We start from the raw sequence: 72089 nt of genomic DNA, 5'->3' as shown, positions 1-72089 counted from the left end.
AATATAAATAATTAGGGCGAAGTAAAACTCTCCGACTAAAGGCCTACTAAGTAAGGTGAGTTCCCTGATAAGTATCGGTTGTAGCCGTAGCTGAGTTATTCGAACAGGGTTACAAATGATATCAGAGCAGAGGGGAGCTACATGTATGAGCATGTAATCTCCCTTATCCTCGGGAACCTTCGCTGATAAATATGGGTTGCATGTGAATGAATTTGAGAAATGGAATAAAGCTTATAAAAGCTTGTGTTTAATATCTATACGATTATGAATGTGGAATTGGTATATTTTTCTCATAAGGTATTATCACTGAAATGTATATGTATTGAAATTAGGAATAGCTTCCCAAGAGGGGGGGTGAATTGGCTTTTTAAAAATTTCTTTTGATTCCTTTGTAGAATTCTTAAACTAATTTGTTTAATTTGTTAAGCACTCAAGAACTTAGTTTCTTTATTTATTCTTAACCATACAAACACCCAATCATTCAATCAAACCAATCAACTATAATTAGAAAGCAAACAACCAAGCCAACACACAGCACTTATGCAATATAAAAACTCAAAATGATTGTTTTCTAATATTAGCCAAATTTGAACCAACCCCTGTAATGAATGAAAATTTATGCTTGCTGATGTAAAGTCCTGTATAGATGAATCCAATCAGTCTTTCGAAATATTTAGAACTCAAATAAACTCTTGATAAATTTATCCTTGGGATGTTAACCAAGTAACGTACTCCCGTATGGTTTCCGCAAGATATGGTGTAACCAACGTACTCCCTTTCGGTTTTTGCAAACCAAATCAAAATTAGACTTTAAGTTTACTTGATTTCCAAATATACATAGTATGTATAATTTAGATATTTAAAATATCCACGCAGTTATATATGAACTGAAAATAAAGAATAGGGAAAGAGAGAGTGAGACGGGGATTCTTACGAGGTTCGGCTTATACCCAGCTTACGTCCTCGCTTTTGGTAAACCACCAAAGGATTCACTAAACTTGTTCCTTTAACGAGCGAAACAAACCTTTACAACACTTCTTGGTTAAGGCTAGAGCCCGCCTTCTCCAAACAATGTCCCCTTATTTAGTCACTCCTTACATAGGCTAGAGCCCGCCTTCTCCAAACAATATACCCTCATTTGGTCAACGATCCAACATCCTGGAATTGTCCAAAATCTACAAGAGAAATAACAAGAAGCTGGTGTACAAGAGATGCTCACACAAAGAGCAGGTTAGTACAAATTGAAACTATGTACTTCAAAAGATAAATATCAAGAAAGAAATACACTTTTGAAGCCTAACAAGGATTTCAATAGATTCCTTTTCTCTAGATGAAAAATCAGTAATCCAACTTTAGGAATTGATGAACTACAATCTCAGAATCATAGCACTTTCAGTTTGCAAGAGATGATCAAGATGAGGATTTGAGAGCAAGAGAGCTTATGAGAGATTTTCAATGCTTGGTGTGATTTTGATTTACAAAAACCATGTATTTATAGACTTTCAAACAAGTTTCCTTGTTACAAAAGTTTCCTTAGAGAGTTTCCCAAGTTGTTAGAAAATTTGGAACTCAAAACGGCTATTATTTAAAATATTAGCTTTTAAAAAATTTTCCCGTTGAACAGTGTTCAGATGACTGAAGAGTCGAGTTCAGTAATTTGAAGTTCCTGAAACCCCTTAAAAAATGAACTGGACATAGGGTTAGATGACTAAAGAGTGGGTTCAGACATATGAGGTGTTGGGTTCAGATGTCTGAAGTGTCGAGTTCAAACGTCTGAACAGCTACTGCCTGTTTTAGTTTTGTCCCAGAAAATCTTCAGACGCATGCACTTATTCTTTAGACGTCTGAAGTAATTCTTTAGACATCTGAACATGAAGTTTAGCCATCTGAAGTTACCACTTCAGTCATCTGAACTAAAAGTTCAGTCATCTGAACAGACAAAAAGCTGTTTTAAAATTATTTTCCATTAAAAATGATTTGCTCTCTTATTCTGATTTTTACAAGACTTGTTTCAATAATCCTAAATAGGTCTTTAGGTCCTCATAATCTCTTGGAAAAGATGCAAAACATATTTCAAACGATATTTAGCTTTGAAATACTTACAATATGTTTCCTAAGACTTTATATGCCATGCTTGAGATCATTCTCATTCTTTGCTCTTGAAATTCTTTGGATATTTGCTTGAGCTAGCTTTATATGCAAATGTCTTAGTTTCTCTTTGGATCATAGGTTAGTTTATCTTCCTTGATGACCCACACTTGATCCATTCTTGAACTTCACTTGATCCATACTTGATCCTTGTGAGCACTCTAACCTTACTTCTCATATGTGAGCCCTGAAATAACATTACTCACACAAATATGTTAAATTCCACTTGTTTGTTAGCATCAAAATAAGATAACAAGATTTTAAGCCTTGTAAGGCCAACATGTATATTATGATATAATGAAACTCATACTGCTACACTCTGTAAATAATTTATTTCATCTTACTGAGATGTGTCACCCAATTATCTAAATATTTCAGGGAATCGTGATAGGCCTAGAGATAGAGCTCCGAGATAGAGGGGAGCTGATACTCTGATTAGATAGGGTGAGTGTTTTGAGCTACAAATGGAGGATTCCCCTAGAATTTTGATTGATTTTGGGAATGTGTTATATATATAGAAGTATAGTACTCTGGTTATTTGTATTCTGGATGATTTGTATATATTAATTATGTCCACTGATAGGGTTGTTATATAAGAATGATTGATTATTTGGTATCCCACTTCGGGTCAGGTAGGGTTATTTTTAAATGATATTAGAGTTTTGATGTGGCCGATGTTTGAATATTTATTGATTACTTATAAAAAAAAAATTGTACGAAAATCGGGGCATCACAATCTTCCTTTTTCTAAAATATATTTTCAAAAAGTTCCAAAAAAAAATTTGTGTATTCCTTTGTTTTTTCGATTTTCTATAAGATCGATCATGAACCCCTAGATTTTCAAAACTCATGCATACCACCACATTTTAGCTAAACTCTTTCTCGTTTTCAAACTCACTCTTTTCAAATAACGATAATACAAGCCCAGTCCCATTTTCTTAAATTTTGGTTTCTTAGGCCTATAATAAAAGCTCGACATTTTCAAACCAACAGATTTCTTGTCATTAATCACCATCACCATAATATATTCATAAAAAATTAGGGTTCTGAGGCCAACCCCTTTTAGATCAAGCAATGCTCTAAGCTCCTTGAGGTTATGTCAAAGTGTTCAGACAATGATTCTATCATTGGATGACCAAAAATGGTCTTTTATCTCTTATTTTTGGTTTCTTTTTTGAAGGAAACATATACATAATTGCAGTAACCATTCTTCAAACACCAGTCGTTAGGGGTGCAGAGAGACTAATCATTACTAAGACAATAGGTTGATTACCTTCCCTGGGCACAAGTATACTCTTGAACTCTAAATATGGTTTTTTTTTTTTACCTCTTATAGGGTTTTTCTTTATTTTTCCTCTATTTAAAAAAAATAAAAATAAATAAGGTGCCTACTTCATTTTAAATGTTTTTACCTCCTTTTTATCAAAACTATTTCTTTCTCATTTGGGGACCGCCAATCCCTCTTCATCGTCACCTTTAGACAAAATCTAGCGTCGACAGAAAACAATGTGTCAAAATTTGGAAAAGTGTCACACATTGGCTTGAGCACAATATATATAAAAATATTGATACAAGGAAGTGTAAAATTTTATTTTTTTATACTCAACTTTATATGTAAAAATATTTTAAATTTTTGTTTAGTTTAATTTATTTTTTGATCATAGATAACCTTGCATTAGACTACGTAACATACTTTTAATTCAACAAATCAAAATTTTGGTTTACTTTATTTGTATAAGCATATACATAGTTCTTGAATGTGCTGATAATATAATTGGATTGGTTATATGACTTACAAGAACTATTTGTGTTTTGAATTTATATAAAAACTTTTACTTGCAAATTTTTAAGCTTTTAGCAACAAATTATTTGTTGCTAAAAGATATTTGAATTATTATTCTTTTTAACAACGAGAAAATGATGAATGTTATTGCAAATGCAACGACAATAAATTCAAAAATTAATAGTGAGAACATCATTGTTAAAGTGTAATAAAGTAATCGTTGTTGTACATTAATGACAATATTCATTTTCGTCGTTATTAATCATTAATGACAACTTTTGTAAACTTGACACTAAATTTTTTAATAGTGAAGCCTATAACGACGAGTGACAATAATATTTTATAGAATCAATAAAGTTTTTTACAACAAGGATTTTCTTACTAATAATGATTTTTTTTATCTCATTTTCTTTTACAAAATTGAATCCTCCAACAACTAAAGCCAATTTTGATTCTCCTCTTTAAGTTTGAATATTCTTTCTTCAAGCTTTGAGTTCCCTTTACCAATGGAATCTCTTCTCTCTCTCTCTCTCTCTCTCTCTCTCTCTCTCTCTCTCTCACGCACGCACGCGCACACACACACACAAGCATTTCCTTGGAGTCTCCTCTTGGATTGAATGGATGCTCCTTTTCATGGTTCAATGAATGTGTGTGTGTGGCCAAGGGCTATAGCCTCCTTTGTATGTAGAAACAAGTGATATTGCCTTAACCTTTAACTTTCAAAAATACTCTTTTAGGGCAAGAAAAACTTTTTTTGTCCTATAAGGATATTTGAAAACAAGTTTTCTTCTCGTCCAACCTTATCCCAATTTAAGATAACTTCACAATTAACTCAATTAAAACCAATGTACTTTCGAAAAGTGAATTTGAGTCTTCCAATTTTAAATTGCACATAATATGGACTAGAGCAAGATGAGAAAGCCTTAGTTAACTTTATTTGATCAATTATCCTTTCCTATTCTTCAATTAATTTTAAAAATTTCAATCCAGACAAAATTGAATGTCTATAAATAAAATGTGTATTTTCTCTCCAAATTTCTCCACTTTTAATGATATTCAAAAAGAATATGATAGTTCTATGTTTATTTCATAAAATACAATTCAAAGAACTGATTTAAAGGGAAAGAGTTTCCTTTCTCTTATTTAATCAATTAGAATGAAATACTTTGTTAGTTTTGGTGCAATCCCAAGAGAGGGGGTGAATTGGGTATTTAAAATTTCTCATTAGGTTTTACCAGACATTTGTAGTATTACACAACGTAGAGCTTGTCAATGTAACTGAGTTCGGTTGACTGAACATGCGATCCTTAGGCATTTTGGTATTTTTCTTCTTATAAAGTTACCCCTATTCATATGATACACTAAGATTATTGGGGCCATTTTTATGTAATATTATGGGTCTTATGATCGATCTACGACTTTTAAGCATATACCCTAAAAATATGACATCAGTCAACCTTCGATCGACCGAAGAGTGCCCTAAGGTCCATCTATGATCTTGAGCTTATCTATCCTACCATGCAAATAGGACATTAATTATTACAGACCCTTGAAATTAAATTATTATAGACATAATAATATTACAACAAATTATATATATATATACATATATGCCGAGTCTTCATAATTTTTCAAGTTGCTGCGTGCTATCAATCTAATCTAGTTAGTACAATCTTATATACAAACTTGAAAGTTATCAAATACAAAAAGTATTTATTATTATTGGCAGCAAGTAAGCAGTGCAGCAGCAAAACAAAACAGTTCTTTGGCATTGAGAGTGAGCAGTTGCTGTAAAGTGACTTACACTTTATGGGTCCATAAGCCTCCCTTACCTCTTTTACATCTTTTAGGCTCATGAGCTGTAAATTGCAACAAAAACTACAGAAATGGTTTTACAATCCAAGTAGTTTAAAAAAATTCTGGCGTGGGGTGCACACAACCTCCAAAGGCTCAACCCTGGCCATAGTCGTGGCAAAATTACAGCTCATGTCCACCTCCTGCCCAACCTTTTCCCACTCGAAACACTGAATCATTGCACCCAATGCCAATGAAACTATCCGCATGCCCATGCCAGCTCCCGGACACGCCCTCCGCCCCACTCCAAAAGGAATAAATTTGTACCCTTCTCTGTCCCCCTCAGTGCCCTCAAACCTCTCTGGCTTGAACTTTTCGGGCTCCTCCCATACTTTGGGATCTCTGTGAAGAGCCCAAACATTCACCAACAGGACTGTCCGTCGCGGTATGTCGTATCCTCCGAGTGAGCAATCACCAGATGAAAAATGGGGAAGTAATAGCGGCGCTGCTGGATATAATCTAAGAGTCTCATATACTATGCAACGGAGATAAGGAAGTTTGGAAAGGTCCAACTCGTCAATTAAGCGCTCATGTTCGACATGGTTATCAATCTCCGCTCGCACCTTCTCTAATACCTTTGGGTGATCCAGTAGAAGAGACACTGCCCACTCTAAAGTGATGGCTGATGTATCAGTTCCTGCAACAAACATAAGCTGGACCACATATGCTAGTCAATGCTAGAATGAAAACATCAACGCCTTCCTGGTAAGTGTGCAAGCAAAGTGTAAAAAAATAACGTCGAAGTGCTTGTTACATAGCTCTTACCGCTATTATGCTTTTGATGAGTTTGTCTGAATAGGATTCAGGTGCAGATTCTTGGAGGGACAATAGATTTTCAATCATTGTCATCTTCTTTCCGCTTTCCATATTGGGAGTGCAATTGAATGAATTAATAGCTTTCTTTTGTCGAACCTCATCTATCAAATTCTGCAGAAATTCATCTCTTTTCCTACACATCTTTACCATATTCTTCTCCAATCCTTTGTACCCAACCCACCTCAATATTGGCAGGAAGTCACACATGTTCATTGACAGGGACGGAAGGAAAATCTCTCTGAGTTCTTGCAGATGCTGCCTGATTCCCATAACGGTGGTTGCAGCATTTCCTTCAATGCTGCGCTTTCCTGCTATTATCCTCATGAGAACATTGAACGTTAGAAGGGAGAAAAAATACTTCAGCTCCACCTTTTGGCTTCCACTCTTTGAGACTTCATAAAGTCGGCGAAGAAAGTCACAAACTTCTTCTTTACGGATGGCAGAAAACTTCTGGATGCTGTTTGGGGAGAAGATTTCATTGACTGTGAGGCGACGAAGACTTCGCCAAAGGTCACCATATGAAGCAAATGCGAGGGACGTATAATCGTAACTAAGGACATCCCCAGCAAGAGATTGCGGTCGGTTTGCAAGTATTATGTCGTTCTTGGTGAAGCACTCCTCAACAGCAGAGGGAGAAGACACGACGACGATAGGCAGGACACCGAGCCGGAGATTTAGTATGGGACCGTATCGGAGTGATAGTCTCTCGAGTGCTACGTGGAGTGGGTTCTTAATGAGGTGAAGGTGGCCAATTATTGGAAGAGCAAATGGGGTCGGTGGTGAAATTCGGCGGGGACGAAGTTGAAGTCGGAAAATGAGAAGTGTCAAGAAGAGAGCAAGATAACAGTATAAGATATCCATGGTGTAGCAGAAAGTGTTAGTGCCCAGAGAGAGTGTGTGTGGTGGGAGTAGGAAGCTAAGTGGCCGGGAGAGTTATCCTAACAATTGAGGTGCGAGTAGTGAGCCACATTTATATGCATACTGACTAGTATTATTCAAACATCACCCAGAAATCAAGCATCCTTCCATTTGAGCAGGTTGCGACTAGCGAATGCTTCCGGGTCATGCTTACCAACCGTGATCTAACGTGGTTGAAACTAAAAGCCTAAACCTATTGAAGGCGTGTCACATTTGTACCCAAGTCAAATATTTAAAATAAAATACAATAAATACAGGGTAGCTATAGATATGTTTAAATACATGGTAGGTATAGATATGTTTATAAAAATGAACATAATCCACTATTAATATGTCAATTTTTATTAAAAAAATTAAAATATTAAAAGTGATTAGTTTGTTTCCTTTTAAAAAAAAAAAAAAAATAAGGAGGGTGGCGTCCCCATTTATTTAATGATATGCACTCACTTTTGGCGGAAGAATACCATGGTTACAAGACAAGAATTGGGAGATTACAGATAAAAAAATTAAAGGTCTCCCAAAAACAATAGCAACAACCAACCAAAAACATGACTACAAATTCAAAGAAAGTTAAATAAAAAACAAATCTAAACAGACCTATCAAAAACAAAAAGAATAAATTAAAATAAAATCAAAAAATCAAAAAATCTATACCAACCAAACAAAAATCGAGAGGTTGAACTAATGGCGAAAAGAAGTGAGACTCAACCTATCCATCCAAATGATACATTTCAGAGAACGTGGTAAAAGATGTTTTTCATAGATTACATTATTTCTCATTTCTCATTCTTTAACGAGAAAATCAGTCGCACTATTACTTTCCCTATATTGATGGATCACCATGAAGTTCACTCCTTCTAACTCCGCCACGAGGTCCTCCCAAAAATCACAAAGATACCATAAGGTACATATACCCTTTCGAAACCAATCAACAACAATTCGTGAGTCACTTTCAATAATCACATTAAAATAATGAAGTCGTTTACATAAATGAATTCTTTCCAGAATTGCTTTTAAGTCCGCACTATTGTTCGTACCATTGCCAAAGTAGCTTGAAATAGTCGCTTTCACTATGCCATGACAGTCCTGAATAATTCTTCCATCTCCTGAAATACCCAGATTGCCCCTACAGCCCCCATCACATTTAAGTTTTTTCCACCATATTGGAGATTTAACCCATGAAATATTTTTTCTAGGCTTGATGCAAACTCCCTAATCTTGAATTTGAAACTCTTTCAAAATCGTAATGTCCGATATCTTCAATTTTCGAAAAGAATTAGAACTCCCAGCTAAAGAACTAACCCAGTATCGAACACTTCACGTCTAATCCGCACTTTGATAAACTCCTATTCTCACTTTGCATCTTCGATTCCAAAGGCACCACGTAATCAAACACGGAATCAGACCGATTAAAATACCTTTAATAGATGATTTTCGAGCATAGTGGAACTAGTTTGCAATTCTGTTTTTCTAGGGAAGGAATCATTGGAAAGGAATCCCCAACACCCCACTAGCCCGACACCAAACATCTGAAACCACCTCGCCTAAGAAAAGAATGTGATTAGTGTTTTCCAGGCTTCTGTGCACATAGGAATCACAAACCGAAGCCATCGATATTCCTTTGACCTGAATTCTATCATCTATTGTCAAGCATCTAAACTAGGCTTTCCATAAACACATTGAGATTCTTCTAGGCAATAAAGAAATATCAAAACCAGTCATTCCACTCAAAATTATCACTTCTATTCCTCACTACCTCCCATGTCGTTTTTTGTAGAGAACTTGCCATCAGGGGTAGACCTCCAGATGAATATATCTTGACCACTTTTACCAGCCAGCACATTATGTAATATTTCCATTGTTTTGTTGGCCCTAACCAATTCCATTAATAAATCAGAGTTTCAGTCGTTATTCAGCCAGCAATCCTTAAGACACAGCTTTTTGTTTGAAATATCCTCAGTGCACACTACTAACGAGCCTAATGTAAGCCACCTATCGAACAAAAAAAGAAGAGTTCCCAGCTCTAAGAAAAATTTTAACATCATCCATAACTTCTAGAATGGTGGCCATCATTAATTTCCAAAACTGAGTGTCATTTGGTCTCCCCTTCCTTATTAATAAATGATCATTTATGCAATATTTAGCCCTGAAAAAACCTGACCATAGATTGTTAGAAGTGAGCAGTCTGAAGGCAAATTTCATGAGAAGAATTTTTTGGACTTCTTTAAGATCTCTAAAGCCTATACCCCCTTCCGAGGTTGGTTTACAAATTTTTTCCCAAGAGCACCAATGGATCTTCCTTTTACCTTTCACCTCTCCCCATAAAACATTACCAACAAGAGAGTTGATGCGAGAAACATTAATAACCGACATCAAATGTATTGGTATGCTAGACAACACATGTCTTAATAAAATCAATTTTCCACCTTGCGAGAGCAACTTAAATTTCCACCCTACAATTTTCTTCCTAATCTTCTCCACAAGAGGCTCCAAGATCATGGAAGACAATTTTCCAGAAACCAAAGGCGCACCCAAATACATAACTAGGAATTTACCTTCCATGAAACCCATGATTCTTAATAGACCACGTTTCCGAGCAGGAGTAATCTATTTCGAAAGGAATAACACACACTTTGTCTTGCTGATTTTTTACCCGACCACTTCTTATATATCTCGAGAGTGTAAACCAAATTTCTAATGGATATTTTCCCACCATTTACAAAAATTTAAATATCATCCGCATAAAGCAAATGCGAAACCAAAGGGGCCCCAATGGGATGATTCAATTGTCCAATACGACATGTCTCATAGTTTTTCCTAGGCAACTTTGTCAAAACCTCATCCATTATGATGAATAAATAAGGAGAAAGTGGATCCCCTTCCCTCAAGCCTCTAGTTTATTGAAAAAACCCTTTAATGTTCCGTTCATCATAACGAAAAGCCACGGGGACTCCACACAATTTTTTATGAGCTTCCAAAACTTCTAAGAGAAGCCAAAAGCCTTAAGAATCTCCAGAAAAATTTCCAATTTTCTCTATCATAAGCCTTAGCCATATCCAGTTTTACCATCACATTACCTCTAGCCTTTTTTTTTTGTGCAAAGAATGAACCATTTTATGTGCAAGCGTAACATTCTCAAAAATACTATGTCCGGGAATAAAAGCATCTTGCTCATGCAAGACCAACTTATCAACAATCTTAGTTAGCCTAAAAGCAATAATCTTGGAAAAAATTTTGTAAGTCACAGAGCACAAACTAATAGGCCAGAATTTATTAAAACTAGAAGGATTGTCCACCTTGGGAATTAAAACAATCAACGAATAGGAAAAGAACCTAGAAAGAGGAGTGCCTTGAAAAAAATTCTTTGCCGCATCTAAGACATATTTTTTCACAATGTCCAAGCAAGATATATAAAATTCAGAGCCAAATCCATCTGGACCCGGACTGCATTCTTTGGGAACAGAGAACACTGCTATTTTAACTTCTTCTTCTATCGGATCAGCGTAGAGAAAATTATTACCACCATCTGAAATCTACTTTTGAATTAACTCGGAAAGATCACAAGGTTCAACCACTGAAGACTCTGAGAGAAAATTCTAAAAAAAAAAAAAAGCAGCGGCTTCATTATGTATTACTTCCACACCATCCAATATCCTTCCATCGTTCAGAACCATACAGTCTAAACGACCCTTATTCTACCTTTGATTGATAACTATATGAAAAAATTTAGAGTTTTGATCTCCCTCAATCAACCATTTTTATTTTTTTTTTACAATTTGTCCTAAGTGAAATGCTTCCCTACTCTCCCACACCTAAATCTCTAACTTAGTAGTCAAGTAATCGTGTTGACCTTATAGGTCATATCCCATTTTGATTATGACAAATACTTTGGTATTTAATGGTTGATGAGTTTGTGTGTAGGACCAATAGGAAGTATCATATGGTGCATGCACATGGGCTTAAAGAACCCTCTACCCTAACACGTTATGCAGTAAGGAATGGCTACATCTGATACCTATCAGAGTACTCACCTTACTCAGTAAGCCCTTAGGAGGAGAGTTTTACTTCGCTTCCATTATTTATGTTATACAACACACACTCTTTCATATCACATAATCATTTCACATTCTAACTCATTACATATTTATGTACACATAAATTCACATTTATGTACTTTACATAACACAATAGATCACATAATTCCAACTCTCAACCCATTCACGATTTTCATATTGAGCATACCTTCCCAACGACATCAGTAGGAACTTCACCACTCAATTTCCATACTGAGCATACCTCCCCAACGACATTAGTAGGAATTTCATGCACACAATTTCCATACTAAGCATACCTCTCCAACGGCATTAGTAGGAATTTTACACACACAATCTCTGTACTGAGCATACCTCCCCAACGACATCAGCAGGAATTTCACACACACAATATCCGTACTCAGCATACCTCCCCAACGGCATTAGTAGGAATTTCACACACACAATCTCCGTACTGAGCATACCTCCATAACGGCATCAGTAGAAATTTCACACACACAACCTCCATAATGAGCATACCTCCCTAACGGCATCAATAGGAATTTCACACACACAATTTTCATACTGAGCATACCTCCCCAACGGCATCAGTAGGAATTCCACACACAATTTTCATACTGAGCATACCTTCCCAACAGCATCAGTAGGGATGTCACACACACAATCTCCCTACTAAGCATACCTCCCTAACGGCATCAATAAGAACTACACACACACACACAATCTCCAAACTGATCATACCTCCCCAACAACATCAGTAGGAAAGGAAAACCACCCACCTGCAATTATTGTGCGGTATTGGCATATCATCAATCATATTTCAGTATATCTCAATTCAGTTCAATATAAATATTCTCATCATTTTCTATGCACTTTTATCATCTCATAATAATATATATCATATTTCACGTATTTCCACATTTCCCAAAATACTCATATCAGTAATTTGTACAAACTCATTTTTCATGCAAATAATTTCTACTCACGTATAAATGTCACATCAATCATTCTCATTTCAATATTTTCTCATAAAATACACATCGTTATATTTCACATTTTTCAACACATGTCATGTGCCACATAATTTTCATCTAATATTCATAATATATTAATTTCAGACTCCAAAGAATTACAAATTAATATTACTCAAATGCCACACAATTTATCTGATATTTATATCATAATAATTTTTAGGAAAAATACAATATGCTCATTTTCATATATTAATTCAAACGATAATTCTAAAAATACTGCTATAATTTATTCCACTTACCTGACTTACTGAGAGCCTCGTTAGAATCCAAATCCTACGCCCTTTGCACCTGAAATTCAACTCATGCAATTTGCATTTTCCCCAGATTAATTCATTCATTTCTCCAAAATAATACCCATCTAGCCTTTCCTAGACCCCATGTACTCCAAATTAATATTTAAACCAATATTTGATACCCCCACTTAATTTTCTGAATTTTTCCCGCGTGTCCCAAAATTACACATGCGGTGCTCACCCGGACCCTAAATTCTGAAAATTCTACTTCAACTCTAGATGCTCAACATTTTAGTATTTCTAAATTAATCCTAATTAATTAAAAATAAGCCCCTTAATAACCCCCATACCCCAAATTTGGGGTTTTTCCCACGACGACCCCATGAGAATTCTGTCCCGCTAGACTTGTAGAGAATCATCCTTAAATTCTCGTGGTGGTGTCCGTTCATCAATCAACCTTATAATTTGCAAGAAATTGAAGAAAAAGGCGAAATTAGCTTACCCTAGGAGATACGTCTACGCCACTCCTACCACCGATCCGCGCTGGTAGAAATGACTGTAGCGGAGAATGGGGCTCAACGGTATCTTTTGATTCTCGATCGGGTGAGAATCCACCACGTAACTGAGGATAGAGGGAGAGAGAATGAGAGGGGAGAGAGAGAGAGAGAGAGAGAGAGAGAGAGAGAGAGAGAGAGAGAGAGAGAGAGAGTTCAGAGAGAACTAGAGGGGGCGCCAATTCTACACACATCCTGAAGCTTCAAGCTTCAAGATGGTTGGATTTATATAATAATAATAATAATATTTAATTAATATTAATAATAATATATTTTATTAATAAAAATAAAATAATTTTAATTATTATTATTATTTTATAAATTTAATTAATTAATTAATTAATATATATATTTTTGGGAATCACTCCACTAATCTTCTATAACTCTTTTTGGGGTTATTACACCTTGTGAGGTACTATTGAGCCATTTATCGTTCTTTTGAGTTTTTGATGTCAACTCAAAGTTCATGAAACTCAACTTTTCCTATTTTTTTTGAATATTCTTTGTACACTAGTCTTGGTTTTTGAATTGCTAGCCTATAGGTGATATCTAGTGGAGAGATAGAAACTTAAGTCTTGTAGCTTACTGAAGATGTGAAAGTTGAGCCACCCCTAGAAATAGACTTATTTCATGGACTCTCATTCGAGCTTAATGCACATGAGTGGTATGAAAATAATAAAAAAAGTATTATGATTATCCTAACAGACCATGAAAAAAAAGAATTTGAAAAATGAACAGAAAAAAGAAAAAGAGAAATAGAAATATCCTAGCAGAGGTGAAAGATTAATACCTGCTCCACACAACTACAACAAAAGTCAAGGACAAGACACATGTTATCCACATATGAAGACTCTTCACCCACCGAATGCCTCAGATGTATTCACGCCTAGTTTGTGAATAAGTTGATCTAGGGTGGTCTTGGTTAGATATGGCGAGTAGGTGAGAAGATGTTAGGATGAAGGACCCGACACCTCGTAAATAGGCTGGATCCTTTTCAGACTAGTTAACTCTGTACATTTAGCATTTATTCCTTACAATATGTGGGATGTTTGATCATGACACTCCTCCTCACATATGACGAGTGAACTCATCATTTTTGAGTGTTTTTTAGGGTATACCAGTTACACCAAGTCAAAGCGATAGCCCTTTAGGTGTCCACGGATATCCTAAGTGTAACGAGTCATACACTTTACACATGTCTAGAGAGTTTGCCTATTTATACTCGAATTTATATGACTGCATTAATTCTCAATTGTGAGTGCTGGTTAGTTTTATATAAGTATACTTTTCTTAATGGCTATATAACGATGAAACTACATGAGTGACTAGCGTTAAAGTTGTATGAATTGTGTATGAATGAACTTGTGTACTTTGGTGATATTCCTGTATGTGAAATGGAATGGTTGTGTTGCATGTGCGTTAATTCATTGAAATTTATAGATATCGCCCTAAATTGCATTCATGTTATTTACTAAGGACTAGTAAAACGCTAATTGGAGGGTGTGATTATGCGCCACAGTTGCTTAATTATGACTTTAATGTCATGCATTAAAGATTACTATTTTAATTAAAATGCCTAATCATATTCGATATTTCAACATTGAGCTCATTTGAGATAATTATCCTATTTTGTCGACAATTTATGGATGTTCGTGTTTTATTATTATAGGATAATTTTTGGATTTTAAAGTCAAAAATAAAAATGCACGTGTGTGCGTGAGTTGGAATCCGAATCAAGATCATCACATGTACTAAGGGGGCCGTAAGCATGAAGAGGTGTCGTGTACATGAGCACCAAAAGTACGCACCAAAGGCTCTCTTGGATATTTAAAGAAAAATCAAAAGAGAAAAATAATATATATATATATATATATATATATATATATGTGTGTGTGTGTGTGTGTGTGTGCGTGTGTGTGTGTTGAATAATTTGGAAAGATGCCATTGAAAAAGTCAAAGATAGTGAGGTTTGAAATATATATATATATATATATATATATATATATATATATGAAATTGGAAACGTCAAAATTGGTGGCTTGAAAACATTGAAAAGTCCAAATTTGTGGCTGTGGGTGTGTGAGTTGTGTAGTAAAGAAATCAAAGAAAGAAGTTGGCAGCACCTGCAGCAAGCCAACGTGAAGAGAAGGGCGTCGGGTGAGCTAGGCTTTGGAATTAAATGGGTGATGAAATAACGAGGCCCGCATGCATGCGCTGGGCTGCTCAAGTGACGCACACGGGTAGGAGAAGGAGAGGGCCTGCTTGTGTGTGGGAGGCCGTGCGAAGAAGAGGTGGAGAGTATGGTTTCTTTGGTGGGGTGCCGCGTGTAAGGTGAGAAGACAGGAGGCATGCGCTGGCTGAAGATGAGGGGCCGCACCACAGACAGCTTTTTTGAAAATTATTTTTTTGGGAGCTTTCTTGTGGTTTTCTATTGGGGTTGCTGCGAAGACACATACACGACCAGCAAAGGAGAGGTGGCGATGCGCAGCAAATTAAAATATTTTTGGAATCGGAAGGTGGGGAACAACAGTGGTGCTCGAGGTGTTTGCGGCGAGCGACGGCGGAGCTGCGAGTGTTGATTTTTCTTCTACTCTCCAAATACAAGAACACATGGTGAAATCTTTATTGTTGGATTTAATTTTTGGAATGAACTAAATTTTTATATTGTAGAAAAATGATGTCGCCCGGTTTTAAACTATGCTTGTTCTTTGATGCTAATCTAAAATAATTTTCATTAATGTTTGTTTGAGTTATTCTGTGCCTAATGCTTTTAATTTACTAGTCATTAATTAAATGATTTTAGTCTTGTGATTTGCTACCGAAATGGAGGATTATAGGATAGATCTTGAATAATTCAGTGTAGGTAAATATAGAGATCGAAAGACTTGTACAAATCTACATAACATTAAAAATAGAGGGTTTTATTGCATTCTTGCGTTATTAATTTGCAAAAATCGTATGTTAAATAATAAATAACAATAGGTTCTGATTGACTATCGAAAGAGGCTTTTGGAAAAAGATAAACGAAATAAAGATAATAATAAAGAGCAGTAGTTGTGTACTCCTTGGAGTGCTCTGGAACTAATGAACCTAGGAAGAGGGAGACACCTCTCATGAAGAGGTTTCTCATTGAATTCCTGCATGTTTGTAAATGGCAAAAACGAGAGTCCCAACAGAAACGACAAAATCCAACAAAGCACAATATACAACAACCAACATATTGAAAGTTATTGAGAAGAAAAAAGAAAAAAATATATATATCATAAAACCAGCGGAGTGTGTGTGTGCAGCATGTGTTTGTTTGCGTGTAGAGTGTGTGTTTAAAGCGTATGTTTTGTTGTGTGTTGCGTGCGCAATGTGCGTTTATGCATATGTATTGTGTGTTTAAGGTGTGTGTTTTGTTGTGTGTGTAGTGTGTTTAACTATGTGTGTTGGGGTGGTTGTGAGTGGTGTTGTTGCTGCTGTCTGGAGTGGCTGTGAGTGATGTTGCCGCTGCTATCTGGAGTGTCCCTGAGTGTCACAAGCTAAACTTGTTTAGGGCATTATGCTTGCCTGTGACCGCTTATCTCGTGTGCTTGGGATGAGTTTCCATCATGTAAATACTAGTATAGGGTTCGTTTCTACTAGTAGAGTGTTTGTAAGCCAAATAAGGCAGTATGACTCCTCGGTCACTTTGATGTTTCCTAGTGCTAGGATGATAATTATATAAAAATCTCTTTAGGGGAGGGTGAGTGTTCATCAGTCATTATAAAACTCACTAGCAATTGTCAACGTGCTTAGCCTACTTGCCTCCCTCGCTAAGTACACCATGTCAACGGAGGATTTGTTAATGAATTACGTTTGCTTCAATGTTTACTGCTTGCTTACAATGACTTTCATGAATTGATTACTGTTTCCGCTGCTATCTGAATGAGTGTTAATGAAAGTGCTTCGTGGATGAATGTTGGTAAACGATAGGCTGACTAGTTAAGCAAGAGTGCTTTAGCTAGTGCTGCATGGCCCTTCACAACGGTGTGAAAATAGTCGGACCGTGACACTGAATGATGTTGCCACTGTTGTTTGGAGTGGCCGTGAGGATGAACTTGTAGGGAAGAAGGTGGCCACGACAGTGCTTGAGGATGGTAGCTGTGAGGTCGAGGGCAGACGGTGATGGTGAGGGCTGCTTGTGGCTGGAGCTGTTACTTGTGCTCATTGCTGCTGGAGGCAGTGAGCTAGGTTCTGCATGAAGTGCGGGGTTCTACGTATGGACTCTGGCTATGGCAATGGGAGGTGGAAATCATAGGCGACTATGGTCGTTGCCATAGGAGACGTAAGAGCTGCAAAGGTTGCTGTGGTGGTTGACGATTCATGGCCAAAGCTAGTAGGTTTGGGAAGCTGGGTAAGTGGCTTGCATGGCTGAAGATGGGGGTGCTCGGTTGTTGGTCTGGCGTAGGCTTACTGAGACGGTGGAGAATGAGGGAATGGTGGGGCTGGAAGATGGAGGGTGATGGAGATGAGAGTAAAAAAGAGATGAGTAGAGGGATTACTAAGAGAGATGGGGAGAGTAGAGAGGCCACAATGAAGGCTCTGGGATAGGGGAGATGGAGAGTAATGGATAGAGTAAAGGAGTCATGAGGGAGATGCGTGAGAATATGAAGACTCCCCTGTGCGACCGTGAGAGGAGAGAAAAAAATTGTGCATCGATGCTATTCCCCCCAGCGGCCGTGAAATTTGTGTGTGTTCTCTTCTCTTTTTATAAGCTGTTAAAACCTTAAGAAAACCCTAAAATTCTTTTCCTTAGATTGCCGACAACCCCACCTTTTAATTTGCATGGGCTTTGAATTTCCTAACTTTATTCTTCCTAAAAAATTAATAAAGGATAGGCCCAATAAAAATGGAACTTGACACCTGGAATAAGAGGAACTAGACTCAAATTTTACCAAAAGACTTGAAAAAAAATGGACTTAATTTTAAAATAACAAAGACTCAAATTAATTAAATGACTAGGATTCAATTTCAAAATAATCAGGACTCTATTTAAAATGACGAGGACTCACATTTTAAAATAATGGTACTTGATTTAAAAATACCAGAACTCTTTTTTTTTTTTAAACAAAAAAGTTGGAACTCAATTTTTACTTGTTTTTATTTTTATTTTTTTAAAGACTAAAACTTAATTTTTTAAATGACCCGAACTCGATTTTTAAAATGACCAGGACTCAATCTCTTAAAAATAAAAGAAATCAATTTTGAAATTAAAGGACCCAATTAAAAATAACTGGTACTCGAAATTGAAAATAAAAGGACTTGATTTTTGAAATAACTAGGACTCATTTAAAAAAATTCTAACTTAATTTTAAAATAATTGGACTCAAACCGGATCCTCCTATTCCTAGGATACAAAGTCGGCTTTTATTAAGAAGGGTGTTCCTAACTTGGCCTGGATAAAATTGGGGTGTCTACAACTGCCCCTCTTTATAAGTTTTGTTACTTCAAGGTAACAATAGGAGCTCTTCTATATTATCTTTAGCAAAAAGTTTATAAACATAAAAGACATTTATTTTAGCTAGGCCACACAACTACCTACAGCTTTTAGATTAATCATGTATTTCTTTCCTTCCCTTAATCAAGGATGACAGAAGAGTAATCTATGACAATTTGGGAGTTTTAGAAAAATTGTGAATGGAAAGATGTCCACTTGGATCCCAAAGGCTTGGTTAGAGTTGGATTGCAAAGGGTCAATAAGAGCTGTGGAGGATGACTTGTGTCGGGGTAAGAACCTGAACTACAATTTACGAAGGGTGACTTGCACGGAGTGTGGGAACCCTAGCTATAGTGCACGAAGGGTGACTTGCACTAAGTGTTGGAACCCAAGCTATAGTTCACGGAGGGTGACTTGCACCAGGTGTGGGAACCTGAGCTATAGTTCATGGAGGGTGACTTGCACCGGGTGTACGAACCCGAGATATAGTTCACGGAGGGTGACTTGCACCGAGTGCAAGAGCCGGAGCTATAGTTCACGGAGGGTGACTTACACCAAGTGTAGGAACCTGAGATATAGTCCACGAAGGGTGCCTTGCACCGGGTATGTGAACCCAAGCTATAGTGCACAGAGGGTGACTTGCACCATGTGTAGGAACCCGAGCTATAGTTCATGGAGGGTGACTTGCATTAGTTGTAGGAACTCGAGCTATAGTTCACGGAGGGTGACTTGCCCGGGTGTGGGAACCCGAGCTATAGTTCACGGAGGGTGACTTGCACCAGGTGTGGGAACCCGAACTACATTTCACGTAGGATGACTTGCACTAGGTATGGGAACCCAAGCAATAGTTCACGGAAGGTAACTATCCAAATTTAGACAAGATTATTTGAATTTAAAAGGCCTAGGACCTCCAGTATTTTTGAAAAAGGCCTCTTGTGACCTAAAGGTCAGTGCTCTAGTTTCTTGGGTAGATGACTTGACTCAAACTTGGGCGTGTTGCCCTAGTTTCAAAGTAGATGAGTCAATTTGTACTAGGGTTAGTTGCCCTAGTTTCAGAGTAAATGGATTGACTTAGTCTTGGGCCGTCTGTCCCAATATTCAAACATTAGCGAAACATGGATTGTTTCGACAAGGATGAAAAAAGCAAGACAAGTATGAATGAATGATGTTATTCATGTTGCTATACATATGTATGCGTAATGATACATGTTAGATGATATGTATGCATGTTGCTATATGAAATTCATGTAATTCCTGATGATGTGTTAACCCTCCAATGAGCCTGAAATCATTAAATCAAAATATGATCACAGTCATGTTTTCAATTTACACTTTGATATGAGGGCACCTAAACATGGAATCTGCCCCCAATTAAATGCATCCGTAATCACTTACTGCCATGTTGTTAAATTCCCCTTGAATAAACAAATCTCTGAATCGACTCTCCTGAAACTTGTCATGACATTTACCTCAATTAGATTATTTTGTGACTAATTCTACTCGTATCATTCCTTTCCAACGAGGACCTTCTTTTCAGGAAGCATACTGGTGATTCTAAAACTTTTTGAGCATCCATCCTCTTTTGAAGTTTTGAAGAGTAAGTTGTTGTTCATCTCCCCCACTTTTTTTTTTTGGCAAGGAATGATCATGCAATTATGAAATCAATTTTCTAAGTCAAATGATCACCAGCACAAAATAAATGTTTTACCATGTTTCAACGTTGTTATAAGGAAAATTTATGCCAGTACTTGAAATTCATATGACATTGATGTTAATTTATCAAACTCAATGACATGCGAGTACTTGAAATTCATATGACATTGATGTTAATTTATCAAACTCAATGAATGATTTTTTTTTCTTTTACCAATTGCCCCAATTTTATCGAGGGCCAATTCTCCTCTTTTGTCTTATTCTACTGTGAAACCAATGAAAATCTCTTATTTGACTGTTGCCTTTAGTTTAGTCAAGTTCAGTCCATGTTTTGATCTCAAAATGGTATTTAAGAATCGAGATGAAACATAGGCTTAGGGATACCGGTTTTTAGAAGTGAAGGGAAACTAAGGCTTAAAAATCTCATCCATAATGACATTTTCTGCCCCAGTTTACATTGAGGAGCATGCAAAATATTGACCGAACTTGTCATTTGAATAAGCTACCTAAGTATCTTTTCAGGATCAGGTCATTGCGTAGTTCAGACTCAATAACGAGTTTGACAAATCTTTAGCGACAATAATATATACCAATCTGGTCAAGAATTTTATTTGGACCGTAATGTAGGCCGGGGGGATAGGTTAAAGAAGAAAATTTTAAATAAGGCTTAAAATTATCGATCTTATCAAGGGTAAATTGCTCAAAGATAACATATAAAGTATGTCCCTTATTTCTTTCTTTCTTTTTCCTTCTTTTTCCTATTTTTTCTGCATCTTTTGCTTTTCTTTTCATGAAGGAATCTTATCTCCATTTTGATTTGGACTCCATTTAGGATTAATCTTTCTAAAACTACCCTAGTGTGAGGAGTGATCTTTTGATGGGTTAATTAAGGATTGAAATTATTTAGGCTCAAAAGGGTTTGCAAGGGATTTTTTTTTTTTTTTTGGGTAGCAGAAAAATGGTCTATCATCCTTTTGATAGCTCACTGTTGCCTCATAAGATTTGTCAAACACTTGAAATCCTAAACCTGGTTAGACTTTTGGAAAATGACTTCAGAAGAAAATGGTTTAGGACTTAGGCTCAAAGAGTTTAACGAGTGATAAATCAATGTTTGGTTCTTTATAGGAAAATTGATCGGCCAAAGATGGCCATCTATCATTTGATCAAAACATGAATAGCGAATTGACATGAAATTCTTGGCACATCATAGATATTTTACTGAATTCCTTCGAGATTCTTCGCAACATTTGAATTCATACGATGAGGAAAATTGTTTCATCTTCTTATACTTTGGCCTCCCAGATTAGGTTTTTAACATCAATTTCTAGCTCATGAATATTGGTATTGTTATTTTCCTTATCTTTGCACGAAACATCATCAAACAAATTTTTGGCATGCAACTAAACTCATGACACAAGTGACGTAAGGAAATGCATATTTCATTTTATTGATGAAAGAAAACTTCCGAGACAAAGGCATCAACGGATTTACAAAAGGAAAATAAAAATAAAGGAAACAAAAACATCATATGAAGAGGATTGGATAGTCAAAAGTTTTCCAATTCAGTATTTCGACCCCTACGGTCGACAGGTAAACCCATTACTTTGGGCTGTTTACAGAATCTCCCAGATCCATAATTGATATGCCCCTCTGCCTAATCTCAACTTCCAAATATTCTCCCAACATGCTAATCGCCCTCCCCATAATTGGGTAGAGAATTGCTCTCGGTTCTTAACTGCTTATCATTGATAGCCAACCAACATTTTTCAATTGAATGGCCTATTGCCTCAGCATGATATTCACTTCGAGAATTTGGGTTGTACCACCTTAGGTAAGGGGGTTGCATTGACACTCTCAGGGTAGGTGCAACTAAATGCCTTTCAACTAATTGTAGAAATAATTCTGCGTAGGCCATCGGGATAGGCTGAATTCCCTTTCTTTTCTTTTCCATTGGATGTGTTCCTGGCATCTGTAAATTACGTTGCTTCCAAAGTTCATGAAGGACCAGAGGGATTCACATGTGGTCATGCACCCCCTTGTGCTACATTTCTTGTCCACTTTTCTTTCTTTCTTTCAACATGTTTCGAAGAACTTTGTTCTAGCCTTGTATATTGCACATCTCTTATTTTGACTGCTTCTTCAACCTGCTTTCCAGTGATTCCCAAATTAGAAAATTTATAAGGAGTACCTCTAATAAAGGGGTCAACACATGGATCTTTAAAAAAGTTGTCAAATGGATAAATTGCTTTTCCTTTTCCAACCTAAGGATACCTCTGTGCTGTTATATTTTTTTCTTGATAAAAGTATATGCTCGCCTTCTTCCCCATATTCAGCAAAGTTAACTTGTCTAAGCTATATTGTTGTTGTACTGAGTGATAAAAGCGTGAGCTAAATCCATCCATGTGCAAATCTTTATTCGACTATACCATGTTGATTAAGGTTTAATCCCAAGGGGGGGGGGTGAATTGGGTATTTTAAAAATTCTTTGAAACTTATTTACCAATCAATCCCTATTTCTAAGTTTAACTAGTCACTTATCAAGTTGGTGTGAAATTATTCAACATACACAAGTAAGTTGGAAATTGAAATACGATGCGAAAAATAAAAGGATAAGGGAAGAGAGAATGCAACCACGATTTTACGAGGTTCAGCCTACTTGGCCTATGTCCTCGCCTTGAGCAACCACTCAAGGATTCACTAACCCTACTCCTTAAAGTGGGATGGAGTTTCCCTTACAATCCACTGCTTACAAGAGGTACAACTTCCTCCTACTCCGCTGCTTACAAGAGATACAACTCTCTCCTCTCACACGGGTTCACATACCGAACTGTGTATACAATAGAATCTGGAAAATACACTCAAATACAATGCTTCTAATAAAAGCTGGTGAGTACAATTCAAATTCCTAAACATTGACATATGATATAACTTGAAGCTCGTGAATGAATGAAAACGATAAAATCGTTTTATGTATGATATGCCTCAACACACATCCCTTTTTAACCAAAACTTTCAAGTAACGATAAATTCAAAACATTTTGGAATAATCTAGGGTTCTTGGTTCACTTTGCAAAAATGCACACTTATATAATTGAAGTGAACTTGTTGGCAAAAAATTTGTCTTGAATATACACTCAATCAAAATCACAAAGTTTTATTTCAAGTACTCAACCACAAAACTGAGTATATTAAATTGCAGAAAAATATCCCTCAATTAAAATTATATTTATAAGTATCAAGGATATTAAATCAAGTTCTAATGTATCTAAATATAGATCCTTTTAGAAACTACACACTTGAATCAAACCTTTCAATGAGTCACATATCATAAAACAAATAATGATCTTGTTTAAAATAGCTTGCTATATATAAAGATACTTTTAAGATCACTCTTTTAATCAAAAACTAGGTTTTTCAATAAGAAGCCCTTTGAGACAATATATGTATATTTATATGCTTTTGAACCAAAATTTAATCTACCAAGTTAGATAAACTTTCTCAAGTAATGATCTCTTAGAAAATTAATTTTTGTACGAAAGGCACACTCAAGATCAATACTTCTCAATACTAGTTAAAAACAAACAATGAGATGATATGCAAAAATCACAAGATTAATAACTTGAAAGATCAAACCTCAATACTAGATTAAAGTACAGTAAAGTAAACAAGTTCCCTTTGAAAATCTGAATTGATTTCCCGAAGCTTGAAGATATGAGATTGATGTATAGACAAACGAATAGCACTAAGAGTAGATAATCAACAAACTTGCAACAAGGTGTGCTCTTCTCTTTCTTGTGTGTCTCTCTCTCTTTTCTAGGGTTTAGATATTCGTAATATATAGTATATTACCCTTAGAATTGATCTCAGCCGTTGGATCAATAAGATACCTCGCGTGTCTTTTTAATAAAGAACTGATTTTTAGGCTTTCCCACGAGTTCAGGTGACCGAACTCGACTTCAGGCTCCTGAAGTGTCAACTTCAAGCGCCTGAGGTTCCAAGGTCAGGCTACCAAGGTACCTCTGCCAGGTTCTGTCTTTCCCATTTAATTCTTCAGGCTACCGAACTTAATCTTCAGGCTACCGAAGAAATTCTTCAGGCACCTGAGGTTAACTTTAAGCTACCGAAGTCCCCTTTTTCACATATATTCATTTCCAATTTAAAATTCTACTTTGATTCTTTGCTTAGGTCTTTTACAAAACAAGTTTTCATGATTTTAAACACATTTCTAAGCCCATGTAAGTACTCTAATGATGTCATGAAATGCATGAATCCTAAAATCATTCTAAGTTATATTGAGCCTTAAGATAAATCATACGAAAATGTAGATACATGAGTTCTAAATACCCATTCCCAAGACATTCTTGAACTTTGCCGCTTGCATCTTGATTCTTATACTCTTTGATTTCCATGGAACTTTCTAATATGTATAATGTGATACCCCATGGATGAAAGACTTAAAAGATTAGATGTTACTACCCATATCAACAAGGTGCACCTTTCTTTTCGGGAGCCTTCCCATAAGAACTCCATAGTTAAGCGTGCGTGGCTTGGAGCAATCTTAGGATGGGTGACCACCTGGGGAGTTTTCTTAGGAAGTGTGCAAGTGAGGACAAAACATACTGAAAAAGACACGTGTTGGTTTGTGGGGCCAGTCACTAGTCTGATAAGACCCGCCCCCTTATTGTCTTGTCCAGGTGGAGGAGGAGAGACGCAGTGCTCCCTGGAAGACCCAGGTTGGGACGTTACATATAAGCTTTACTTTATGACATCCATGACTCATTATCTTTCCGTGCATGCTCAATGTAAGTCCTTTCACAAACTCAATGCACAGATTAAATATCAGTGATTTGTCATTATCAAAAATCGGATTGGACTCATAGAGTCAACATACCATCTTAGGGCTTCCCTAGTCAAACTATCCAAAAATAATGGATAAGTAGATTATCATTGCCATAATGTGCAACCATCTTCTATAAATACATCCCCAAGTGAGCTAGTGGACATTCAGACCCACTAAACTTCTTAAAATTCAGGATTTTGAGCTTTGGGGGTAAGATCAAATTCGGAACCAAACAAGGATTGAAAGCCTCTGAAAAACTAAACATATTTGCTTCCTTCATAGTTTGCAACTGTTCTTCCCATACTTCCTTCTTATGATTCATTTCTGCACTAGGTTTCTATTCTTTATTCATTTCTTCAGCTATTTCCCCTTTTCAAATATCAAGATTGATGACTAGCGTGCCTGGACATTTTTCTTTAATTGAAATCCCAGGTCCTAAGTCATTAGGATAAATGTGTGTAAGCTCGAGCCCAAATCAGCTAACAACTTCATCGGTCATGGTGAAAACAAAGGCTTGCTTTCAACCGTATGTTTCTAGAGATTGCGTAGTTTTGCTCAAGGAGGGGGCTATCTCCAATAACTTATCCATTTGATCCTCAATCTTTCAAACATATTGATAGATATTCTAATGATTTTTTTCAAGAGATCTTATGTGACCTTCTAAATGCTTCCACATGACTCTAACCCTTCATCAGGAATTTAAAAGGATATAGAGAGACTGTTTGCTTTGCCTACTTTTGGAATCCCGAATCTCGATTTCACCACCTTGGCACACTTGTTTTACAGAAAATTTGGGATGTGATTACTAGCTTATTGGAGATGATTATGCCTGTATGGATATGTGTGCATGATTATGCATGAGCAACCTAAACAACCACTTTGCAAGAATTCTTCCAAAAAAAAAAAAACCTTTTCAACTAATGCAAGACTTTGAAATCAAACCACTTTTAGGAGTTCGGTCAATTGTGACTATTTTGAACTGAAGGTTCGATCGACTGACTCTGAGCAATTTTGAACCCTTGGTAGGTTTGGTCGATTGTATCTGAAGTTCAATCTACTATTCATATGGTTTGGTCGAATGAATCTCAAATAAACTAGAAGTTCGGTCGACTAAACTGTTGGGGGTCAAACACGTGCTAGTTCGGTCGACTGTGGAAGATATGTTCAAAAAGATATAGTCGACCGAGCGAAGTCAAATTATTGACTTTCACCTAGTTCAGTTGACTAAGGTTTTTTACACTGCCAAGGTTCGGTTGACTAAATCTATCCACAAACCATATTTGGTCCAAATAAAGACCCAAGTTAAATCCCTAGTAATGTGTTTGCAATTTTGGCTTAAGAGACTTAGTCATGATGTGTCCTATGGTCAATCATGGCCTTGAGAGTTAACCCCAAAAAATCCGACGTCGGTCGATTGATCCCTAAGGTCAATGTATGGTCTTGAGCATATAAACTTATCATGCATGAGATGCAGTTATTACAGATCACAATATTACAAACCAAATAATGAAACAAAATGTATTTTCAATTAAAACAAGTGTCTTCTTATTTTGCTTTTGACCCTTCATGGAATCAGCCAGGATTATGTGCTTTGAGTTTTTTCTGGCTTCTACTTCACTTATATGTGTGTGTTATGAACGATTAACCTATTCAAGTACTAGGCACATACGTTAGTAACATACGGTTTGTTATTATAAAAACCAGGGATTGTACTCAAAAATTCAACCAAATTAGCTGCTTGCAAAGACTCATAACAAATAATACATGGGGTGGATCCGGATTGAGGAATATGTCAGGAAGGTGGTGCAGGAGAAAGTAGGGGCATGTTTGTATGGGGAAGATTGGGTTCCAAAAATTTAGAGATGTGGAGGGAGGATATCGGTTGTGCTTGGGAAGTATATTGGAAGGGAAAGTGGTTCTCATCAAATTGGGCATGTTGGGTGATATAAATTCTAGAGGTTGTGGGGTCAAGACAATGAAACCCTATATAAGAGGAATTGTGACCCATAAAAATGCAAGGAATACTACGAAGGAAAAATTTGTTAGCCATGTAATCATGTAAGAAAGGATAAACATGACAACCAAATGTATGAAAGTTTTCATAATTTGGAGAGGAACCATATAGAAGCTCAAAATGGGACTTACTTCCGAGAAACGGTGTGGGCAAATGGTTGATGATGTAAGCAATGGTGCTAAAAGCATCATCCCAAAAGTGAGTAGGAGTGTGAGAATGCAAAAGGAGGGCCAAACATGTCTCAGTCACATGATGACATTTCCTTTCGGCACGACCATTTTGTGCAGGTGCATATAGGCAAGAAAGTTGATGATGAATGCCAGAGGTATGAAGGTGTGCTTTAAAGCAGTTGCTAGTGAATTCTGCACCACCATCACTTAGAAATATTTTTATACAGGAAGAATGCTGATTTTCCACGAACTTTTGAAATTGAAGAAAAGTATTATAGAATTCAAATTTTAATTTCAATGGGTAAAGGCAAGTGAAACGGGAAAAATCATCAACAAATGAAACATAGTATGCAAAACCCAAATTTGACTTTATAGGAGAAGGGCCCAATATATCACAATGAATAAGATCTAACACTTTGGATGATTGATATTCATTACGAGTATAAGGTAATCGATGATTCTTCACAATTTGACATGTACTACATAATAAAGGAGATGACAATAAAGAGGTAAGATAAAGTTGTCCTTTTTTATTAAAAAGAGAGATAACAGAATGATTCACATATCCAAGGTGAGCATGTCATAAATCATACGAAGCATGAAGAAAATTATTTTGGAAGACAAAAATAAAAGTGAATTTTTTGCATTTTAGCACATATAAACTGCAATTTTGTTTACTGATTGCCACCACCCTTCCTGTTTAGCAACTCTAAACAGGAAAAGAAATATTAGTAAATGTAATGGATAATGGGAAATTGGACATTAATTTACTAATGGACAATAGATTTTTAGTGAGGTGAGGGGAAACCAAAACATGTAACAGTTGAAAATCAGGGGAAGGTAAAATTTTACCAGTGTGGGTGATGGGCAAGGACGCACCATGCCCGACAATAACACAATTCTTACTCGTATAAGAAGTGGCAAACTGATCCAAGTTGGATTGATCTGGAGTCATGTGGGCCAAAGATCCTATATCTAAAAACCAATCAGAGGCCTCATATTCAGATATGGAACATAAGGAGGTGAGGGTTTCAGCAAGCTGAGCTTCAAAGGCATGACCATGGAGATTATACCATTTGTTGCATCGATCTGCATAGTGACCTCCATGCAGCATAGTTGGCAACATGGGGAACGTCGTCCAAAGGAGAAGTGCCCCTATCCTCATCCATAGCCACCAATTCATCCTTTCTGAGTGCAGGAGAAATTGGACCTCAGGTTCATCTTCCCTGGGTGGTGATGGGTTGTAGTGAATGTCATTGTGGGCAAGGCAGTAGGTTCCAATGATTTTTGAAAGAGCTTAAAGCTCTCGGCTTTGGGCACCAAGTCAGGAAAACAAGGTAACGGGGTGAGAGCCATTTGTGCCATGGAAAAACTAGAGAATTCTGAGTCGAGACCTTGGAGCGACCAATGTACCTTGTTTGTGTCATTAATAGGCCATCCGATTGTATGAAATTGAGCATAGAGAGCCTTGAAGGCTCGAGCATACTCCAAAACAAACCTAGTTCCACGTTTCATCATTTGCAAATCATCCTTGAGATGGATTTCACAAGCCTCAGAGCGATGGCTGAAGGTGCTCTCTAAGGTAACCCAAACCTCGCATGAAGTGGAGAGACCCACGACTTTAGCCATGGTCACCTTAGTGAGGGTGGACAAGAGAAGGCTAAGGAGACGTTTTTCTATATTTTTTCATGTCACATGTTTGATGTTTGATGTTTGATGTCTGAGAGTCCGTAAGGTCAATACGGGGTGGCAGCTCAAGAGTTCCATTTACATGACCAATTAGTTATTAGCTCTCTAAGAGAGGAAGCAATTGGCTCTTCCATATGATATAATTGGAAAAGGAAAGTTTGATTGTAACCATGTGGATGAGAGTGTTGAAAGGAAGAATAGTGGAGGAGGTTTTGGTAGCCATAGGTGGCAAAAGCGATGGCAACATGATGCGAGGGCCTATAGAGGTACCATGCAGTGTTGTGCGTAAAGAAGCAGGTGTGGTGCTGTGCACAGAGAAGCAGGGGTAGCGTTGTGCACAAAGAAGCAGAGAAGTAAAGACGTTGTGCATAAAGAAGGTCGGCAACACTCTTGGTTTTACAAGAGAGAGACTTGGTTCAATGAGTAAGGAACTGTGATTTCTAGACGCCGGGGGGGGGGGGAGGGGTTAAATTTGACATTCGTAGGAGTTTTGAAAGAGAAAGATAAGTGCGCACGGAACTAACAGTGGCCTTGCGATGGTGAGGCTTTAGCAACTGGTGATGTGTTCCTAAAATTTACTATTTTAGGCCCTTATTTTAGGAAAAACATGTTAGAATTGAGGAGTTAAGCAATACAAGAAGCCAAGGGAGTAATTGGGATACACAAAGCTTAAAATCATATGTTCAACCAAGCCCTTAAAGCTTCAATTCATCAAAGGAACTAAGACATGGTTCGACCATGTGGTGTGACCAGCCAACACAGGGTGCGACCAGGTCACAGGAGAAAGACTCCAAGGCTCAGACTAAAAGAGAAATGCTGCAAGGTTCAGCCAAGTGTTTGACCAAGTGACCCTGAGGAGCAACCAGGTCGAGAACCTGAGACTAACTGAGGTATAAATACCGAGAGTCTCGACCAAAAACTCGACCAGGAGACCCTAAGGGGCGACTAGGTCAAGATCCTGAATAATTACTGAAGCTAAGATCCTGCAAGTGTCAACCATCGGTGTGAATAGGTCAAGAATGCTTGAAGTTTTAATCCCTAATTTCCCATAAGCCTTTATCAGTGTTTGATTAGGGGAGAATAGGGATGCAACCTGGTCACCAGACGCGAATTGCTTTGCGACGTTTTCTGCAAAATTTTCTTATTTTGAATTTTAAACCTTGTAAACCCTTTTGGAGTATAAAAGCTAGCTTCGTTTATGTGTCAAGGATTCCCCTTTGGCCACTCTTAGGTTGGTGACAGACCTAGAGAGTCTTTGGGTGCCACTTAGAGTAGGATTTACTGCTTTGATTTCAATTCTTGTACTAATTTATGCTTGGATTCTTCGAAGGCCTGTGACAACCTTCAAATTTCTGGGTCTTGCCGCGTAGAAAGCTCGTCTTTTGATTGTATTCCTAATTGTTAGGGACAGACTTTCAAATTGCAATTGAAGCCGATTTTCAATGCATGTTATTTACTGCTTTTCATTTAAATACCTGCATTTTACTTACCATCCAATTTTACATCTTTGATTGTGTTGAGACCCTGGGGTTAAGGATAGCCTAACTAGGGATTCAATCACTTATACGGATTAGGCTATTGCCTATGTATGAGTGTTCTCGTGATCACTGGATAGAGTATACCCAGGTTCTTGATCGTGCTCTGGATGTTTGGTGCACCTTTGCTACTCTATGTCACTCGAATGGTTCACTTAAGTATCTAGCCTAATATGGATAGCTGATCGGACATAGCTAGCGCACACGATAGTCTAGGCTTGATTCATAATTTGAGACCTACTTTGTAGGAGTAGTGTTAATATAGTTTCACATGCTTTCGTAGTTGTTGGAAAAACACTTTCAAAATCTCACATCTTTCTCTTTTACACAAAGTGTAGTAAACTAGGCTGAAAGTGGTAAATAACTGCACTGTAGTCCTTGTGGATTGACACCTGACTTACTCATTGTTCTACTGAACTTGGGGTTAGTTAGGTTATAAATTTTATCTTTGGTAGTTATGGACCCAATTCTTGGCGAGCCTACCAACTGGCTTGCGCCAAAGCAATATTTAGTGAGTGAGGGGTGCGGTTACAGGTTTTATTCCTGAATGAAGCAAATCGTAATCTCTATGTGATTACACGTGCTAGGAGATTGCAGTGGGAGGGGGATTGGTGCAAAGGCGACACTGGGAGATTGCAATGGGAGGGGAGATTGCGTGCGGCGGTTTGAGATTAGTGCAGCGGCGACGGCTTCAGAGGAGAAAAAAAAAAAAATAGGGTTGCGGTAGTGGCGCCCAAAAGAAAATTAGGGTAGATCGTTTAGGCTTTGATACCATGAGAAAGTTTGAAAAACACCACACTTTTGAAGTGATGAATGTTGTGTATTTATATTAAATTAAATATTACATTGAATAATTACATATCAATTCCCTATTAATTATAGGATAGACAAAAAGAAAGTATATACATAATATTCTCCTAGAATTAAGGCAGAGAATCCTCAATATTCTCAAAAGTAATAACCTATCAATTGTAGTTAGAGGGCATTTAAGCTTAGAAAAGGCGCCTTATAAGGGAGGCCATGGTTGATCAAGGTAAGGGATGCACTTATAATTATTATTAATGCTGTCCACCTGCAATTTCTCTCTTTTATGACTTAATTAAGCATTAAAGAAGCAATTTTTAAGAGTACATGTCCTTCCAAGCTTAATTTTTTCTTTTGCTGTCTTAGTTACATGTGATCATCAAGAATTTGCGAATGTGAAAACAGAAAATTAATTTTTGGCATCAACATGCGCGCAAACAAAATGTTAGCTTATGGTCATGTTTACTCATGTAAACCTCAACAACACAACAATCTTGATGTTAATCTTTCACAATAATTCTTATTGACACATTCCTTTTCTTTTGTGCTCTCTTGTAACATCATTCAGGATTGTAACACATAACTTATTTTAATTTAGAAAAGAAAACAGGAAGCATTGTAGACCTTTAACATTATGAACTTGTGACATTCAATTTGATACCATTTCATTCTGCCGATGGATGTTAACGATAGATTAAAGTCTTAAACATATATCACAGCGGTAAAATGTAGGGGGCGTCCATTTATAATTGCAAGCCAGTGGGGGCTTGTATGAGACGAACGGGACGTGAGTTAACTTGCGGGCCTCACTCTCCTCTCCCTACATTTAAAAAGGCATAGCTGCTCTGCGCTCGCTCTAGCTACTTCCTCGCGTTCGGTCACCCTAGGTTCTCCATTCTCCTACTCTCTCTCTCTCTCTCTCTCTCTCTCTCTCTCTCAATCAATCGTCCTAATTTTCGAGAATCGAACATTTTTGGATTTTGCAGGCTGTTTCGACTACATTTCTGGCTGTTCAATCTCTTGTTGAATCAAATTCAAGAAGCAAGAATTCAAGTAATTAATCTGTTTCCTCTCGATCAATTTATTGCTTTTTTGTAATTTTATCCAAATCTCACGAGTACCGCTTCGCACTTTACTTCTTGACGTTATTATCAGAAGAATAGCTCACGATTGTGAAAGAACGTGCGAATTGTTCCACTCTTCGACCTTCACCGAGAACTTCGTACTGTTCTCGATCGGCTAGCTAGTTATTAGTCCTGGCAACTTGCCCTAGCTAGTTGAACAAGTGCTTTATTTATTTACGATTCATTTTCTCAGTATGTATGCGCTCTGGTTCCTATGCTTTGATGGATGGTGATGCTGATAATATAAGATTGCTTTGCTGGACTTGGTCGCGATGTACGTACGTCTGTGTGTGTATTATATATAGGTAAAGAAGGGATCGGGATGCAGGGACTGAGACCAGCGTGGGCAGTAAAGGCGATCATGGTGATCATCATCGCATCAATTTTTTTCCGTTGCGTCTCCGCTGCTAACCACACCGTCGGTGGATCAACCGGCTGGGATCTTACCTCCAACATCCCTGCCTGGGCTGCTTCCTCTACCTTCCACGCCGGTGACTATCTAGGTCCATCAACCTTCCACCACTCTCTCTCTCTCTCTCTCTCTCTCTCTCTCTCTCTCTCTCACAGTTGTATCATATACTTATTCATTTGCATAAAAGTACTCGCAGAATTTCTGAACACTGCATTTCACTAAATCTAAACCAAACCGCCAAATCAAGTTTTCCTTCTGAAGATCAATTTACAGTATATAGGACGTTTTCAGACTCTTTTTGTCCCTGCCTGGGAGCCAAAAGGAAAAAAAAAAAGAAGAAAAAAAAGGGCAGACATGGAGGTCATGAGGAGTCTCCGCCGCGATCCTTTAGACGATGAAAAGTGCGCGTCCATTGATGCTTGTATTAAATTAGGATCGATCGGCCATAGGTTTTCTAAATTTTATTTTTTTTAATTATGTACTAATAGCATATAATATATCTGTGATGACGAAAACGTCCCCACTGCAACCATATGAAATGGCCCGCGACTTGGAGTACTCCATTCTTTCCTATTCGTGTTATAACATGTGTCGTATCCGTAGTTTCTGACAAAGATAAGGGCAGATCTGTCCATAAAAGGGAAATATTCTAACTGAATGAAGTAGCTGAGTAACGACTCGGTTGAGTTAGTTAGATTGTTTGTTTTTTTACTGTGGCAGTGTTCAGGTACGTGCCAATCCACGACGTGCTTGAGGTGGACCAACTGGACTACGCAACGTGTCGGACAGTGGACCCAATCTCCGCATACGACGACGGCGAGACGGTGGTGGAACTGAGCGAAGTCGGCACCCGGTTCTTCATCTGCGGGAGACGACGTCACTGCGCAATGGGACTCCGGCTTCGCGTGCAAGTCCTACCTTCGCTTGCACAAGCACCCAACGCAAATGCCACCACCGGCAACGGAACCCGAAGCTCCAACGGCACTGCCCCCCAGGGCGGCGTCGGCAACGGAAGCAGGATTTCACCCCCTTCTCCGTCAACAAGGAGTCCATCCCAACCGGCTGCCTCACCGCGGGGTTCACTTGCGCCACCTTCTCAGCAGGATGATGGTGACAATGACGATGGTGGTTGTGATCGTGATCGATCAGGGGGTTCGTGTAATGGAGCGCATTCCTCCACCGCCGAGGTTGGCTGCTTGTGGGTGCTGGTTGTCTGGCTTAGTCTGACGCACTTGGGTGCAGTGCTAGATTGCGGCTCCCGTAATAATAACGTCTTGATTTTCTGATCAATAATTCCCTGATTTCGCATTTCGTGATTTGGCAATCTTCTTTGTACGTGTGTGTAGCAACCAGTACAATTCGGTAGCCACTCAAATATTAGGGACCGGCAGGGTTCTATTGAGATTTGAACGATGGTATTCTCTGTGTATGTACCTTGTATGACGTGAATTGGGATTAATTTTGTGCTTGTTTGTCGGGGTCATTTAGTTCAGTTAATTGGTAGCTAGTGATTGCATACCGATTATATTCCGGCCAATTGCCATATATGATGATCTTCCATAATTCAGGCACCATCCTCCACAGTGACGCGGCTATCAGTTCTGACATGGATGAAGAGAAAATTTTAGGCGCTTAATTACGGGAAATATTTTCCATTCTCTAATCTTTAGTTTTTTTTAAAAAAATATATATAAAATTTTAACTTATTTTTTAATTTTTTTTCAAGATTTGTATTGAAAAGAAAGAAACAAAGAGTGTTTAAACATGCAAAATAACTTTTCATATTTTATTTCTAAATTTCAAAATAATCACAATTTGTTTTTCATTTTATCAAAATTTATATAATACCACACTTAAAATGATGGATTTCGGAGTTTGAATTGAGATTTATGTGAATTTATGCTATGTTGGGTATGCATGAATGGAATGTCTATTCTAACATTTATTTCTATTCTCATGTTTGGTTATGTTTTTTGTTGCTTGATAAAAATGGCGATGACCTGTAAGGCTGCTCTCCAACTTTCGATGACTTTAAAAGGGGTGAAAGCAAAACAGGTTTGGGAACCCGGGGTGTACTCCGGGGGATCACTCCGATGCCTTAAGTAAGGCGAATGCTTCAAAGAGATTGAATGCAACAGTAAAGGTGAGTTAAAAATGAGATGCCTTCGCCTGTTTGCATCCCCTCTTTATAGTGGTGTGGGTTGACCCTTAAGGCGATTCGTCATTATGACGGGGGCCGTGGATTGCTCCCGGGTCACAAAGTGTCAGCATGTATCACTCCGAGCGTTTAAGGCCCCAGCGTGGATCTTTCCCCTCTTTATTGAGTTGGAGATGATTGCTCTCTTTAGAAGGTCTGACTTGGGGAGTGATTGTTAGGTGTTGACTCCCTTTTATTGGCTGTATATTTTGAGCATATCAGTTGTCCCCCCTTAGTTTCGAATTTTCAGAACTTGTTCTTGAAATTTCGAACTAGGGTCTCCTTCTCTCTCCCTCCCTTTTTTTTTTGGGTTGACTGGTTCGAGCCGGTTGGACTCCCCCTCAGTTCTATCGAGACGATTCATGTATTGAGTTGTGTTATGTAAAGCCGATGCTGCATGGGTTCGGTTGGTCCGAGCTGATTGTGTCCTTCAGCTTTCTGAGCTGGTTCGCATGCCGAGCAACTTTTTGTCGGGCTAACGATATTGGAGTTCGGATGGTCCGAGCCAATGTTTGCTGAGTTGATGTTCGGTGGGTTCGGCCGAGACATTCTTGTCGAGTTGTTCTTCGTGGCAGCTCGTGCCAAGCCATTCTTTACTGAGCTGTGTTCTTGGGCGTTTCTTATCGTGCTGCTCTTAGCGGGGTTTCTTGCCGAGTTGCTCTTGATGGCATTTTTTTTGTCATGCTACTTGTGTCGAGCTACTCCCTATGGCATTTCTTGTCGAGCTGCTTTGGTCGAGCTGCTCTTGGTGTCAATTCTTGCTGAACTGTTTGTGCCAAGCTGTTCCACATAACATTTCTTGTCGAGCTATTTTTTTCAAGCTGCTCTTTATGGCTTTTCTTGCCAAGCTATTTTGGTTCAGCTGCCATTCGTAACATTTCTTGCCAAGTCATTTCTGCCGAACTGCTCTTGATGGCATTTTTGCCGAATTGTTTCTACTGATTTGCTCTTGATGACATTTTTTGTCGAATTGCTCTTGATGGCATATTTCGCTGAGCTACTCTTAATGGCTTTTCTTGTCGAGCTGCTCCCTATGGCATTTCTTGCCGACCTGTTTCTATCGAGTTGCTCTTGATGGCTATTCTTGCCAAGATGTTTCTGCCAAGCTGCTTTTGGTGGGATTTCTTGCCGAGCTACTTGTGTCGAGCTGCTCATTATGGCATTTCTTGCCGAACTATTTTCGTCAAGCTGCTCTTGATGGTTTTTCTTACCGAACTACTTGTGTCGAGCTGCTAGCTGCTCTTGGTGGCATTTTTTTTGTGTACTTCGTGGCCTCACGAGTTGTGCTTGTCAGTTGGGACTTCTCCACCTATTTTAGTGGTGCTAAGTTGTTCGACATTCTTCCGGCCTCACAAGCGTTGCTTGTCTGTTAGGCCTTGTTTGCCTAATGAGTTGTGCTCATTTATTGGGTAGTTATGTGGCCTAACGAGTTGTGCTCATCAGTTGGGTCTTCTTTGCCTAATGAGCTATGCTCATTTATTGGGCTGTTGCATGGCCTCACAAGCTGTTCTTGCTAGTTGGACCTTGTTTGCCTAATAAACTGTACTCATTTGTTGGGCAGTTTCGTGGCCTCACGAGCTATGCTCGTCTGTTGGGCCTTGTTTGCTTCCTGAGTCGTGCTCATTTATTGGGCTCCCTTTTGGCCTCGCCAGTATTTCCTGTCAGTTTGGCTGGCTATGATGTGACGTTGGTGTCCTTTCATAACGTTCACCGCCCCTGCAAAAATTGATAATCCCTTGTCAATTGTACCATACCTTGGGAGGATCAAGACTCATTGGAATTGGCACCACGTTAGTGTGTGTATGGAGATTAGATTTCTTTCCCTCGAGATGCACACCCAAATTGATGAGCTCCCTCCTTCGAGATGCTAACTTTTTGGGGATCCATATAGGCTTCTCTATAAAGGATGTTGGCTCACTCTTTTGCTCCTCGTCTCTCCTAAAGGGTCCCTTTTTGTCTACTAGGTACGCTCTCCTTTTGCCTTTTTTTGGAATTGTAGGTTTGTTTTTGTTTTGTTCTTCATGTTCTTCAGTGTTCTTATGAAAAGTTTGCCTTGTTGATCCACTTTTGTGTAGTAGCTTCCGTGTTCTTGTGGAAAGTTTTCCTGTTTAATCCATTTGTATAAATAGCGTAAGTTGTTTGCCTTGTTTGTTTCGCACTTCCATTTTCTCATGGAGTCTTCGATGCCTTTGGTGAAGACTCCGATCACTGTGAGGGGTGCTCGATATGATCTTTCCCCCCCCCCCCGATATGCAAAATGTCCGTCGCTTCTTTGCTATCCCTTCAAACATTCACATTAGGTTACCTACCAGCTCCGACTTTGCTCTCGACCTAGGTCCCAATAGAGTCTGTTTATATACCAACTATCTCAACCTAGGACTTAGGCTACCTTTTTACCCTTTCATCTCTAATGTGTTACGTTTTTATCGCATAGCCCCCTCACAACTTGTTCCCAACTCCTACTTGTCGTTGGTGTGTTTTGTTGTTCTCCTGCTCTAACAAGGTCATCTACCCACGGTGCCTCTCTTTCGGAGCTGCTTCCAAATAAGGACGCACTCTGTAGAGAAGGAACTGTACTACTTCAACTCCTTCCTTGACTATAAGTTATTTACTGTGGGTAGCTTTTCCATTCACAATTGGAAGTCCTGCTACTTTTTTGCATCTGGGGAGTTAAACTATCCTAGGCCTCATGTTTAGTCTACCTCTCTCGATGGTGATATTCTCTTCCCCTTCTTTACTTATCGTATATACATGATCTATGTGTAGGTACTTCTTGCTTACCTTTTTCTTCTTTTTCTTTTAGCTCAGGTGAATCATATACCACGTTGTCTCCCTCTGAGTAAGCCATCCTTAAACACCTACGAGCTATTGGTCGGCAGGGGATTGTCCCTCATAAGGAGCTAGTGTGGGCTTAGTCGTTTATCCAGGTCTTATCTTGACCTTGATCTCACGATGTGAATATTTGTATATCCCAATAGTTCTCTATATCCTTCTCTCTCTCTCTCTCTCTCTCTCTCTCTCTCTCTCTCTCTCTCTCTCTCTCTCTCTCTTTTACAGATATGGACTTCAACAAGTATGAGTCCCTAATAAGCGAGGCAAAGAAGCAAAGATCGAGCGAGAGCAAGAAGAAAAGGAGTGAACTCGAGGGGGAGTCTTCCCAAAGAGAGGCAGTTCTTGCAGCCGAGAGTGAGCCCCCTACTAGGGTGAATGCACCTAGTTCGGGAATTTTTAGCAAAGCCATATTTCACGAATCGACTTGTTCTGGTCTTGCATTGCGTCGGGCGATATGTGTGGAGGATCTAATGGCAGCTCAATGTTCCTTTCTGGATCACTTTTCTGTGAATATATGACATACTACGTACCAGGTACCTTTGGAAGCCGTGTGTTTGCTTACATCCCGTCTAGCCCCTTTTCTTTTTATTGCTTTTAACTCCTTCTATTCTTTTGTTGTTCTCAACTGGTGACCATGGTTCTGGCCCAGGAGGAGAAGGTAACCAAGATGTACCGGCAGACCTTGGAAGCCAAAGATAAGTATATTACTGCTTAGAATGAACTCCACGAAGCCGAGCTCTACGAGAGGGCACTCTATGAGGAAATAGAGAAGATCAGAGGGGAGGAGATTCTCGTTGCTGCTGCTGCTGCTGCTGACGCCGCTAAATTCGTAGTAAAAAAAATACTAAGATTTCGAACTGCTCATCTTTGATACTGCCAAGACCTATCGTGTTGGTTATAGGAGGTGCCAAAAGCAGGTCAGGACAATGCACCCTGACCTTTCTCTAGTTAGTGTGTGCTTGCACGGGTACGGTGGTGAAATTCCAGAGTCCGAGGATGAAATGCATGAGGAGGATGAACCTAAGGAGGGGGAAATTGTGGAAGGAAGTAAAGTCGAGTGATTATTGAATAATCCATCTTGTGGTTTTATTAAGCATTTTGATAATGTACTTTTGAATTTGTCTGTGGTACAACCTTGTGAATGTTGAGATTTCAATTATGTTGTACAATATTTTGGGGAATGAAATTTCAAGAGTAGTATTTTTTTCAACATGTTAGAGTTCCATGTGTTTTTTTATCTCCCTTCCCTCTACATCCTCCAATGTGTATGTTCCCAACTTTATTTTTTTGCAACTCTGTATGGTCCCTCCCAGTTCGATTTCAACTTGTTCGGTCCAAGCTCTGTTGGGCTTGTTTGCACCTTTTTGAGGACCAGCTCTCATTGGTGGAATGTTCGGACTCTTACGCGAGTATTATAGTACCTCATTACCTTTTGTTGGTACATGGTGACTCTCATATGCGCCTGCTCTTATCTCTCCTCTAGGAGGTCTATCTTCGCCCTTAGCTCTTCACTGTTAAGCTTTTCATCAAAGTGTTGTCTCCTCTAAGGGGGGATCCCAACCTCAGCAGGAGTAATAGCCTCTACTCCGAACGCCAGCATGAATGGGGTTTCCCCTATTACTGCTGATCGGGTTGTGTGGTACACCCAGATTATGGACGGGAGCTCTTCCACCCATTTACCCTATGAAGATTCGAGCCATATCCTCAAACTATGCAGTATCGTATAGTTCATGTCTTCCACCTGACCATTGCTCTAAGGATTCACAACTGATGCGAATAGAAGTTTTATAGACAGGTTGGGACAAAATTTCTTGAAGCGCTCATTGTCAAATTGTCTTCCATGGCCCGTGACTATGGCCCATGGGATTCCGAATCAAAAAACCACCGACGCCCACATGAATCGGGTGATGTTTTGCTCGACTATGTGAGCTAGGGCTTCAACCTCTACCCATTTGGTGAAGTAATTGATCACCACCAACTAAAATTTCCTTTGCCCAGTCGCTTGAGGTAGTGACCCCAAGATATCTAGTTCCCATTGAACAAAGGGGTAAGGACTAGTCAGGGGGAAGAGAAAACTAGATGACATGTGTGGTACTCCTGCACACCGTTGGCACCTATCACACTATTTGACCAACTTGATCGGCATCCTTCCTTAATGTGGGCTAGTAGAACCCTTGTTGTAAGGCCTTGCGGGCTAGAGCTCTACTAGCCAAATGATTTCCGTATACTCCTTCGTGAATTTCCCTTAGCACGTATTCTCCCTATTTGATACCTAGGCACCGTAGGTATGACAATGTTAGGGATCACATAAACAACTCTTTGTCTATGAGTGTGTACTTTGTCGCCCTCCTCTTTACCTTTAAAGACTCATTCTTGTCCTCTAGTAGGGATTCGTTGCAGAGGTATTGCATTAGAGGTGCTCTTCAATCCCCTTCGTTGACTTCAGCTACCACCACGTTAACACTGACCTCCTCGTATGAAGGTTTTCTAACTCGCTCCAAGTAGATGGCGTTCTTCCATTCTGGCTTCGTAGCTAAGGCTAATATTGCCAGCACATCAGCCTTCACGTTCTCCACTCATGGTACGCACTTTATATCAAAACGAGTGAATGCTCTGATGTGTTCGTAGGCTTTGGCTAGGTATTTCTTCATTTTATGATCCCTAGCCTCAAACTCTCCCTTCACCTACTCCACCACTAATTGGGAATCACTTGCTACCTAAATTCGTGCTACCCCCAGTGCCTCCGCTAAGCGTAGCCCTACTAGTAGGGTTTCATATTTTGCATCATTATTTGTTGTCGAGAACTCTAATTTCAGTGCGTATAGTGTCTCTGAACCGTTTGGTGCCATGAGGATTAGCCCTGCTCCCCCTCCGGCTACGTTAGAGGACCCATCAATATGCAATATCCACACCTCTAATTTCTATACTGTTTCGTAGGATTGTTCGGTTGTGAAGTCAGCTAGTAACTGAGCTTAGATGGAAGGCTTTGGCTAGCATTGTACGTCTAACTCCCCTAACTCAATCAACCACCTCATCATTCTTCCCAAACTCTTTAGGCCGCTGGAGGATCTGTCTCAACAGTAAGTTTGTCAACACAATTATCTTGTGCACTTGAAAGTATGGTCTCAACTTTCAAGAGACATAGATGATGGAGAAGGTTGTCTTTTTTGTTGTGCTCTAATTCCACTCGGCCTCGCTCAGCACTTTTCTGGTGTAGTATATGGGTTTGTGCTACCTTTCTTCTTCTTTGACTAATACCGAGCTGAACGTATGTGGATTCGAAGCCATGTATAGGTAGAGGTCTTCTCTTGCTTTCGCCTTTGTTAGTATTGGGGAGGGAGCGAAGTTACTGCTTGAGCTTATCAAAGGCTTTACTTTGCTCCTCTCCCCATTCAAATCCCCCTTTCTTTCTCAGCACCTTGAAGAAGGGTAGACCTTTGTCTCCCGAATAGGAGATGAACCTATTGAGGGAGGCTATCCTTCCTGTCAAGATTTGGATCTCCTTCTTTTTTTGAGGGGCTTTCATCTCGAGCAGCGCCCTTATTTTGTTAGGCTTGGCTTCTATGCCTCTGTGCATCACCATGAAGCTTAGAAACTTCCCTATAAATACACCAAACACGCATTTTGAAGGATTCAATTTCATTTAATACTTGCACAATAGTTCGAATGTTTCCTTCAGATCCTTGCAGTGCTCCCTTGCTTTTAGGCTTTTCACCAGCTTGTCATCTATATACGCCTCCATCATTTTTCCGAGCTGGTCTTTGAATATCTTGTTCACCAGCCTCTGAAATTTTGCCTCCGTATTCTTTAAGTCGAAGGGTATTACTTGGTAGATGTAGAACCCTCTTTCGGTGATGAACGATTTTTTCTCCTCGTCTGCTCAATGCATTGGGATTTGATTATATCCCATGTAGAGACCCAAATAATTATAGTAATTTAATGATAAAAGAAAGGAGAGAAATGGGAACTTTTAAGGGGGGTCATAGCAGGGTCTCGTCGACGAACGCTGAATAAACTTCTTGGGATTGTCAACGTGGACGTGTGTCTCGTCAACAAGAAATTACGGAGAGGGCTATTTTCAGAGCTTGAAATTTTGTCGATGATGTGTAAGTGTTTGTCAATGAACTCTCTTCTTGGCCTTGTCGATGAAGTGACGTGTCTCGTCGACAAAGGCTGGTGTATAAATAGGCTCAAATCCAATTTCTACGAGGAATTTCAAACAAAATCTTATGTCTCTCTCACAACTTTGGCTCCCTCATCTTATCTCTAGAAATCCGGCCATTTTTCACACCGGTTCAACGATCGAAAGCCGTCACGTTACTCCTGGGAAGATTCTCTACGTATCTGCTGAAGTAATTTGTTGGTTAGGCCAATTTGTGCACCATCCCAAAAATTTGGGTAAGTTAATTATTTTTAAGTTTTATTCAGTTTTTGGTGTTTCTGGGCTGAAGGAAATGTGTTAGGTAAAATAATACTAGGATTTTTTTAGGAAAATGTTGATTTCAGGGTGTTAAACTGGGAATGCCATAGGAGTAAATTTAGTTAAATTTGTGGTTACTCAGTAAGTCAAGTAAGGGGATAAATTAAGTCAGTTTATGTTTATGAAGATTTATTCTTTTAAAACATCATGTATTTACAGTAATTATGTATGTTATATCAGTATGTTTGGGAAAATTGCTATTGAACAAGAAAACAGTTTTAAAATATTTAATCAGAAAACAATTCAGTTTAGTATTTAGTTTTAATACTATCTAAATTGGTGTGGCATAAGTATCATTTTACTAATATTATGTTATGTCAAAATTTCATAAAAAGCATGTTTACAATAGTTCTCTAGGAAAACCATAAATAGTACGGGAAATTATGGTTTCAGAATTTTATGATAAATAGTAAAAATTTTTAGTTTAGTATGTTATGATATGCTTGACGCAAGGTCATAATTGATAGCTGGTGCAAGGTCATAATTATGTTTGTTATTCAGCGCAAGGTTGTGATTATTTATGATATGTTATAATCTAGAAAAATGCTATCAATCTAATTTCATGATTAAACCAGTATATGTAAATATACTATATGTTATCAGAACCCGAATGGTTCAGTTTATATCGGTATTCAGGGCTCGGTACCATAGCTATTCAGTTCAGTTCATATTAGTGCTACCACACTTACTAGTAGAGAGTGTGGGAGATGGATAGTTGATGTGGCTTCAATGTAGTGTTGTAGACGTCTCCCTAATAGTCCAAACCAGGGTGGGGCGGGCCCATCATACTTACAGAAACATTTGACTTGGTAGTGGTCGGCCGGCCATTGTTAGGTCCCACTTCGGGCTGCACAACCAAGTCAGGGGGGGGGTAATACATGACATCAGCTAACTATCCATCCTGGGTAATATTTCAATACTATCAGTTATAGAAGATGATTTTAGAATAATTGAAATTCAGTATGATTTAACATAATTATGATTATGTATGTTTTACCCAGTATTATATCACTAGTTTTTATCCAGATATGTGTTATGTATTGTTTATCAATTATAGCACAAATATACTCACACCGCCACGCAACTGATATTAGTTTATTCCCCTTATTAAGAGGTGTCTCACCTCAGCTTACAAAACATTTCAGGGAATCCAGATAGATAGGCTGCCCGAGCTCTGCATTAGTAGAGGCAATTCATACTACCCCAGAAAGAGGGTGAGTTGTTGTACTAGGGTCAGATGGTTTTTGGGTTAAGATCCTAGTTTTACCCCTTTTGGTCTTTTTGGAATATGTATATATGTGTGTGTGTGTGTGTGTGTGTGTTTGACAGATTGGTAGCACTTTGGTATTGTAACTGTTGGATCGTATGTATGTAATTTAGGTTTTTCGCTGCTTAGGTATCAAAGATGTATGATAGGAGAATCCCTAGTACCCATGGGTCTAGGTTGATCATAAATATGCCAGTTTAGTAGGTTATGTGGATCATTACGTATATCATTATTAAAAAAAAATTATGGAAAAATAGGCAAGTTGTTACATCCCAAGTACGCATTCATAAAGCTCAGGAGATCATGCCCAAACATCGAATCCACCAGCTGATCGATTCAAGGAAGAGGAAAGCTATCTTTCGGACATGCCTTATTCAAGTCCTTGAAATCAATACTCATCTACCACTTACCATTCGTTTTCTTTACGAGAACTACGTTGTTCAACCACTTTGGATAGTTGACCTCCCCAACAAATTTGGCTTGTACCAATTTCGTCACTTCTACATCTATCACCTTAATTCGCTCCATCGCGAAGCTCCTCTTCTTCTGCTTTACGGGCTTATGGTTGGGGTCTACCTGCAACGTGTGTTCCATGATTGTAGGATCAATGTAAGAACCCAAACCGTGATAAGTGAGTTTAAATAATAAAAGAGGGGTAAAATTGGTATTTGAACAAGTTTCATCGATGAAGCCAGAGTTCGTTGACGAAGTCTTTGTTCTTCTCGTCAACGAAATTTAGAGATTTGTCGATGAGGAGAAGCCAAGGAGTCTCAAAAAAATCGAAGATCCCAGACTCATTAACGAAGAAACCGATTCGTCAATGAAGGCAATGGTAGATTTGTCGACGAGGGCACCATTTCGTCGACGAATTTGCCCAGGTCAAGGGTCTATAAATAGAAATTTTCTTTACTTCTTCATTAAGAAACTTTAAATATCTCTCTCCCTCTCTCTCTAGAACTCTCTCTACTCTTTCTCTCTCTCTCTAGATTTCTTCACCGATTGTTGATGGAATCAAGAATCTGAAGTTACCATGAGAATCGTGGAAGGATTCTCTAAAATTTCTACTGATCGGAATCTCGTTTCAGAGATTTTTAGGTTTCAACGTAAAATCGAGGTAAGGCTCGATTTTTAATTCTGATCTAGTAGTTTTGTAGGTAACATTCTTGTGAGTATATTATGTACTGTGATTTGTAGGTTTTGGAACTCGGTTCACTGTTTAGGGGCCTTGGAGTTCGGGATTTTTTATTCAAGAAAAAGGTAAAGGGAACTGTGTTTATATCAGTTATTTTTGAAATCAGACTTGGTGGAACTATGGTTCACGATCCTGTGTGTGTTTTGGCTACTCATTTGGGGGGATCTAATGGAGAAAACTATGGGTTTTTCATTATTTGAGTTTTAGGAAAAAGGGGGATGACGGGCTGCATCCCTGGTTTTGTTGAAAACCGAGGGTATATGTTGATTTATATTGTGATATTGGGATGGTCGTGCCTTGACTTGTTTAAAATGTATTTGTTTGGAAAACCATGATTATATTACCAAATAGGTGTGGTTTGTTTGGTTATATGAGCATGCACGTATGTGTGATATGTTGAAATGCTAGTAGGAACGTGGTTCCGAAATTATTCCAGGTACTGAGAGTGTCAGACTCTATAACTGAGGGTGTGTATTTCATCCCCTGCTATGTGGGCAAGAGTGTCCGGCTCTATATCCGAGGGCGTGAGTCTATTTCGGCATATCAATTCGAAGGGTGTGGATCCACCAGTTATGCGCCGGTACAATGCCATAAGAGTCGGAGACTAGCCATGTGTCGGTGGCGCTATGTTCGCAGGTTGGCTACATGCCAACGTCGTATATCCCAGGTCAACTTCGAGCCGAAGGGTGTGACAACACCAGAATTATTGATCATGTGAAAGTGTATAAGTGCGTGTATGCACTGTGGAAATTAGTACTGGAATGCATTTAACTGCGTGTATATTATATCATGATAAAACTCAAATTCCACACACCGATATAACCTGTGTTCTTCCTTACTGAGAGGTGTCTCACCCCTGCTGTACGTACATTTTTACAGGTCCTTCGAGTAACTGGAACTAGCGTCATAGTGTAGGAGCGTAGTGGCCGGTGTACTATGTTTAGCGCTTAGGTAAGTGCTAGGATTGTATTTTTGGTGGGTTGCCATTTTGAGATGTATTTGGGCACCCATTCGTACGTTTTCATAGAGCCATGTTCTGCTCTTGTATAGACTTTAGTATGGTACTATATATGTTGTATATAGATGACCTTTTTCCGCTGCGTATATGTTTGTAATTGGATGTGTTTAGGGTATCTGAGAACCCCACGGGGTCAAACCCTCATCCATTGTACTGTATCTTTGGATGTTTTATCAGATATAGGGACAGGTTAGTTACATTTTCACCCTTGGGTCCCATTTCGGGGTTCGGGACGTGACAGCTTGGTATCAGAGCTAACCAAGTTACTAGATCTTGTAGACTTGGTTAGGCTTAGTTGTGAGTACATACCAGAGTATAGGATGTGGATATGGGTAGAGTTTGTTGAGGGTTGTTCGGTTGCTAGACCGGGATTTATCGATGGTATTCCGTATTTTTCCTGGGATGACGATTTCGGTAAAAGCAGGGCATATCATTGATGACTTTCGTGTCGGTGTGATCGAACTGACCTAGACCTGGCAAGGAGTAGTTAACACGATTAGTGTAGATTATTATGTTAACTGTATGTGTTCTAGGGATACTGATAGATTCCTATTGTGTTGCAGAATGGAGCCTAAGGATAATAACCTGGGAAGTGGCTCTAAGGAGATTATGAGTGATGAGTCTCCTTCTGTGCCTCGAGGTTTGACAAGGCAGGTATTGGGCGGAGTGTGAGAAAATGTAAGCGCTCTCCTACCACTGCGGGGTGCACCATTGAGAGGTTCACACGCATGCATCCTCCAACGTTCTCTAGAGGACCTTACCCAACGATAGAAGAGGATTGGGTGGAGAAGACTGAGAGGATCTTGGAGGTCTTACATTGCATGGATAGGCAGCGAGTCTCTTATGCCACCTTCCAACTATCTCGGGAGGCGGGTCGATGGTGGACTACGGTGAGTCTACTGGAGAAGCAGAGAGCCGGTCCTGAGGAGATGATGTGGAGCTGTTTCAAGGAGGCGTTCTTTGACAGATACTTTCCGACTTCAATACGCGATGCAAAGGTAGATGAGTTTTCTACGCTGACTCAAGGGAGTATGACGGTGCAGGGGTATACAGCTCGGTACTTAGAGTTGTCCCAATTTGCACCATGTTTGATCTCGAGGGAGTATGAGAAGACTCGAAGGTTCGAGAAGGGTTTGAGGAAGGATATCTGCTGATTAGTGGGTATGCTTCAGATCCGCGAGTTCTCAGTGTTGGTGGATAAAGCCACCGTGATTGAGACCACTATCCGAGAGGACAAGGTGGATCAGGAATTGAGGAAGAGGACAATACCTTCTGGTTCTCGGATAGGATCTCATCAGGGATCATGGAAAAAGAGGAGCAAGGGCTCGGGTTATCATCAGAATACCGAGTGCCAGGATTCTCAGATGAGCTAGATTGGTGGTCGTTGTACCAGATGTCACAGGTGGGACGAGGGTGAGTTCTGGTTATTTGGGGGTAATTGGTACAACTATGGCCAACCAGGCCACGTGTCTCATGATTGTCGTGCACCGAAGCGAGATGTGCCTGCATTCAGTGGGGACCGAGGGAGCAATCAGATACCTCGGGGAACCATTCAGGCGATTACAGCTCCAATCAGAGTATACTCTCTTACTCTAGCGGACGCTGAGCATATAGGTAACTTGGTGACAGGTACCTTATTATTTATTTCAAATAAAGCTTCTGTTTTGTTTGATTCGGGTGCGACACATTCCTTTGTGTCTGTGAATTTTGTGGTACGGTGTGGGGTTGAGACCTGAGACATGAATGAGGTGTTATCTGTTACTACGCCATCTGAGAGTGTATCTTTCTGTAGGAAGATGTTGGTAGACTGCCCAGTGGAAATTCAAGGGAAGCTGCTACTGGCGAATCTTGTGGTATATGACATGTTAGGGTTCGATATCATTCTGGGGATGGATTGGTTGTTCTCCAGTTATGCTGTGATCGACTGTCCTAGGAAGGTGGTAGTTTTTAGACCTCTTGGGGAGCAGGAATACAAATTCATGGGATCGTGTGTGCGTCTAGCGCCACAGATTCTATCGGCACTACAGGCGAGGAGGCTATTCTTGGACGGATGTCAAGGGTACCTAGCTTATATGAAGGAACTACCACGGGATGAGTTGAGACTCAAGGACATTTGGGTAGTCAGAGAATTTCCGGATGTGTTTCCAGATGATTTACCCAGTTTACCTCCAGATCATGAGGTGGAGTTTGCGATAGAGCTGCTTCCTGGCAAGGCACCAATCTTTAAAGCTCCATACCGGATGGCCCCAACAGAATTTCGAGAGTTAAAGGAGCAATTGTAGGAATTACTAGATAGGGGATTCATTCGACCTAGTGTTTCACCCTGGGGAGCTCCAGTACTGTTTGTGAAGAAGAAGGGCGGGTCGATGTGGATGTGCATTGATTACCGTGAGATTAACAAGGTGACTACGAAAAATCACTATCCTTTACAGCATATAGATGATCTCTTTGACCAGTTGTAGGGCATGCGGGTCTTTTCGAAGATCGACTTGCGGTCAAGATATAATCAGGTTAAGGTCAAATTAGAGGATGTAACGAAGACAGCTTTCCGAACTAGATATGGCCACTACGAGTTCTTTGTCATGCTTTTTGGGTTGACAAACGCTCTGGTGGTGTTCATGGATCTGATGAAAAGGGTTTTCCATGAGTACTTGGATCGGTTCATAGTGGTATTCATTGATGACATTCTAGTATACTCGAGGAGTTCGTAAGAGCGTGAGGATCATTTAAGGTTAGTGTTACAGATTTTGCGGGAAAATAAATTGTATACTAAACTAAAGAAATGTGAATTCTGGTTGAGTCAGATTGCGTTCTTAGGCTATGTGGTTACTGGGGATTTTATATCAGTTGATCCTAGCAAGATTGAAGTTGTGGTTGACTAGGTAAGGCCGAAGAATGTGCAGGAGCTTCGGAGTTCTCTAGGACTGGCGGGTTACTATCATAGGTTCATAGAGGGTTTCTCTAAACTGTTTGGACCTATGACTCGATTGACCAAGAAAGGAGTACAGTTTGAGTAGACTAGTGATTGTGAGCAGTGCTTTTAGGAGTTGAAGCACCGACTAGTTACTGCTCCAGTGTTGACCATTCCTTTGGGGGATAGTGGGTTTGTGATTTATAGCGATGCGTTTCTAAAGGGTCTGGGATGTGTGCTCATGCAGCAGGGTAAGGTAGTGGTGTATGCTTCTCGAAAATTGGAAGAGTATGAGAAGAATTACCCTATGCACGATTTGGAATTGGTTGTTGTGGTATATGCACTAAAGATCTGGCGACACTATATGTACGGGGTGCAGTGTGAGATCTTCACTGACCATAAGAGCCTCAGGTATTTCTTTATGTAGAAGGAGTTGAACATGAGGCAGAGGTGGTGGCTTGAATTGATTAAAGACTATGATTGCACGATCAGTTATCACCCAAGGAAGGCTAATGTGGTGGCTGATGTGTTGAGTCAAAAGTCGGGACCTACCGTTGTATCTATGGTTGTAGCTCAGCATCATATCAGACGAGATCTGGGAAGCCTTGGCGTGGAGTTAGTGACTAGTGATCATCGGGCCTTCTTTGCTAGCTTGGTGATCCAGCCGACTTTGTTTGAGCGTATAAAGGTCGCGCAAGCTAGTGATACAGAGTTGGAAAAGGTTAGGGAAAAGGTACAGCAGGATTGGCTATGGAGTTTAACATCTCTAAGGGAGGTGTGTTGAGGTTTGGGACCAGGTTGTGTGTTCTGAACAATGATGAGATCAGAAGGACGATTATAGAGGAGGCGCATCGTTCTCCGTATACAGTACATTCTGGTAGTACGAAGATGTATCGGGACTTGTGCCAGACCTTCTGGTGGTTTGGTATGAAGAGGCAGATTGCTCAGTTCATGGAGCAGTGTCTGACTTGTCAGCAGATGAAAGCTGAACATCAGAGGCCGGCAGGGCCATTGCATCCTTTGCCTATTCCGGAGTGGAAATTGGAGCATATTTCCATGGATTTTGTGACCGATTTGCCACCAGCGCTTCACGAGCAGAATGCTATTTGGGTGGTCGTGGATAGATTGACGAAATCTGCTCATTTCATATCGATGAAAGTTAGCTATCCTTTGAGTAGGCTAACAGATTTGTATGTGCATAAGATTGTGAGAATGCACGGAGTACGATGTCCAATGTATCAGATCGAGATCCGAGGTTTACTTCTCAATTCTGGATGAGCTTACAGGAGGCATTGGAGACAAAACTTACTTTCAGTACAGCGTTCCACCCCCAGACTGATGGACAGTCGGAGATGACGATATAGATTTTGGAAGATATGTTGCAAGCTTGTGTGTTAGACTTCGGTGGTAGCTGGATAGAGTTTATGTCACTTGTAGAGTTCGCTTATAACAACAGCTTCCAGTCTAGTGTCGGGATGGCACCGTTCGACGCTTTGTATGGTCGGAGGTGTCAATCTCCTTTGTGTTGGGATGAGGTTGGTGAACGTCAGGTGTTAGGACCTGAACTTATGCAGCAGGCGTCTGAGAAGGTGGGTTTGATCCGGGAGAGGATTAGATCGGCCCAGAGTCGGCAAAAGAGTTACGCAAATGTTCACCACAGTGAGTTAGAGTTCGAAGTGGGAGGTAAGGTATTTCTGCGTATTGCTCCGATGAAAGGGGTGATGAGATTTGGGAGGAAGGGTAAGCTGAGCCCGAGGTATATCGAACCATTCGAGGTACTTGAGCGAGTGGGTCCAGTAGCCTACATGATTGCATTACCTCCAGCACTTTCGAGGGTCCACGATGTGTTTCACGTATCCATGTTGAGGAGGTACGTGTTGGATCCTTCACATGTTATTAGTTATGATGAGTTGGAAATTGGGGATACTTTAGCATATGAGGAGATACCTATTCAGGTTCTGGACCGTAAAGTTTAGAAGTTTCGTACCAAAGAGATACCATTAGTGAAGGTATTGTGGCGAAACCACGAGGTTGAGGAAGCTTCTTGGGAACTAGAAACGAAAATACGCCTAAAGTATCCACAGTTGTTTTGAGCACTTGTACATGATCCTACTATGGGTTGGAATAGGTGGTTAGTCGTCCGGAGTGCGTGTGCATTGTGAACTCTTGAGACGGTTGTATATGTAACCACGATATTCCTCTGCCATAAGTGAGGGTATGTATGTGTATATGTATGATGGGGCTACGCTGTAGTGGTCGCCAGTTTCTCTCTAGAGTGGTATATATGTGTTTAATTGTGTGTATGAGTTTGTGAATAAGAGATGGCAAATTTCGAGGACGAAATTTTTGTAAGGAGAGGAGATTGTAAGAACCCGAACCGTGATAAGTGAGTTTAAATAAAAAGAGAGGGGTAAAATTGGTATTTGAACAGGTTTCGTCGACAAAGCTAGAGTTCGTCGACGAAGTCTTTGTTCTTCTCGTCGATGAAATTTAAAAACTCGTCGATGAGGAGAAGTCGAGAAGTCTCAAAAAAATCGGAGATCCCAGACTCGTTGACGAGGCCACCAATTCGTCGACAAAGGCAATGGCAGATTCATCGATAAGGGCACCATTTCGTCGATGAATTCGCCAGGGTCAAGGGCCTATAAATAGAAATTCCTTTACTTCTTCATTAAGAAACTTCAAATATCTCTCTCTCTCTCTCTCTCTAGAACTCTCCTTACTCTCTCTCTCTCTCTAGATTTCTTTGCCGATTGTTGATGGAATCGAGAATCTGAAGTTACCACGAGGATCGTGGAAGGATTCTCTACAATTTCTACGGATCGGAATCTCGTTTCGGAGATTTTTGGATTTCGGCGTAAAATCGAGGTAAGGATCGGTTTTCAATTCTGATCGAATAGTTTTGTAGGTAACAGTCTTGTGAGTATATTCTATATTGTGATTTGTAGGTTTTGGAACTCGATTTTCTGTTTAGGGGCCTTGGAGTTCGGAATTTGCTATTTGGGGAAAAGATAAGGGGAACTGTGTTTATATTGATTATTTTTGAAATCGGACTCGGTGGAACTGTGGTTCACAGTCCTATGTGTGTTTTGGCTACTCATTTAGGGGGATCTAACGGGGAAAACTTTGGGTTTTTCATTATTACAGTTTTAGGAAAAAGGGGGCGATGGGCTGCATCCCTGGTTTTGTTGAAAATTGAGGGTATATGTTGATTTATACTATGATATTGGGATAGCCGTGCCTTGACTTGTTTAAACTGTATTTGTTTGGAAAACCATGATTAGATTATCAAATGGGTGTGGTTTGTTTGGTTATATGAGCATGCATGTGTGTGTGATATGTTGAAATGCTAGTAGGAACGCGGTTCCGAAATTGTTCCAGGTACTGAGAGTGTCCGACTTTATATTCGAGAGCATGTATTTTAACACTTGCCATGTGGGCGAGAGTGTCTGGCTCAATATCCGAGGGCATAAACCTATTCTGGCAGATCAGGCCGAAGGGTGTGGATCCACCAATTATGCGTCGGTACGATGCCATGGGATTCGAGGACTAGCCATGTGTTGGTGGGGCCGTGTTCGAGGGTTGGCTATGGGCCAACGCCGTATGTTGCAGGTTGGCTTCGGGCCGAAAGGTGTGACGACACTTGGATTACTGATCATGTGTATGTGTATGAGTGTGTGTATGCACTGTGGAAATTAGTACTGGAATGCATTTAAATGCGTGTATATTGTATCATGATAACACTCAAATGCCACACACCGATATAACATGTGTTCTTCCTTATTGAGAGGTGTCTCACCCTTGCTATACGTATATTTTTATGGGTCCTTTGAGTAACCGAAACTAGCGTCCTGGTGTAAGGAGCGTAGTGGCCAGTGTACTGCGTTTAGTGCTTGGGTAAGTGCTAGGATTGTAGTTTTGGTGGGTTGCCATTTTGAGATGTATTTGGGCACCCATTCGTACGTTTTTATAGAGCCATGTTTTGCTCTTGTATAGACTCTAGTATGGTACTGTATATGTTGTATATAGATAACCATTTTTTGCTGCGTATATGTTTGTGATTGGATGTCTTTAAGGTGTCTGAGAACCCCACGGGGTCGGACCCTCATCCATTGTACTGTATCTTTGGATGTTTTATCAGATACAGGGACAGGTTAGTTGCATTTTCACCCTTGGGTCCCATTTCGGGGTTCGGGACGTGACAGCTTGGTATCAAAGCTAACCAAGTTACTAGATCTTGTAGACTTGGTTAGGCTTAGTTGTGAGTACATACTAGAGTATAGGATGTGGATATGGGTAGAGTTGGTTGAGGGTTGTTCAGTTGCTAGACCGGGATTTATCGATGGTATTTCATGTTTTTCTTAGGATGACGATTCCGGTAAAAAAAGGGCAGATCATTGATAACTTTCGTGTCGGTGTGATCGGACTGACCTAGACTTGGCAGGAAGCAGTTAACACAATTAGTGTAGATCATTATGTTAACTGTATGTGTTGTAGGGATACTGATAGATATTCCTATTGTGTTGCAGAATGGAGCCTAAGGATAATAACCTGGGAAGTGGCTCTGAGGAGACTACGAGTGATGAGTCTCCTTCTGTGCCTCGAGGTTTGACGAGGCAGGTATTGTGGGAGATCGGGCGGAGTGTGAGAAGACGTAAGCGCTCTCCTACCACTGCGAGGTGCACCATTGAGAGGTTCAAATGCATGCATCCTCTGACGTTCTCTGGAGGACCTTACCTGATGATAAAAGAGGATTGGGTGGAGAAGACTAAGAGGATCTTGGAGGTCTTGCACTGCACGGATAGGCAGCGAGTCTTTTATGCCACTTTCCAACTATCTGGGGAGGCGGGTCGATGGTAGACTGCGGTGAGTCTACTAGAGAAGTAGAGAGCCAGTCCTGAGGAGATGATATGGAGCTGTTTCAAGGAGGCGTTCTTTGACCGATACTTCCCAGCTTCAATACGCGATGCGAAGGCAGATGAGTTTTCTGCTCTGACTCAGGGGAGTATGACGGCGCTGGGGTATATGGCTCGGTACTTAGAGTTGTCCTGATTTGCACCATGTTTGATCTCGAGCGAGTATGAGAATACTCGAAGGTTCGAGAAGGGTTTGAGGAAGGATATCTACTGACTGGTGGGTATGCTTCAGATCCGCGAGTTCTTGGTGTTGGTGGATAAAGCCACAGTGATTGAGACCGGTATCCAAGAGGACGAGGTGGATCAGGAATCGAGGAAGAGGACAGTACCTTCTAGTTCTCGGATAGGATCTCGTCAGGGATCGTGGAAGAAAAGGAGCAAGGGCTTGGGTTATCATCAAAATATCAAGTGCCAGGATTCTCAGATGAGCCATATTGGTGGTCGTTGTACTAGATGTCACAGGTGGCACGAGGGTGAGTGCCGGTTATTTTGGGGTAATTGCTACAACTGTGGCCAACCAGGCCACGTGTCTCGTGATTCTCGTGCACCGAAGCGAGACGTGCCTGCATTCAGTGGGGACCGATGGAGCAATCAGATACCTCGGGGAACCATTCAAACGAATATAGCTCCGGCCAGAGTATACTCTCTTAGTCCAGCGGACGCTGAGCATACAGGTAACGTGGTGATAGGTACCTTATTATTTCTTTCAAATAAAGCTTCTGTTTTGTTTGATTCAGGTGCGACCCATTCCTTTGTGTCTGTGAATTTTATGGGACGATGTGGGGTTGAGACCCGAGACATGAATGAGGTGTTATCTGTTACTACGCCATCTGAGAGTGTATCTTTCTGTAGGAAGATGTTGGTAGACTACCTAGTGGAAATTCAGGGGAAGTTGCCACCGGCGAATCTTGTGGTATACGACATGTTGTGGTTCGATATCATTCTGGGGATGGATTGGTTGTTCTCGAGTTATGCTATGATCGACTGTCGTAGGAAGGTGGTAGTTTTCAGACCTCCTGGGGAGTAGGAGTACAAATTCATGGGATCATGTGTGCGTCTAGAGCCATAGGTTTCTATCGGCACTACAGGCGAGGAGGCTACTCTTGGACGGATGTCAGGGGTACCTAGCTTGTATGAAGGAACTGTCGCGGGATAAGTTGAGACTCAAGGACATTCGGGTACATAGTAGAGCATCATCTTGTTTTTTTATTTTTCCACTTGGTCCCCTTTTCTCTGTTAAGAGTACCTCCTTAGCATACTCTTTCAAGCACCTCGGCTGTCTCCGCCGCTAGTGGATCCTCCAAAGATCACAACGATTTCTCTACGATCTATTCCTCTTTCTCATCCCTGTTTAACCTTTTATGTTCATGTGCTTCCCCCTAAAGATCCCCCTTTTTTTTGAACCTCGACAAGTGGCCTTTTTTATCAAGGCTTCAATTTCATTCTTCAGTTGAATACATTGTTCTGTATCGTGCCCATGATCCCTATGGAACTGACAGAACTTTGACATGTTCCATTTATATAAGGGTTTCCGCATACGTTCGGGCCACGAGACGTACTCTTTCTTTCTTATGTGTGTCAACACATCGGTTCGTGGTGTGTTTAGGGGAGTATAAGTGGGGAACTTACTAGGTTGCCCTCTTGCCTTAGAGTTGGCATGCAGTGTGTTGTTCTCCTACCTCTTCATGGGTTTGGAAGGTTTTCCAATCTCTTTGTTACCCTTCCTTTTCAACTCGATCTGATTTCCTCTAGTATCCATCATTTCTTCCAGGTTGATATACTTCTATGCTCTAGCCATCAGTTCTCCCACATCAGCCGGTGGCTTCTTCCCCAATGAGTACAGGAAATTTCCCAACTGAAAGGTCGTGGTCAGAGCTGTCAAAGCCACCCCTATGTCCAGGTTGCAGATCTCTAGGGTCGCGGTGAGGAAATGGTGCATGAACTTTTTTAGTGTCTCTCATTCTCCCTGAACCATGCTCATTAGATGAGTTGTCGTTTTGAAAATTCTTCGAATACTAAGGAAATGGCCGATGAACAACTACTCCATCTCTGAGAAAGAGCTAATTGATACAGGTTATAGGGTTCTGTACCAATCCCTAGCACTACCTTTAAGGGTGGCTGCAAATGCCCGACACATGATGGCATCAAGTGCACCCTACAATTTGTTGGGCAACGGGACCTCCATCACTTCTTTGGAGAATGGTGGCTCTGAGGATCTTAGAGAGGCTTCCCCATAGAAGGGGTTGGTTCGATCCTCTTTTATCATCTTCTCAATTTGGTCTATCTTCTTAATCCTTTCTTCTAATTCGGTCGATCTTTGCTTGTTGACTCCTACGCTATTGGCATCTTCCACCTTCTTAGTAAGGTTACTTTTTTCCTCACTCTCCTTTAGTTTCTCTACATTCTTAGGTGGGTTGGGGCTAACTTGTTGTTGGTGGGGGATATATTCTTCCTGACTCTTTTCCTTCAAAAGTAGGTTGAACGTATCCTTTATTTTCTTTTGGAATGTGACAAATTCCTCCTTGGTGACCCCCCAAATGTTCTATGGGTGTGGAGTGAATGGACCGGGGTGATTCTTTTCTAGCGGTAGGGATGGAGCTTAAGTCGTGAGTGGTTGTCATTATTTGAGTGTCGAAGGTCAGGAGCAGAATGAGCACCTCTTAGAAGCGATTCCCACAGACGGTGCCAACTGTTGCAGGATAAAAATGGCGATGACTTGCAAGACTACTCTTCGACTTTCAATGACCTAACAAGGGTGAAAGCAAAATAGGTTTGGAGGACCCATTGTGTACTCCGGGGGATCACTCTAATGCCTAAGTAAGGGTAATGATTCAAAGAGGTTGAATGCAACAGCAAAGGTGAGTTAAGAATGAGATACCTTCGCTTGTTTGCATCCCCTCTTTATACTGGTGTGGGTTGACCCTTAAGGCGATTATTCATTATGACATGAGGGCGTGGATTGTTCCCTAGTTATAAAGTGCCAACAGGTATCACTCCGAGCATTTAAGGCCCCAGCTTGGATCTCTCCCCTCTTTATTGAGTTGGAAATGATTGCTCTAGCCAGAAGGTCTGACTTGGGGAGTGATTGTCAGGTTCCTTGGAATGTTCATTCCTACCAAAATTCGGAATACCATTACAAGATGGGAAGAAATCTGATTCTAATTAACCTAAAGTTAGAATCACCTCCATCTCCCTCCCCAACTCTCTCGATACTCCCTCATCTCCTCTCATCCCCGAGGTAATCTACTCAGTCACTCTCTTGATACTCTCCCATCGCTTTATACTCTTTTTTTTGCTTCTCTTCATGAGGATGAACTTCTAGGTAATCTGGTTGGAAAGTGGGACATTTCAGACGCAGTGATTAGGGCTTTTCTTTACTGTTTCGAGCTCTATTTGCATTGTATAAATCGATCAATTTGAGTCATTAACAACCTATTTTCTTCACTTCAATGGTGTTTATTTTTTCAATTGAACTTTGGAGTTGTAACTTAATTCTGGGAAATACTTTCATTTAAGAAGTTCAAATACTCCTACATTACTATTCCCTATTCTTATTTTTCATTCAGGTTTAATTACCTACAAACCTACAGCCATTCTGTTTCAGATGAAACAAAATGGAAAAAAATAGTCACACCTCGGTTAGGACAACCTTGCAAAAAAAAAATGGAAAGAAAAATAAAAACAAGAAAACAAGTAATGAATAGAGTAAGAAATGAATAGAATGAAAATTTGAGTAGAGTGTATTTTTCGGTAGTCGCTCATAAAATGTTTGCCCCTACTATGTATTTATTTATTATATGTTTAGAGTAAGTACTATAGATTTCCACATATTCACTTTTTAGTATAGACAATTGGTTGCCTTAGTGTTTAGTGTCCTATGCCAATATTTTGATTCAATGGATTTTGAAAACATACCACACAGGCTAGCTTCTTAAGAGAATGCTCTTCATAACTAGTTCCTTTTTTAACATAAAAGTATGCCGCTTTGAAAGCTTTTTTCAAGAGACTTTCAATGTCATCATAAGTAATCATATCTATTGAGATGTAACAATAGTCACACCAGATTTACAGAGCTAAAATAGAATTTTCAGTGTGTATGTATAATCATAACACTATGAAAGCATAGGTATGCATACCTGGTTATTTCTTCCTGCACCTTTACCCTTTTTTCCTTTTCCTGTTGAATATTAAACTTGTTGGGCTGTAGTGGAGACGTTGGCAGCCACCTCCACAAACCACAGCTCACCTATGGCCATGTTTTGTCCCAATAGAAGTTCATCATAATATTGTTTCTTTATGTATAAGTTTTTCTCTGCTCACAAGATCCTTTACACATGACCTTTCGTGTGCAACTAAGTTGAACTAGCATCCAACATTATCCCCAACAAATGTCAACCCTGGAAGGAAGCTCAGAGGAGTTAGCCATATCTTGGCAAAGGAAGTGAAGAAAAGACAGACAAGGTGAAGATTACCGATATTAGGGTAGTTTTTTATTGGGGTTATCAATGGCATATGTTCTTCTTGTAAAGGTTATCCTTGGGAGAGATTAACATCTTGATTGAATCTTGTACCCTCCTAGCATGATTGAGAGGGGACTAAATGCAATTATTAGAAATCTTTTAACATGGTTGTTTTTCTTGTGCAATTTTTTTTGAAAATCCATTTTATGTTTATTTCAATTTATTTAATGTTCAAAAAATTTGACCATTACTCCTACTTAGAAAGAGTGGTATACAAAAAGTCCCTGGCTCCAGAAAGATGCTTACAATAGTGTCATGTTGGATCAAAATTCAATTATGGACATATATGTGAAACAATTATGTGTTGTGGACTGTCTAATAAGGAAATGCCCTATTTAAAAGTGATCGATTATTTTGGATTATAATGGGTTTTAATGTATCCGAAACGGTTGTGGACCTTTAATGTGTAGATACTTTAATGGTTATTTTCATTTATTATGATAGGCAAAAACAAAAATACACATATATGGCCAATGGTTATATATATAGTGGTTATGCTCCTCGGATCACATGGACGGTTCTATAATTTCTCTTTTTTCATCCCATTGCCAAAAGAGAAAACAGAGAACGCAAAAGGAATTCTCTGGACATTACGTGTTGATTTGGAAGGTCATCCGCACAGCTTGACTCATCTTAAAACGTTATGGATTCAAGCATGCTTCCACATTCAGTTTAATGTTCTTAATGATTTGACATGACTGATTCTGTCATGATGATGGTTCTCATCAATTAAAGAAATACTCTTTAAGTTCTTACAAGTGGTAATAGAGCGGCTTCATGTTGAATCATTGGGAAATAGTTTCTCAATTTTGGTTTGATTTGAATAAATCTTTGTATTTTGTTTTTTTCTTTAATCTGGAAATTTGGATCCAAAACAATAATAATAATAATAATAATAATAATAATAATAATAATAATAATAATAATAACTTTTTTGGAAATTTTTGTTATTTGCGGGGATCGTGAGATATTTAGTTGCAGTTTAAATTTAGTTATTATATTTTTGAGATAAAGATTTGGTTTGAAATTTTATTTTATCATTTAGTAAATTAGAATCAAATTAAAATTATAGCCCAATAGTTTTTAAAGGGAGGATGGTCAAAGGATGGAAGTTATAAAATAAATTCAAAAATGGGTATTTTTAAGGACGTGTGTGTGTGTGTGTGTGTGTGTGTGTGTTTTGAAATGAAGTTGATTAAAACAGCAAGTTGCCAAAGTGACCACTCATGTGGCAATCAATTTTGTTTTAAAATATAAACGGCTTGTGTGTGTGTGTAACGTATGTAAAAATTGATCAGCCCAAAGGAAGATAAAGTTTTGACAGAATTGCACGTGCACATGTGGTAATAAATACGTGACAATTTTTTGGTCTATTTAACATGTGAATAATAATTCAGCCCAAAGGAAGATTTATTATTCGACATATTCTTATTATCAAAATTTGATTGCTGCACCAAGATATCACTTACAAATTAATATATTTGTCCAAAGATAAAATATTAACAAAGTACACGATATCTTGAGATGGGAATTACCTATTTTTTAATTTAATTTTGGTTCAAGATTTATATGAGCTTGTTTTAATTTTTATGGTTGTTTATTATTCTTTGTTCAACTATGACTCCTACTAATATTACATCCAACATCAATTTTATTCCTATGCTAAATGGCTCAAACTTTAAGTCATGGAAAGAGAACCTTTTAATTGTTCTTGGAGTCATGGATCTCAACCTTGCATTAAGGGTTGATTCTTCCCCACCTATTACGTACAAAACTACCTCTGATGAGAAAAGGGACTTTGAAAGGTGGGAGAAATCAAATTGCATGTGTATGATGATCATGAAGAGAGCCATTCCAGAAGCATTTAGGGGCACTATGTCAAATAAAAAAACTACAACTAAGGATTTCCTTGCTGATATTGAAAAGATCTTTGTCAAGAATGAAAATTCTAAAATTAGTACACTCTTGACAAGCCTAATTTCAATGAGGTGTAAGGGTAAGGGTAACATTAGGGAGTAGATTTTAGAACTGTCTCATCTTGCTTCTAAGTTGAAAGCTCTTAACCTTGAACTCTCTGAGGACTTGTTAGTGCATTTGGTATTATTATCCCTTCCAGCACAGTTTAGCCAATTTAAGGTGAGCTATAATTGTCAGAAAGAGAACTGGTCTCTAAATGAGCTCATCTCACACTATGTGCAGGAAGAGGAAAGACTTGAGCAAGATAAGGCAGAGTGTGCTCACCTAGCCTCGACCTTCAAGGAAAAAGGGAAGAAGAGGAAGAAGGATAAGACTGCTGCAGATACAACACCTCAAAAGAAATAGCAAAAGAAACCTATTGAATAGGAAGGTGAGGGTTGTTTCTTTTGTGGAGCCGAAGGGTATAGGAAGAAGCAATGCACCAACTATCATGCCTGGCGTGCTAAGAAAGGTATGCTTCTTAATTTGGTTTGTTTTGAGGTTAATTTAATTTCAGTACCTGAACACACTTGGTGGATAGATTCTGGTGCAACCACTCACATCAGTGTGTCTATACAAGGTTGCCTGAATTGCCGAAAGCCAAATGATGCTAAAAGATACATCTATATAGGCGATGTTGACTCTATAAGTCCAATCCTATTTTGATAATGACAAATCACTTGATATTTGATCTAAGGATTGAGATTGTGAATAGTAACAATATTTAGCATGCACGAAAGGTTAGAAAGTCATGGAAGCCATGAGGATTAAAGTATATACATCTTGGCACAATCCATGGAACTAAAAGAGTAGAAGAATGAAGATGCAAGCATCAAGTTCAGGATCGTCATGGGAATGAGTATTTAGAACTGAATGTATTTACATATTACATATGATTTAATTTGAAACTCAAAATATACCCTAGACTGACCTTAGGACTCATGCATCTCATGAAAATCTTTTAGGGGTTCTTCATTAACATAGAGACTCTATTTAAAATCCCAAAAAAATATTTTATGAAGAAGCAAAGCAAGAAAGCAAAAATATTTTTTGAAAATAAAATAGAAAAAAAACTGAAGTTGGACTGCCCATACGACTAAGGATTACCCTCAGACGTCTGAAGATGCAACTTCAGACGACAGAAGTTTTACTTCAGACGTCTGGAGAATTTCTTCAGAAGACTAAAGAATTAGTTCAGTCGTCTGAAGAATTAATTGCTGAAATACAGAATAGGCAGAACACCTTCAGACGTCTAAAACTTAAGTTCAGTCGTCTGAAATAGGGACTTCAGAAGTCTGAACCTCAAGTTCAGTCGTCTGACCCTGTCTTCAGTTCAATTTTTCAAAAATTTAAAGAAAATTAGACGTCTGAACCTTAAACCTTGGTCGTCTGAACTTGGGAGAAGTTTAAAAATTTAATCTTTAGCGAGAGAACACACGGGTTATACACTTGATCAATTTGATCCAATGGTCAAGACTTATCCTAAGGCCAAGTTTACCTATATAATCAACCTCTAAACCCTAGTGCCCTAACTCTTTGGATAATATTGAGAAACTTGAAAATATTGCAATATGATTGCTTGCACTCCACATATATTCATCAAGTTTAGGCAAATCATCTCAACTATTCGAAGGGATTTCATTTGCACATCTGGAAAGCAGCTCTACTGATTGAGGTTTGGTAAATAAGGGATTGGTTTGCATTTTCAATATATAAATATCTTGAATATTTTTCATATCTCATACTCATACATCTATTACTCTTATTGAAAAAGAAATATCATTGTGATGTTACATATAAATTTATTTGTGAGAGGATTTTCTAAACATTGAATATTTGGTGATCTTCAAGTTCCTATTTTCATTCAAAGACTCAATATTTTGGTTATTGCAAAATCAACTTGATTGAAAAGTCTAAAGGTTCTTAATATATATATATATATATATATATATATATATATATATATATGCAAGAAATATTGTTGTGACAAGTAGTGTTTAAATCTTTGCAATACTCAAAGTCTTTTATTTATTCAAAGATTCAAATTCACAAATTATTTGATAGCAAGAACTTAGATTTTCATAATATTCAAGACTAATTTTTTAATAAGATCACATTCGGTATTCTTGCATCTAGTAAGTTGAACTAAAACCCTAAGTTCTCCAAAGCATTTACTTATATAATTATTTTGGGAGATTTGATCAAAGGGAAATTTTTTGAGGCATATCATTCATATAATGATTACATCGTTACATACATTTTGAGTTTCAAGTTTTATCATATTGATATGTGTTAAGTTTTCCATTGTACTCACTAGCTTTGTTAGAAGCAATATTGAGTTGTTTTGCAGATTTGAAATTCTTTATTATAATCACGGTTCAGGTTGTGAACCGGCTGAGGAAGAAGTTGTGCCTCTTGTAAGTAGTGGATGTAAGGGAAGCTCTGTCCTGGTTAAAGGATCAGGGATTTAGTGGAATCCTTGAGTGGGTTGCTCAAGGTGAGGACGTAGGCCGGGTTGGCTGAACCTCATAAAAATTGTATTTGCCTTCTCTCTTTCTTTACACCTTTTAATTTTCGCAATGCATTTCATTACCTATCTTGCATATGTGTATGTTGAATAACCCCACATGCACTTGATAATTAATTGGGTAAAATAGAATTTATTGAGATAATAATTTGAATCAATTTCAAACCCCTGCAATTAATTTGTTAAATATAAAAATAGGGATTAAGTGGTAAATAATCTTAAAGATTTTTAAAATACCCAATTCACCCCCCTCTTGGGATTACACCTGAATTAAAATTTGGTATTAGAGCGGGTTTACATAGACTTAACTGTTCATTTTGTAAAAAAATCACATGGCACACATCACTGTAACTCCATCCGGTGAAGGACACTCGTCCACTAGACCACCTATTTTTTGCGGTGTAAATTACACACATTGGAAACATAGAATGAGAATATATCTTTTAAATGTGGATTGGAAAGTGCGGAAAATTGTTTCTAAAGGAAACCATGTTCTCATGAAAGTAGTTTATAAGGTAAATGTACCCAAAAATGAAGATGAGTATACTGAATAAGATTAGAAATATGTGCAAATAATTGCTACTACAATGAATTTGTTATTCTATGCACTGGATGTAAATGAGTTTAATATGGTGATGGCCTGTAACACTGCTAAACATTTAAAAAAAATTAGAAGTTACATATGAAGGCACTAAGGAAGTAAAAGATAGTAGGATAGATATGCTTACTAGTAAATATGAGACATTTAAAATGATGACTGATGAATCTATTCAATCCATATACACTAGATTTACATACATCACGCATTCTTTAAATGCTCTTGGTAAATCTTACCCTACTTATGAGTTAATCAAGAAAATACTTAGGGGACTACCTCCGGTTTGGGATGCCAAATTTACTGCAATAGCAGAAGGGAGAAATCTGAAGGAAATGTTTGTTGATTAACTAATTAGATCGCTCATCACTTATGAGCTTGCAATAAATGAGAGGAAGAATTAGTAAATCAAAGCAAAGAAATCTACAGCATTTAAGGCATCATCTCATTGCTCCAGTGAGGGAAGTGATTCAGAATTGGATGAAAACATGGCACTTATCACTAAAAAATTTGGAGAGTTCATAAGAAAGAACAAGAAATACACCAGAAGATTCAAGGGCTCAAAAACAGAAAAGGGAGAGTCAAGCAGAAGGAAGCAAAAGGATGATCCTCCCATGTGTTATAACTGTAGATAATTTGGACATATCAAGCTAGATTGTCCCCAACCGAAGAAAGTGTCTAAGAAGAAGAAGAAGGCTCTAAAGGTGGGCTGGGACACTCACAGTACCAGTAGTTTAGAATCTAAATCTAGTGATGATGAGATTGCAAATCTATGTCTAATGGCTCACGAAGACCACGAAGGGCAATCTTTTTGTTCTGCTTCATTTTACTATTCAAGTGATTTAGAAAATGAAAATAGCATGCTTTCTTATGATGAATTGCATCAGGAATATTTGTATACTCTTAAAATGCTTGAGAAAATGAATAAGAAAAATTCTAGTTTGAAATTAAAATTGAAAGAATTTTTGAAGTTGGTTGAAAGTCAAAATGAATCTCATGCATCTCTCATGAAAGACAAGGATTTGAAAATTGAGGAGTTAGAAAAGAATTTGAAAGATAAATCTAAGATTATTTGTAAATTTACAGAAGGTCAAAATAATTTTGACAAACTCCTAGAAGCTTAAAGAAATTCCCTAGAGAATGAAGGTCTTGGTTTTAATGGGAAGAAGAATCTAAAACAGAGACATCTCTACATGGGATATTTTGTAAGAGAGTCAAAATCGTATGTTCCAACTAAAGACTATCATAGGAATATTACATGTTTTAAATGTAAGAGGTTGGATCACATAAAATTTGACTGTCCGTTCAAAAATAAAGATGCCAAAATTAAAAAAGTCTGGAAAGTCAAAGGAGAATCTAGTACTAACCCCCATGGACCCAAGAAAATATGGGTACCAAAAGTAGTTTTCTGATTATGTCCTGCAGATGTGCTTGAGATTATCCTCCTTAAAGGACAAGTGGTATATGGATAACAGATGCTCGCGACATATGATAGGAGATAAAGCTAAATTCGCATCTATCATATTCAAAGATAAATCATTCGTTACATTTGGGGATAACTCTAAAAGTGAAATCATTGGAGTTGGTAAGGTTGGTAAGGAACCTTCACTTGTCATTGATAACGTGTTATTAGTTGATGGATTGAAACATAACTTATTGAGCATAAGTCAACTATGTAATAAAGGTTATAAAGTCTTATTTGAACATGACAAATGCACTGTAGAGAACAAATCTGAAAACAAAATATTGTTTACTATTGATTGTCATGAAAATGTCTACACCACTAGCCTTGACAACCTTACTTCTCAACATGTTACTTGTCTTTCTGCTATAAATGAGATTTGTTGGATTTGGCATAGGAGACTAGGAGACGCAAACGTAGAGTTAATATCTAAACTTGTTAAGGGAGAATTAGTTAAGGGATTGCCTAAGACTAAATTCGTGAAAGATAAAATCTGTGATGCATGCCAACTAGGAAAACAAGCAAGAACTAGCTGTAAGAAGAAGAAAGTAATCTCTACTACTAGGCCACTTCAAATGCTACACTTAGATTTATTTGGTCCAAACCCAACTCAGAGTTTAGAAGGAAAATCATACGCATTCGTCATAGTTGATGATTATTCAAGATATACATGGATACTATTTTTAGGTCACAAAGATGAAGTGTGTGAACAATTCATTAAACTGTGTAAGAAAATTCAAAATGAAAAGGGTTATACTGTCACTAAAATACGAAGTGATAGGGGTAGAGAATTTAAAAATCAAGGCATGGAAGACTACTGCAATTCATTAGGAATAGCTCATAATTTTTCAGCTCCTAGAACACCACAGCAGAATGGAGTAGTTGAAAGAAAGAATAGGTCCATACAAGAAATGGCCAGAACTATGCTTAAAAAACATAAAATACCTAAGTACTTCGGGGCTGAGGCAGTAAATACCGCTTGCTGTGTTCTAAATAGAGTTTTGATTAGAGCATCTCTAAATAAGACTCCTTATGAATTATGGAATGACCATAGACCAAACATATCATATTTTCATGTTTTTGGCTGTAAATGTTTTGTGCTTAGAGACAACGACAATTTAGGAAAGTTTGATGTGAAATCGGATGAAGGTATCTTCCTAGGATATGCCTTAGATAGTAAAGCCTACAAAGTATATAATAAACAAACATCAACCGTTATAAAATCCATTCATGTAGTATTCGATGAGTCAAATCCCTTCTCTAAAAGGACTGATGAAGATGAAATTGAGATAAATAAGGAATTTGAAAAACTGTCTATTGAAAATGATTCAGAAAAGAGAAATGAAATTAAGGAACCATCTGTTGAACCTAATCAAATTGAAAATGAGGTTAATGAACTACCTAGAGAATGGAAGTACATAAAGAGTCATCTCATTGATCAAATAATAGGTGAACCATTACGTGGAGTAGCCACATGATCCTCACTTAGGAATATGATTAGTCATTTTGCCTTTCTGTCTCAAGAAGAACCTAGGAATGTGAGTGAAGCAATTGAGGATGAATCTTGGGTGATGTCCATGCAAGAAGAGTTAAATCAGTTTGAGAGAAATAAAGTATGGACATTACTTCCTAGACCTGAGGATAAGACAATTATTGGAACAAAATGGATATACAAGAACAAGAAAGATGAACATGGGATAGTTGTTAGAAATAAGGTAAGACTAGTAGCTCATGGATATAACCAGGAAGAAGGAATAGATTTTGAAGAAACCTTTGCACCTGTAGCTAGAATCGAAGCCATTTGAATGCTTTTAAGGATTTCAAACTGCATCAAATGGATGTCAAAAGCGCATTTTTAAATGGCTACATAAGTGAAGAGGTATATGTAGAACAACCCCCAGGCTTTGAAAATCATAAGTATCCAAAACATGTATATAGACTAACTAAATCCTTGTACAGTTTAAAGCAAGCTCCTAGAGCTTGGTATGAAAGACTAAGCGGTTTTCTACTGGATAATGGATTTATCAAAGGGAGGATAGACACAACACTTTTCATAAAGTCTAAGAAAGATAACATGCTCTTAGTTCAAGTATACGTAGATGATATCATATTTGGAGCGACAAATAAAGACTTGTGCAATGAGTTTGCAAGCAATATGCAAAATGAATTTGAGATAAGTATGACGGGTGAACTAAATTTCTTCCTAGGACTTCAGATCAAACAAGCGAAACATGGAATTTTTATAAATCAATCGAAGTACATTAGAGATCTTCTCAAAAAGTTTAATATGGAAGATGGAAAAATACTAGGGACACCTATGAGCACTTTGTTGAAATTAGACAAAGATGAACAAGGTATACCAGTAGATGTCAAGCTCTATCATGGAATGATCGGTAGCTTACTATATCTGACTGCAAATAGACCTGACATAATGTTCAGCGTATGTTTGTGCACAAGATTTCAAGCTACACCAAAAGAGTCACATTTGTTAGCTGTCAAATGAATACTTAGATACCTGATAGGAACCGTGGAACTTGGGTTATGGTATCCGAAGTTTACATCCTTTGAGATTATCAGCTACTCAGATGTTGATTTTTCTGGTAGCAAAGTGGATAGAAAGAGCACGAGTGGCACATGTCATTTCTTAGGACATTTGTTAGTCTCTTGATTTTCCAAGAAGCAGAATTCAATTGCTCGCTCCATAACTGAGGTAGAATACGTAGCGGTAGGAAGTTTTTGTGCTCAAACACTATACCTGAAGCAACAACTAACGGATTTTAGATTAAGCTATGACACAATTCCTATAAGATGCGATAATACGAGTGTAATAAACATCTCAAAGAATCCTATATTACATTCATGATCTAAACATATAAAAATAGGACATCATTTTCTTCGTGATCATATGAAAAAAGAAGATGTGACACTTGAGTTTGTATGCATAGATGAACAATGGGCAAACATATTCATGAAACCACTTACAGAGGATAGGTTTATCCAAATTAGGCATGAATTTGGCCTAATGCATAGTCGAGAGGTTGCCTAGAATTATATTAGATGATACATAATTCAAGGGGAGCAACGTCACTTAATATTCACAATTGGTTAAAAATTTCAAATTCGGCTCATTTGTTCCCATTTGGTATCACATTTGAAATCTGACGGTTGAATAATTTAAAAAATTTGCAATTTAAAGGGGGAGAAGAATATAAGGTTAGGTCCAATCATGTTTTGTTATATACCTTTTTGTTGATGTCAAACGGGGGAGAAAAATATCAGGTTATAGAAAAAATAGTTGGTAAAACTAATTGTGTATGAGCATATTTCATTTGCTGAATATATTTGATTGTGCATTATTTGAGGGGGAGCCTTGTTAGGCGTAACCCATTTTATATTTTCGCTCGTGTATTTGTCATCATCAAAAAGGGGGAGATTATTAACTCTATGAGTCCAATCCTGTTTTGATAATGACAAATCACTTCGTATTTGATCTATGCATTGCGATTATGAACAAGAAAAAAATTCAACATGCACAAAAGGTTAGAAAGTCATGGAAGCTATGAGGATTAAAATATATACATCTTGGCATAATCCATGGAACTAAAATAGTAGAAGAATGAAGATGTAAGCCTCAAGTTCAAGATCATCATGGGAATGGGTATTTAGAACTGAATGTATTTACATATTTCATATGATTTAATTTGAAGCTCAAAATATACCCTAGATTGACCTTAGGACTCATGCATCTCATGAAAATATTTTAGGGGTTCTTCATTGACTTAAAGACTCTATTTAAAACCCCGAAAAATATTTTATGAAGGAGCAAAGCAAGAAATAAAAAATGTTTTTTGAAAATAAAATGAAAAAACTGAAGTTGGACTACCCAGACGACTGAGGATTACCATCAGACGTCTGAAGATACAACTTTAGACGACTGAAGTTTTACTTCAGACGTCTGAATAATTTTCTCAGAAGACTAAAGAATTAGTTCAGTCATTTGAAGAATTAATTGCTGAAACACAGAACAGGCAAAACACCTTCAGACATCTGAACCTTAAGTTCAGTCTTCTGAAGTAGGGACTTCAGAAGGTTGAACCTCAAGTTCAGTCGTTTGACCTTGTGTCCAGTTCAATTTTTCGAAGCTTTAAGGAACATTAGATGTCTAAACCTTAGACCTCAGTCGTCTGAACCTATGGGAAGTTTAGAATTTTAATCTTTAGCGAAAGAAAATGTGGGTTATAGAGTGGATCAATTTTATCCAACGGTCAGGACTTATCCTAAGGCCAAGTTTACCTATATAATCAACCTCTAAACCCTAGTACCCCAACTCTTTGGATAATATTGAGAAACTTGAACATATTGCAATATGATTGCCTACACTCCACATATATTCATCAAGTTTAGGCAAATCATCTCAGCTGTTCGAATGGATTTTATTTACACATCTTGAAAGCAAGCTCTGGTGATTGAGGTTTGGTAAACAAGGGATTGGTTTGCATTTTCAATATATAGATATCTTGAAGATTTTTCATATCTCATACTCATACATCTATTACTCATATTGAAAAAGAAATATCCTTGTGTTGTTACATATAAATTTATTTGTGAAAGGATTTTCTAAACATTGAATATTTGGTGATCTTCAAGTTCTTATTTTCATTCAAAGACTCAATATTTTGGTTATTGCAAAATCTACTTGATTGAAAAGTCTAAAGGTTCTCAATATATATATTTATATATATATATATATATATATATATATATACATATGTATGTATGTGAGAAATATTGTTGTGACAAGTAGTGTTTAAATCTTTGCAATACTCAAAGTCTTTCATTTATTCAAAGATTCAACTTCACAAATTATTTGATAGCAAGAACTTAGATCTTCATAATATTCAAGACTAATTTTTTAAAAATTTCACATTCGATATTCTTGCATCTAGTAAGTTGAACTAAAACCCTAAGTTCTCCAAAGGATTTACTTATATAATTATTTTGGGAGATTTGATCAAAGGGAAATTTTATGAAGCATATCATTCATATAACGATTACATCGTTACATACATACATACTGAGCTTCAAGTTTTATCATATAGATATGTGTTAGGTTTTCCATTATACTCACTAGCTTTGTTAGAAGCAATATTGAGTTGTTTTGCAAATTTGAAATTATATATTATAATCACAGTTCGGGTTGTGAACCAGGTGAGGAGGAAGTTGTGCCTCTTGTAAGTAGTGGATGTAAGGGAAGCTCTGTCCCGATTAAAGGAGCAGAGATTTAGTGGAATCCTTGAGTGGGTTGCTCAAGGCGAGGACGTGGTTTGGGTTGGTTCAACCTTGTAAAAATTGTGTTTGTCTACTCTCTCCTTTTACTCCTTTTAATTTTCGCAATGCATTTTATTAACTATCTTGCATGTGTGTATGTTGAATAACCCACACGCACTTGATAATTAATTGGGAAAAATAAAATTTATTGAGATAATAATTTGAATCAATTTCAAACCCCTGCAATTAATTTGTTAAATATAGAAATAAAGATTAAGTGGTAAATAATCTTAAAATATTTTTATAATACCCAACTCACCCCCCCCCCCCTCTCGGAAACACACCTGAATTAACAGGCGATGGAAAGACAGTTCAAGTTGAGACAATAGGACTATTTAGATTATTGTTAAAAACTGGATTTTATTTGGATCTTGTTGAAACATTTTGATTACGTGCTTAAATTGCATTATTGGGTGCTTTAATTCATGCATTGAGGTTTATATTTTTAATTAAATACCTAATTACTCTCAATATTTTAGCACGGTGTCTTATTTATAATATTTGGGTTTTATTGAGTAAATTATGAATTTTTGGTATTTTTTATCGTGGGGCGATTATTGGAAGCTAAAACTGATGTTACTTCGTAATATGTGCATAATTTTCACGTTCGAGCTCCAATCGAGACGATTCAAAATTTTAGAGAAAGATGAGAGGATTATCTACAATTTTTGTGTTTTAAGCTTTGAGTGATACGGGCTCTAAAATGGTAAAACTTGGGCTTGTTCGTCAGGAAACAAAAAGAAAAAAAGGGGGGGAAAGGAAAAAAAATAAAATATAAAACCTTATGTTGATGTGACCCAGCCATGCAGCTAGGTCTGGGTCCTCTTTATTTGGCTTAAGTTGGGTGTAGGGCATCCGCACTCTCTCCCTTTATATATATATTTCTTTCTTTTAGCTACCGGCACCCTTTTCTCCTTCCTTTCCTTTTCTTTCTTCTCCTTACTCTCCCTCTTCTCGCTTCTCTTGTTTGTCTCTCTGTACTTTCTCCTTCTTGGTTCTCTCTTTCCCTTCTCTCCTCTCTTCCTCCCAGCTCTCTCTCTCTCGGCTTTCCTTTCCTTTCCTTCTCCTTCTCTTTCCTCTCTCTCTCTCTCCCTTATTTCCCTTATCCTCCTTGCTCTGCCACTATAGCTAAAAGCCACAACCCGAAGACCATTCTTGCTGCCCCTGCAACCCGAGCACCAGCTGAATTGCCGGTGTTGCTGTTGCGGTTTCAGCTCACACCCAGCCAACCAGAGACTCTAGTTCTGCTACCCGTGAACCACCTCTATTTCCGGCTACTGTCACGAGCCTCCTCCCTTCTTACTGCTACTATTCCTTCAACCACCACGACTAGCCTACTGACTCTTGCAGTTCCTTCAGCCACCACAGCTAGCCTACTAACTCAACTGTTCCTTCAGCCACCACGGCCAGCCTCTGCTACCAGTCTAAACACCACGACTAGCAGCAGCTTTGCTGCTGCCATAGCAGAACCACACGGGCTGCTATATCTCTCTCTCTCTCTCTCTCTCTCTCTCTTCCTTTTTCTCTTCTTTATTCTCTCTTCTTTTAGTTTTATTTGCTTATTACCTTTAATTAATTGAATAATTGTATTTTTTTTTCTAGTAAAATTTTAATTAAAGTTTTAGTTTTTAAATTGTGTTTGGGAATTATTATTAAGGTTTATTTGTGTTTTTTTTCTTTCACTTCTTAATCAATATTATTACTTGAGTTAATATTTGATTGAGTTATTTCTTTTAGGATTTAAATCTTGTTGTGTTTTATTTAATTTAAAATCGGTTTAATTAAAATCTGATT

At 38.5% G+C, this 72089-nt stretch overlaps 2 protein-coding genes across 2 annotated transcripts; one reads left to right on the top strand and one right to left on the bottom strand.

Moving 5' to 3' along the window:
- Positions 1-5624: 5624 nt before the first annotated feature.
- Positions 5625-7541, bottom strand: LOC131157854 (cytochrome P450 81C13-like). The gene is made up of 2 exons (XM_058112260.1): positions 6551-7541; positions 5625-6438 (listed from the first exon to the last, which is right to left on the bottom strand). Exons 1-2 carry the CDS (start codon positions 7460-7462, stop codon positions 5824-5826), a joined length of 1527 nt encoding a protein of 508 aa, XP_057968243.1. The 5' UTR covers positions 7463-7541; the 3' UTR covers positions 5625-5823.
- An 8284-nt stretch (positions 7542-15825) lies between these two features.
- LOC131158017 (uclacyanin 1-like) lies at positions 15826-34575 on the top strand. The gene is made up of 5 exons (XM_058112563.1): positions 15826-16005; positions 32278-32445; positions 32545-32611; positions 32988-33185; positions 33815-34575. Exons 4-5 carry the CDS (start codon positions 33005-33007, stop codon positions 34378-34380), a joined length of 747 nt encoding a protein of 248 aa, XP_057968546.1. The 5' UTR covers positions 15826-16005; positions 32278-32445; positions 32545-32611; positions 32988-33004; the 3' UTR covers positions 34381-34575.
- Positions 34576-72089: the final 37514 nt, after the last annotated feature.

The sequence above is a fragment of the Malania oleifera genome, chromosome 6 (assembly GCF_029873635.1).
Source record: "Malania oleifera isolate guangnan ecotype guangnan chromosome 6, ASM2987363v1, whole genome shotgun sequence".
Taxonomy (NCBI): Eukaryota; Viridiplantae; Streptophyta; class Magnoliopsida; order Santalales; family Ximeniaceae; genus Malania; species Malania oleifera.
This window is presented reverse-complemented; position numbering and strand designations above follow the sequence as displayed.

Bases quoted from the DNA above. Each gene is read 5' to 3' on its own strand.
- LOC131157854 (XM_058112260.1), bottom strand. From the start codon at position 7,462: ATGGATATCTTATACTGTTATCTTGCTCTCTTCTTGACACTTCTCATT. The intron at 6,439-6,550 runs GTAAGAGCTATG...TATGTGGTCCAG, and splicing joins TCATCAAAAGCATAATAGCG to CTTATGTTTGTTGCAGGAAC.
- LOC131158017 (XM_058112563.1), top strand. From the start codon at position 33,005: ATGCAGGGACTGAGACCAGCGTGGGCAGTAAAGGCGATCATGGTGATC. The intron at 33,186-33,814 runs GTCCATCAACCT...TTACTGTGGCAG, and splicing joins CCACGCCGGTGACTATCTAG to TGTTCAGGTACGTGCCAATC.